Source organism: Sphaeramia orbicularis, chromosome 16, assembly GCF_902148855.1.
Source record: "Sphaeramia orbicularis chromosome 16, fSphaOr1.1, whole genome shotgun sequence".
Classification (NCBI taxonomy): Eukaryota; Metazoa; Chordata; class Actinopteri; order Kurtiformes; family Apogonidae; genus Sphaeramia; species Sphaeramia orbicularis.
Genome location: NC_043972.1, coordinates 59,775,847 through 59,847,935, shown reverse-complemented (window position 1 = coordinate 59,847,935; position 72,089 = coordinate 59,775,847). Strand labels below are relative to the sequence as shown.

At 38.7% G+C, this 72,089-nt stretch overlaps 3 protein-coding genes and 1 pseudogene across 5 annotated transcripts in view; all 4 read left to right on the top strand.

The window, feature by feature from the left end:
• LOC115435854 (interleukin-21 receptor-like) overlaps positions 1 to 10,358 on the top strand; it is a 14,562-nt gene extending 4,204 nt beyond the window's left edge. Inside the window, exons 3-7 of the mRNA XM_030158462.1 lie at positions 1 to 84; positions 175 to 337; positions 3,335 to 3,431; positions 6,063 to 6,147; positions 9,427 to 10,358. The exon at positions 1 to 84 is cut by the window's left edge and continues 68 nt beyond it. Of these exons, the coding sequence (XP_030014322.1) occupies positions 1 to 84; positions 175 to 337; positions 3,335 to 3,431; positions 6,063 to 6,147; positions 9,427 to 9,969 (972 nt within the window). The 3' untranslated portion in view covers positions 9,970 to 10,358. The remainder of the gene's footprint in view (positions 85 to 174; positions 338 to 3,334; positions 3,432 to 6,062; positions 6,148 to 9,426) is intronic.
• Positions 10,359 to 22,153: 11,795 nt separating this feature from the next.
• On the top strand, positions 22,154 to 25,593 carry LOC115435853 (neoverrucotoxin subunit alpha-like; annotated as a pseudogene).
• Positions 25,594 to 31,426: 5,833 nt separating this feature from the next.
• LOC115435407 (uncharacterized) lies at positions 31,427 to 51,556 on the top strand. Of its 2 annotated transcripts, XM_030157788.1 has the most exons (7): positions 31,427 to 32,037; positions 35,700 to 35,951; positions 44,349 to 45,397; positions 46,324 to 46,393; positions 47,255 to 47,429; positions 49,028 to 49,202; positions 51,165 to 51,556. In XM_030157788.1, exons 1-6 carry the CDS (start codon positions 31,677 to 31,679, stop codon positions 49,194 to 49,196), a joined length of 2,076 nt encoding a protein of 691 aa, XP_030013648.1. In that variant the 5' UTR covers positions 31,427 to 31,676; the 3' UTR covers positions 49,197 to 49,202; positions 51,165 to 51,556. The 2 variants fall into 2 exon arrangements, with proteins under 2 accessions (XP_030013648.1, XP_030013649.1); XM_030157789.1 differs by lacking the exons at positions 49,028 to 49,202; positions 51,165 to 51,556 and adding an exon at positions 48,656 to 48,945.
• A 3,097-nt stretch (positions 51,557 to 54,653) lies between these two features.
• On the top strand, positions 54,654 to 66,280 carry LOC115435409 (uncharacterized). Of its 2 annotated transcripts, XM_030157791.1 has the most exons (5): positions 54,654 to 55,250; positions 59,200 to 59,506; positions 59,540 to 59,547; positions 62,830 to 62,920; positions 65,250 to 66,280. In XM_030157791.1, exons 1-5 carry the CDS (start codon positions 54,872 to 54,874, stop codon positions 65,656 to 65,658), a joined length of 1,194 nt encoding a protein of 397 aa, XP_030013651.1. In that variant the 5' UTR covers positions 54,654 to 54,871; the 3' UTR covers positions 65,659 to 66,280. The 2 variants fall into 2 exon arrangements, with proteins under 2 accessions (XP_030013651.1, XP_030013650.1); XM_030157790.1 differs by having other exon boundaries at positions 59,200 to 59,547.
• The last annotated feature ends 5,809 nt before the right edge of the window (positions 66,281 to 72,089 follow it).

Here is a 72,089-nt window from a genome sequence, read left to right as displayed (position 1 = left end):
GGTGCGTACGAAGGACACGAATTCTTCAACCATAAGCTGGACTACCAACTCTACCTTCGTACATCTGAAGACCACAAACCCAAAGTAAGTTCCGCTGTTTCATGACCACACTGTAACGTTCTACTCCAAATTGGAGTATAATACTAACTGTTGGACCCTTTGAACCTCCTGCAGATCCTCAAAATGGCCGAATCATTTTATCTGATTGAAGAATCTCAACTTCAACCTGATGCCACACATTGCATCAAAGTCCAATCGAAGCCTTTGAATTCAGATTATTCCAGCATTTGGGGCAAATGGAGTGAACAAACCTGTTGGAAAACTGAGGCAAGAAAAGGTAACGGCTTTTGTCTGTTCAACATCTACTGGTGCTGTTTCCTGTCCCATGTTTCAAAAGAGAACAGTCCAAAAAATTATCCACTACAAGAAAAAAGAAGAGAACAGCCCAAAATTTATCCGCTATAAGAAAAAAAAGACAACAGCCCAAAAAATTAACCACTACTTTTTAAATAACTATATTTTTAGAGCAACGAACTCCACTTCCGGTGGGTTACTTCCTTAGCATTAGCCACATTAGCTGAAGGACTTAAAACTTTTCAGCCTTTGCTTTTATTTTTTCTGGTGGCCTTAATTTTAAAGCAAGAGACCTTTTGGGTAAACAGCGCTCCCTTAACTGAAAAGGTGGATGATTTTTTTTTTTTTCTTATTGTGGATAATTTTTTGGACTGTTCTCTTTTTTTTCTTATAGTGGATAATTTTTTGTCTGCACTGGTCTGGATTATTATGGGTCTGCAGTGGTCTGGATTATTATGGGTCTGCACTGGTCTGGATTATTATGGGTCTGCACTGGTCTGGATTATTATGGGTCTGCAGTGGTCTGGATTATTATGGGTCTGCACTGGTCTGGATTATTATGGGTCTGCAGTGGTCTGGATTATTATGGGTCTGCACTCACATGTCAGCTGTTTGAACTGTGTTCTCTGTGTGAAGTTAAAGACCCTCTGCCAAGGACAATAAAGCATGTTTTATCTTATCTTATTTTACCTTATCTTATGTTACCTTACCTTACCTTATCTTTCCTTACCTTATCTCACCATACCTTGTTTTACCATACCATACCATACCATATCTTATCTTATCTTATCTTATCTTATCTTATCTTATCTTATCTTATCTTATCTTATCTTATCTTATCTTATCTTACTTTACCTTACCTTACCTTACCTTACCTTACCTTACCACTGCAGTGGTCAGCACTGTCACCTCATATCTAGAAGGTCCTGGATTGCTTCTATTCCAACCAGGGTTCTTTCTGTGTGGACTCAGAATGTTCTCCAGTGTCTGTGTGGGTTCTCTCCGGGTTCTCTGGCCCCTCCCACCATCCAAACACATGCACTGATAGGTTCATTGGTTTAATCTAAATCACCCATAGGTGTGATTGAGACAGTGGTCGGTTGTTCGTCTCTATATGTCGGCCCTGCGATGATGGTGAAACCCCGCCTTCACCCATAGGTAGCTGGGGTAGGCTCCGCCCCCGCGACCCTAGTGAGGATAAAGCAGCTTCAGAAGATGAATGAATGAATGTCACAGCAGCTCTGAATGTCCATACCAAATGTGACTGCCGTCTGGTTTGTAGTCGTGTGTTGTGCAGGAAGGATGAGTGATACTTTTGGAGTGAAGTTACTCCGTCTATAAACATCCTTCCGTTTAGGTCCATATATGGGCGCTTCTATGAAACTGGGTTTATTACCTCCACCAAGGAGGTTCTGTTTTTGCCGGTGTTGGCTTGTTTGTCTGTTTGTCTGTCTGTGTGCAAGATAACTCAAAAAGTTATGGACGGATTTGGATGAAAATTTCAGGAAATGTTTATACTGGCACAAGGAACAAATGATTAAAGTTTGGAGGTGACTGGGGGGGGGGCACTGATCTGCCTTGGCGGAGGTCTGCGCCCTACGAGTGCTTTTCTAGTTTTAGTATCTGTCACTTTTCCATCTGTTTAGACCCAATAATAAAAGGTAAATGTAGACGTATTTACCCCCAGGATGGACCTAATGATGACTTCAGATAAATGCACAAAAATTATCCTCTTACTCTGATCCATCCCATAATTAATGAATTTATAATCAACTAGAAAAGCACTCGTAGAGCGCAGACCTCCGCCAAGGCAGATCAGTGCCCTCTGATCACCACCAAAATTTAATCATTTCTTCCTTGTGTCAGTGTCAACATTTCCTGAAATTTTCATCCAAATCCGTCCATAACTTTTTGAGTTATCTTGCACACGGACAGACAGACAGATAAACCAACGCCTGCAAAAACATAACCTCTTTGGCGGAGGTAAGTATTGGGTCCAAAAATAGGGCCCAAATATGGACATTAAATCTCCCTAGGTGTTGGTGCATTAGATGTGTAAACGTGTATAAATGCTCTTCTATAGACTCTAAATAGTGACACTGTGTTCAATGTGTGGATCCTAGTGGTGTTTCTAATCCACACATGTGGGTTTGTCATCAGTCTCAGACTCATTCCAGGTTTGGTGTGGAACCCATCGTGTCCACTGGTGTTACATACATAACCGGAACATTTAAACACTAAGAAATCAACAGTGATCTGGTTGTAGTTATTGTTACCATTATAATTATCACCGTGGTTGTTATTGTTGGTATTGTTGATACTTTCTTGTGAGGGTCTTTGCCACCTTCTTCTTTCTTGACCCCCCCCCCCGCCCCCCATGTCAGGTCCAGCATTGAAATGTGGTTCAACAACACTTATCAAGGGGAGCTTCATATACTTTATAAAGTTTCCCTTGGCAAAGCAAATTTGTTCAGCACCAAAAGGAACCAGACTACCATTCTGCTGGTATAATGCTGGACAAGACAATTTAGGAAAAAAAACAAAAAAATCTACAGTGATTTTACAACAACGGTCACTTTTGTCAAACACTCTGCCTTGAATATTTACTTCAGTTCCTAAAATGTATCTGTGAGAGAATAAAAAGATATTAAAAAAGATAGTAGTGTGTAATTTTTGTGTCCTTTTGACCCTGTTACATGCAGATTTTTGTCTGGAAATAATCTAAAAATGTGTTTTATCTGAAAAATAGTTTCTCTTATCTCAGTAAATCTTTCTTTTTTAAATAGACCCAAAGTGCTTCCAAACCTGCTTCAGAACATTAATCTACATCTGGTTTAAATGTTTAGCCCCTCTGCCCTGTTTTAGGACCAGTTTCATAGAAGAACTCGAATGTAGATGAATGAGTCACAGATTATCAGGCATCAGTAGACTGTGACATTTCAGTAGTTTGACTCATGCTTGTGTATTATTTCTTTCTCAGAACAGAAAAACCCATTAGTCATTGTATCTCAGTGTCTGGGCCCAGTGTTGGTGGTGGTTGGAGTCCTGCTGATGGTGTTCTACTGTCCCACTACTAGGTAACACTACTGTTCTGTCTGTTTACATCCTGTTGGGCAACAGTCAGATTCATGAAATAATTCACCCATTAAAGTCACACAGTCTGGATTGAAACACTTTCTTTGGCATCAGTTATGCCCCATAATGCTTATACAAAGGCACATTTCATGTCACAACAGTTATTCCTGTCAATATTTGCTTTTTTTTTTTTTTTTTTTTTGCTAAGATCATGTATTGATGACAAAGTCAGACCATTATGTACACTGTAAAAAAGGATTTCAGGGGTTGGTAAATACAAACTATGGACATCAGGTCCATTTTAATCAACAGTAATAATTGCCAATAAAATCTATAATGACCGGTTCAACTCTGCCTATTTGTTAACAGTAACAATTGCTACTTAAAATAATATAATAAAATCTACCCCATAATATTGTGACGTGTTGGAGGAGCAGCTGGAGGGAGTTTCCCAGCATGCATTGGGACAAACTAGTGTAGATAGTTTTGATGTGTTTTACCGTGTTCTGAGTTGATCAGAAGTGGTGTTCTTTTTATACAGCTCAGTTATGGTGTGTTTGACACTTTCTGTTAGTTTTTTTGTTGAATGAATATTTCTATTGAGTTACATTTTCTTGCACCATGAGCTTAAGTTGCTCTTTTGTTTCATGACCCTCTGTAATGGTGTTTTAAACAGGGGTGGTATAAATACAGTTCCAAAGTGAAATGATCAGTTCTGATCCAACATATTTGCTAGGGATAGAGGTTCAGTGATGAACACTTCCTGTGTTTGTCAGTCTTATAGGCCTCAGAGTCTGAACCTATTATGAGTACTTTGATTTGGTCAAATTAGCCTTTTCTTAATAAGTAATGGTTCATTAGTAACACTGATGATTTATTACTAATAATTAAATAGATGAACATATTTCTTTTAATAATTAACAGTTTATATTACTCACTTTTAATGAGTAATTTGTTGTGTAATTGATGGTGTTTACTTCATTTATTTTAGTGTGTTATAGCTGTTAAATTTAGTTACATTTTATTCCAAATATGGGGTAAAATCTACTCAAACAAAATGAATGCAAATTGTTACCTCACTTTTATTGAGGAGATTCTAAAGGTTTGTTTTTACAGTGTAAAATCCAACATCCAACATCCAAAAAGACTGTCAGTTCAGGTCTGGACTCATTTAACCCATAAAGACCAGAACCATCTACTGATCTAAACTGTTTAATTCCTGTTGATCCATTAATCCTTTCAATCCATGTCAACATTTGGTGTCAAATACAGTTCGTCATCTTTTCATGTTCATCAGATATGACCATATTTGGACGTTCAGAGGCTCTGTAGTTACCGTGGAAACACCGTCATCTTCTCCAACATTGCTTCTCCAGTCAAACCCATGCAGTTGGATCAGTGCCAGTGGATGGACACACTGGTTTATGTTCAGTTAATGACAGACTGGACTGAAAAACACACTGTTTATTCAGTTGGATCTGTTTTTATAGAAGAACCATCAACTGTAATCTGAGCTGGAATGAACATCTGCATGATCAGTCAATTAAATATAAGGAAATAGAGAATTTATACGACAAATGTAACACAGAGCACTATATTAGAATAAATGGTTTGAAAATGATAATCAGTTCTCAACTCTTGTACCTGGTTAAATAAAGGTGAAATAAATAAAAAAGAAATGACCAAAGAAAGGTTTAAAATAGAAGAAAAAAAACATCATTTGGGAGCTGCCACTGGGTCTTTACAAGTTAATGAACTGATGACTTCACTGAACCCAGACCCGAACCAACTGAACCCACCCCAGAACACTGACCCACAGGACTGGACTGGACTGGACTGGAGGCACTATAGGCCTGATGGGTCATGAGTTCATCCAACTCTGGACCAGGGTCAGTCTGGACCAAGGTTATTTTTGTTAATGAAAACTAACGAAATGACGAAAACTAGAATTGTAAAAACATTTTTGTTAACTGAAATAAATAAAAACTATAATTAAAAGAAAAAAATGATAACTAAGTGAAACTGTATTGTGTGTTTACAAAACTGACTAAAACGAATAAAAATTATGGATAAAATTCCCTTCGTTTTCGTCTTTGTCAATGTCGGATTGATACGAAAGCAATTTATTTCGCTCGAGCAATTTTAGCTAGCAGCACCATACGACACTTTTTGGTCTGTCACTTGTGTTCACTTGTGGTTTCCAGTCGTCTTCTGGTCCCCACTCTACCTGGAAACATGGAGACTAAAGTTGGGAGAAAGCAGCAGAGTCCTGTCTGGGATTTATTTGAATACGATGTCAGAGAAGAAGAGAAAAGACACGACAAAACTAAAACTAAGCACTTAGAAAAAAATCAAAACTAATAAAAACTAGCAAACCTGCTTTAAAAATGAATTAAAACTAACTGAATTAGAGAAAAAAAAGTCAAAACTAAATAAAACTAAACTAGAATGAAAAATCCAAAACTATTAGAACCTTGGTCTGGACTCATCAGACCACATGACCTTCATCCATTAAACCCAGTCCAGTCCATATTCAGTCCCATGCAGACACATACTGTACGTATAAGTGATATGAAGTATTTGTGGAGGTAACTGACTGACTGCTGGGATGTGTTTGTCCTGTTCTACTACAGACTGAAGATCCAAGCTCTGGCCTACACCCCATCACCAGCTCCGTTCTTCCAGCCGCTCTTTCAGCAACATGATGGAAACCTGAAGGTAAGAGGAGCAGAAAGAGCAAAAGGTGTTCTGGGCAGCTTTAGTGGAGACTCTACAGCAAGGTTATGATCGTTAAAGGTGCGGGAGACTTTCGGGACGAATTTTTCATCAGATCTGTCAAACCTCAGTCATAGCCTGAGTATTATGAATCTGTAAGTCTGTCTGTCATTACTCACCTGAATCTCTTGCATTACAGTGAACAGTTTCTTAGTGCCATCCACCATAAACAAATCCGTGTGTTTACATTCAGAGCCAGGAGGGAACTCGGGCGTCTGAGAATTTTTTTGTCATGACGTGCATTGTGGGAAACGAAGGCTCACGCTGCCACTTCAGGGAGCTTCCCACAATGCACGTTGCGACAAAAAAATTCTGAAGATGCCCGAGTTCCCTCCCAGCTCTGAATGTAAACACACGGATTTGTTTATGATGGATGGCACTAAGAAACTGTTCATCGTAATGCAAGAGATTCAAGTGAGTAATGACAGACAGACTTACAGATTCATGACTGAGGTTTGACAGATTTGATGAAAAATTCATCACGATCGTCTCCTGCACCTTTAAAGAAAACTAACGAAATGACGAAAACTAGAATTGTAAAAACTTTTGCGTTAACTGAAATAAATAAAAGCTATAATTAAAAGAAAAAAAAAACAATAACTAACTGAAACTGTACTGTGTGTTTGCAAAACTAACTGAACAGATAAAAATTATGGATAAAATTCCCTTCGTTTTCGTCTTTGTCAATGTCGGATTGATACGAAAGCGATTTATTTTCCTCGAGCAATTTTAGCTGCTGGCACCATATGATATTTAAGGGTTCATCACTTGTGGTTTCCAGTCGTCTTCTGGTCCCCACTCTACCTGGAAACATGGAGACTAAAGCAGCAGAGTCCTGTCTGGGATTTATTTGAATACGACGATAGAGAAGAAGAGAAGAGATGCAACAAAACTAAAACTAAACTAAAACTAAGCATTTATAAAATAACAAAAACTAATAAAAACTAGCAAACCAGCTCTAAAAATGAATTAAAACTAACTGAATTAGAGAAAAAATCAGTCAAAACTAAATAAAACAAAACAATAATGAAAAATCCAAAACTATTAGAACCTTGCTCTACAGGCCATAATAATAAACCCAGGTCCATTCTTGAGTAGGGCTGTGTACGGGCAAGAATCTGGTGATATGATACAAACCACAATACTAGGATCGTGATATGATATATCATAATATATCATGATACTGTTAAAAAGGCAATTTTTGTTTGTTTCTTTTTATAAATGATTATTTCCTGGAAGAATTGAATTACACCAGAAATCTGCACAAATACTAAACACATTTTTATTTGATCCCAACAGGATCTAATGTTATATCACAAAATTTCCCTGTGTTCAAACTGAAATTCTGTTTTACAGACATTACAGTTTCAGATCCTGTTCAAATGTTCAGATTCTATTAGTTCAGAACTAACATCAGAACAGTACTTTTGTGCAGTTCCAACGAAAGAACTAAAATGTGCCTATCAGACAGTAAAAAGTGCTTTTAGGATGCTTTAAATAACCATTATTTAATAAAACAGTGTTAAATAATAATAGATAAAATATTAAAAGGATGTATAAATCCACTATAATAATAAAATGTAGAACACTATAGAAGTATGCATAAAATAAGACATTATTGTAGTTAATTAATTATCATGATAAGAAGATATTATCACATTTATTGATCATTGTTTTTGGAGTAAATATTTAAAGTGCATATAAATATTATAGTTTATATTAAAAACAGTTGATTATGTCAATCTGTTTGTCTGTTTAGGTGACTATAAAAGTGTATGTGAATGGTTTGTACGGATGTTTTGTGTTATTGTAAAAATATACAGAGGAAAATGTGTGTTAACAAAGCAAAGGAAGTGGATCGAGTTTGATTATTAGTTTGTAAAAAGGGGGGGAGGCAATAAGTTCTACTTCTGCCCACTCCTTTTCCAGTGCAGAAAAATTTTTATTTATTTATTTATTTGACCATGTTGTATGATTCTGTGTTATCTGATGATTCTATGCACTGTAAAAAATAAATCTGCAATTTAACACAATTTTTACTGTTTATTTTACAGATTTTTTCTGTATTTTTAAGATACAGGAAAATATCAATGAAATGACAAAAACAGACTGTGATTTTACATGTCAAATGTAAAATAACAGGAAAAAACTGTAACTGTGAATAACCATAAAATTTCCATTTTTTAAAAGAATTTTTTTCTTTTTTCACAGAAAAATACAGTTAAAATACATTTGCAAATGTATCGTAATTTCACAAATATTTCTTTTCTATTTATGAGATTAAACTGTTCATTTAAAGTTTAATACTGTAAAAAAAAATAAAACTAGATAAAATTACTGACAATTAACTGTAAAAGAAGTATTTGTTCTCTAAGTTTAACAAGATGTTTGTTAATTGACAAATATCTTGTGTAATTACAGGAGGTTTCACAACAAAAACATTGAATAAATGTATTTTTGTGAATGTAGAACATGTATAAGCACTGATAAACTGTCCAAATACAGTTTTTATCAGTGAATTGTACAAATGAGTCTCACTGAAAATTATTTTTATATGTATGTTTATAGGTAATTTGATTGTTTTCATACATGTAAATATTCTTTATTAAACATTAAAAAATCAAAAAGTAAAAAAAAAAGCAAAATCTCATGTAAAGTTAGGGCAAAAACCTGTATTTTAATTTTGGAAAATTACCGTATTTTTATGAGATGGTTGTTTTCTGTTATTTAACAGTATTTTTTTGGCACCCCTGCTGCAGGAATAATACCCTTTTTTTAAATTTTTTTTTTTTTTTTTTTTTTTTTTTTTTACAGTGTGTGCTCGAAATAAAACTACTACAACTACCACTGCTACTGCTACTACTACTATAAACAATATAGAAAACCAAAAAACAAAATGAACCTCCACCACATCTGCATTTGAATAAATACCTAAAAATATCGATACAGTACTTTTTGATATCGATACAGTATTGTGAAATGAAATATCGCGATATACTGCAGAACCGATATTTTCTAACAGCCTATTCTTGTACTGAATTAGAGCTGTAGATGTTTTCATGGTCCTGGATGTGCTGGAAAGGTCACTGTGTTTTTGCTTTTCTGCAGAACTGTTCAGATGTAAGCATAAGTTGCAGCAGTGACTGGTTTTCACATCATTCAGTGGAAATGACTCATGCACCTTTATCAGCCCAACTAATCACATTTCTGCTTAATCTACAGGAATGGATTTCACCACAGGGCAAATTCTTAGTAAAATACAAAACAGATGACATCTCGATGGCTGAAGTCGTGGATGTCGTTCCAAGAGCCATCACAAAGACGCCTGTGGAGGAGGAGCAGGACCTCCAGGACCCCCCGGTGACACCGCTGGTGTTCACCCAATGTCCAAGCTCTTACGTGGGTTTACCTGGGACGCACGAAGCCCCGCCCCCTTTACCTGTCATCTGTCCCGTCAACACCTCCTACACCCAGCTCCCGTGCTCCCTCTGGGGCTTCACCGCAGTAGAAGAAGAAGAGGTTGAAGTTGAGGATGACTTGTCACCTAAAGATTTCCTGGACATCAGCAGCGCAGACTCTGGTTGTAGCTTCGAGGATTCAACCAGGAGCCCAGAGTGCAGTTTACCCAGCAGCCCCGCCCACGCCCCGCCCCCTCCCTGTTACTGCGACGACTACTACACTCTGAAACAGACGGAAAACGGTGTGGTTCCAGTGTTAGTGTCCAAGGAAAACCATCCATTTGGGTGTCTGCAGGTGGAGAGCTAGAAAAATACAGCAACCACTGTGATTTTGGACAGAAGGAAAGAAATGATGAAATATACGAGGGGGGGCTGAAAAGTTCATAGCCTGAGTTCTTCCACAGCGGTGAAACTGGGCATACATTAAATTCAACCTGTCCTGATACTAACTGCATGGTTTCCTTCCAGATAAACCCACACTGGAGAAATAATTTAGGACTTTGAACAGTAGTACCAGAGACATTTGGTGAGCTATCCGTGGCACCGTGGTCTGATCAAATATCTGCAGAAAAAGGGCTGAGCCCCCAGGGACATTCATGCTGACATGGTTACTGTAGGGCAGGGGTTCTAAAACTCATGTTAGTTCAGTTCCATATTCAGCTAAACTTGATCTGCAGTGGGCCGAACCAGAAAAATAAGAACAGAATAACCTAGAAATAATGACAACTCCAACTTTTTGTCTTTGTTTCAGTGCAAAAAACCCATTAAATTATGAAAATACTTACTTTTATAAACCATCCAGAAAAAAAGAAAAAACTGAAATTTAAATTTTAAAAAATGTAAGAAAATTAGTGCAATTTTAACAGTCTTCTTCCTCCACTTCTCATTAGTCCATGTGCATTCTGGATCAGATCTACAGACACTAAACACTGAGGAACAGGAAGAAAAGAGTTCAAACTGGACTGAATTTAATACAGACATTTCAGGTTGGACACATTTGTTCAGGTTATTCACAATTTATTGGCACAGGAGAGTTTGGAAATGGAAATATTTTCAGAATTTAATGTTATTTTTTTGCACTAAAACAAAGGAAAAAAATTAAAGTTGTTAATTCTAGATCTTTTCTGGCTTAATTCAAGATTTTTGTACTTAATGGAAGTTTTTTTGTTTTTTGTTTTTTGTTTTGCTTAATTCCAGATTGTTTTTTTAACTTAATTCAAGATTTTTTTTTTTTGGCTTAATTGAAGATTTTTTTTACTTAATTAAAGATTTTTTTTTTTTTTTTTTTTTTGGCTTAATTGAAGATTTTTTTACTTAATTGAAGTATTTTTTTGGCTTAATTCAAGTTTTTTTTTTTTTTTTTTTACTTAATTGAAGATTTTTTTTTTTTTTGACTTAATTGAAGATTTTTTTTTTTTTTTTTTTTTTTACTTAATTAAAGATTTTTTTATTTATTTATTTTTTTTGGCTTAATTCCAGATTTTTTTACTTAATTGAAGTATTTTTTTGGCTTAATTCAAGATTTTTTTTTTTTTTTTTGACTTAATTGAAGATTTTTTCCTTAATTCAAGCTAAATTTTTTTTGCTTAATTCAGTTCAAGACTGTGGAATTTTTGCACTTGGCAAAAACATCCCAGGGGCCGAACTGGACCCTTTGGGGGGCTGCATTTGGCCCCCGGGCCACATGTTTGACACCCCTGCTATAGTGGATGATGCTCCAGCTTTATCAACTGTGCAAAACTGGGAAGATGAATTCAAGAGGGGGAGGGAGAACGAGGGAGGGGTGAAAAGCAAGCATTTTCATGAAATGTCTGTAGTACTACTGTTCAAAGTCCTACATTATTTCTCCAGTGTGGGTTTATCTGGAAGGAAACTGTGCAGTTAGTATCAGGAGAGGTTGAATTTAATGTATGCACAGTTTCACTGCTGTGGAAGAACTCCTTCTTAGTCAGGCTATGAACCGCCCCCCCCCCGCCTCGTATGTAGGATAGAATGCACCAAGAAAACAGCTTTGGGACTATATCACCTTAAAGGTGCTGGAGACTTTCGTGACCAGTTTTTCGTCAGTTCTGTCAGACCTCAGTCATATCCTCAGTTTCATGAATCTGTCAGTCTGTCTGTCAGTACTCAGCTGAATCTCTTGCGTTACAGTGAACAGTTTCTTAGTTCCATCCACCAGAAACAAACCAGGTGTTTACAAACGAGCCGGGAGGGAACTCGGCCATCTGAGAAGTTTTGTCACGACTTGCACTGTGGGAAGCGGAGGTTCATGCTGCCACCTGACAGCGGCAGCGTGACCATGTGGCACAGATGTCAAACATGTGGCCCGGGGGCCAAAACCGGCCCACCAAACGGTCCAGTTTGGCCCCTGGGATGAATTTGTGAACTGTAGAAATTACACTGACTATATGAACAATCAAGGATGTTTGAATTATTTTAGGTCAGTTCAATTCAAGTGGGTCAGAACCAGTCAAATACTATCATTATAACCTATAAATAATGAAAACTACAATTTTTTCTCTTTGTTGTAGTGGAAAAAAAAGTAAAATTACACAAAAATGTTGACATTTACAGACTGTCCTTTTGCAAAAAATGTGAATAACCTGAAATTTCTTAAGAGAAGTCTGTGGAATTGTACCGATATTCGGCCTCTTACTAAACGTTGTGTGTATTTGTAGATCCACTGTGATCTGTACATTGTGATGCATATGTATAAACGATAGACTACGGCGTAATATTGTTAAAATTGCACTGATTTTTCTTAATAATTTTCAGGTTCATATTTATTCATGTTATGTTCAAGTGCTGTTCTCAGATGTAAACATTTTCATTAGAGAATTTGACTTTTTTCACTCAAAAACAGCAAAAAATGTTGGAGTTGACATTATTTCTAAGTTCTTATCCTATTATTTATATTATTTTACTGGTGCGGCCCACTTTAGATCAGATTAGGCTGAATGTGGAACTGAACTGAAATGAGTTTGAGAGCCCTGCCATATGGTGTTATATGGATGAAACAAACAGCAGGAGGAATATGCATACACTGTAAACCCCAATAAGTTAGTTTAACTCCAAAAAATAACTGAAACTGATTACATCGAAATTTATAAGTAATGTAACTCTAAACCTGTTGCCTTAAAAAATTTAAGTAATGAGTAATGAACACTTGAGTGTATTAAACTTAAATGCTTGATTTGAATGGATTGCTATTTTAAGTACAACACACTAAATGCCAAGTGAATTTAACTGAAAATTTGTTCCAATGTCAATTTCTTTGTAGAATCATTAGACTTAATATCATCAGTTCATTGGACTCAAGTCCAAGTTGATTTAAATTAAAATCTTCTGCAATATAAATTGCTTTACATAATTCTTAAACTTCAAATATTGTGGCATGGATGGACATTAGGCAGGAAGATAATTTAATATAATTTACTAGAACAGGAAGTGCTTTTAATTTGACAAAGCATAAAGATGTCCACTGTGCAGGACTGGCTGTAGATGAACAGTAAACCCATAGTTCTTCCTCTGGCTCTGACTCATGGTGCAGCTGTACAAAAATATAAAAACAAACACAAAAAGGCCAATAAACACTGACATACACACATTCAGTCAAAGCTAACACACTCCCACTGAACCCCTGCACGTAAAAATAACACATTTCAACAGCAGGAACAATACCCACAATGCAATGCAGAGATAAAAAATAAATAAATAAATAAAAAAAGGTGTAGTCATGACTAAAACTGAGTGATTTAAATCCATTCAGCCGAAACTGTTCTTGTACTTTGGACTATGTCTACAAATGAGTAGAATATACTGAACATTTTATGGTAATGGAATAAAACTGAAATCATTTAATTACATTGTAATTAAAGCACTTTACTAAATACAAAGTGTGGGCTGACAGTGTAGAAGGAAGGGAGTTCCTGCCGTTTCTGATCGTGTCTGTTCCAGCTGCTGCTGTCAGGCGGCTGCACAAGCCGTCACTTCCCACAATGCACGCCACAACTAAATTCCTCAGATGCCCGAGTTCCCTCCCGGCTCGTTTTTAAACACATGGTTTGTTTCTGGTGGATGGAACTAAGAAAGTGTTCACGCAAGAGATTCAGCTGAGTAATAACAGACAGATTCATGAAACTGAGGATATGACTGAGGTCTGACAGATCTGATGAAAAACTGGTCACCAAAGTCTCCAGCACCTTTAACCTCCTGAGACCCAGGACATGTCAGCAAAGTACCAGCTTTTTTTTTTTTTTTTAATTAAATAAGTGCCTATATTGGAAACATCATGATGCAACGGTTTTTTCAGATGCAGTTTTTTACATTTGTATGCAGTGTACTTTGTGGTGGACAGTTTTCTTTTTCTTTTTTTTTGTATAAAGTTGTGAAACTCCTGACCACAAATGTGGACAGAAAACCCACAGCTGGGTCTGAGGAAGTTAATGCCTTGTTTTTTTTTTTTGGGTTTTTTTATTACTTATTTACTACAGTCTGTTTGACCATGATGAATGTACCCTTTAAACCAGGGGTCTCAAACATGCGGCCCGCCAAAGGTTCCAGTCCGACCCCTGGGAGGAATTTACAAAGTGCAAAAATTCCACAGTCAAGGCTGTGGAACTCATTTTAGTTCAGGTTCCATATGATCTCAAGTAAAATAATATTAAAATGCAAAAAATAATGACTCCATATTTTCTTCTGGGTTTGATGTGAAAAAAAAATTACATTATGTCTATAAATAATGACAACTTTAATTTTTTTTTTTTTTTTTAAACTTTATTTATAGAACTTTTCAACATTTATAGAACTTTTCATTCAACAACTATAACATTTATAATTTCAAGTAATGTATTCACAATACAGAGATTGACACCAGACATGATAAACAACCACAACCCAAGGAAAAAAAAAAGGCAAAACAAACAAGATACGCATAAAGACAGTCAAGACAGTGCATTCTGGTACCGTTAAAGGAGGAAAGAAAACAAACAAACAAAACTGGTCAATAACAATATAAACACCGAAAATGTTTTGAAGGTTCCAGGCCAGGCAACATATTCCCATATTTTGTAAAATTTATTGAGAGTTATTTAGGGTGCACCTAATTTTTTCTAACTTTATGTTAAGCATGAAGTCTCACAACTTCAAAATTTTTGTCTTTGTTTTAGTGCAAAAAATACCATTAAATTATGAAAACATTAACATTTCCAAACTCTCCTGTACCAATAAAATGTGAATAACCTGAACAAATATGAACAACCTGAAATGTCTAAAGAAAATTCAGCCCAGTTTGAACTCTTTTCTTCCTGTTCCTCAGTGTTTAGTGTCTTTGTAGATCTGATCCAGAATGCACATGGACTAATGAGAAGTGGAGGAAGAAGATTGTTAATATTGCACTGATTTTTCTTCGATTTCTTCAATTTTCTTTAATCTTCAATTAAGTAAAAGAAAAAAAAAAACTTTAAGCCCAAAAAATTCTTTAATTAAAAAAAAATCTTAAATTTAGCAAAAAAAATCTTGAATTAACAACTTCAAATGTTTGTCTTTGTTTAGTGCAAAAAATACCATTAAATTATGAAAACATTAACATTTACAAACTATCCTGTACCAATAAAATGTGACTAACCTGAACAAATATGAACAACCTGAAATGTCTGTATTAAATTCAGTCCAGTTTGAACTTATTTCTTCCTGTTCCTCAGTGTTTAGTGTCTTTGTAGATCTGATCCAGAATGCACATGGACTAATGAGAAGTGGAGGAAGAAGACTGAGAAAATTACACTGATTTTACTGAAGAAATTTCAGTTTTTTCAGGTTATTCACTTTTTTTTGGATAGTCTCTAAAAGTAAGTATTTTCATAATTTAATTGGGTTTTTTTGCACTAAAATAAAGACAAACATTGTCAGTTGTCATTATTTATCGGTTATTGTGTTCTTATTTTACTGGTCCGACCCACTGCAGATCAAATGGGGCTGAATGTGGAACCTGACAGAACATGAGTTTTAGAACCCTGGTGTAAACCCTCTAACCCTGTAAACAACAGCACATCCAGCCTCAGAACCTTCTGCTGCCCCTTCCTACTTAATTTCACTGATCTGACCCACTAAGACTGAACCGATTGAACTAAAAGGGTTTTTATTTCCCACATTTATCCCATGGACCGAATTGGACCCTTTGGGGGTCTGGATTTGGCCCATGGGCCGTATGTTTGACCCCCTGTTCAAAGTCTCCAAGTGTCCAGGTTCCACATACAGAACAATAGGATCTAAAGTCAAATACTATCATAATAATAACCGATAAATAATGAGGAGTACAAGTTCTGTTTTTGGTTTAATGTGAAAAAAGTAAAATGATCTTTGGAAAATATTTACATTTTTTAAATTTTTTTTTTTGTTTTTATATTTTAACTTGTTTTATTTATCTATTTTTATTTGATTTTAATGTTTTAAAGTGCTTTATAAATACATTTGGATTGGATTTACAAACTATCCTTTCACAATAAAATGTGAATAACCTGAACAAATATGAACAATATGAAATGTTTTAACCCTCCGGTATCTGGGTGTACCTTTTAGGCACACTTTGCACTTCGTTTTAAAAAACTTCATATTATTTTTCACAGTTTAAATGAGGTTAGAATTCAAAAGTTGTTCATTTTTGCATGATCTTTAAAATTCTGGCCACCAACTCAAATGTGCACACTAGCATCTGTCTGCCAAGTGTGCATAAAACGCACTATTTCTAACATTTGATCTGTATGATTAGGGCTGACCTGGATTTACAAAAATAAAATCAAATTAGAGCAGAAAAATAAATCAATATATGATATTTAATAGTTTGATTTATAGGTGTGCATTTTACGCACACTTGGTGACAGATGTTAGTATTTTTTAACATTTGACCTAGCGCCAAAAATAATAATGTAAATTAACCAATGTTGAAGTTAATCATTGACATATGCCAGGATGAAAAAATCAAATATGTGATCCACTTTTTATGTAGTATATTAAAAAAAAAATATTTTTGTGTGTTTTTTGCATCAAAAAATGGTTTATTTCCATTACAAACACAACATTTAAAGGATTAAAAAAAAGTGATAATTATTGAGTATTTGGTATTTTTATTTATATTCAAATTGATGAAATAGAAAAAAAGTGTAAAAGAATTAAAAACAAACTGTATGAAAATTTTTTTGACATTATTCCACAAGTGTGCCAAAAAGGCACACTTGGTGCTTAGTAAGGGCCTTAGTGGACAGGGTACCGGAGGGTTAATATAAATCAGTGTAATTGTACTAATATTCTGCCTGTTATTAAATGTTGTGTGTATTTGTAGATCCACTGTTAATAATAAACTCAGATGTAGTATTATTAAAGTTACACAGGTTCAACATGATGGTTCAGGGTATAATTGGACTTTTTCACAATAAAAGGAGCAGAATTTGGATTATTATGTAGTTATGTTACTGGTTCTGACCCACTTTAGATCCTAGTGAACTGCATTCCTGCCTCTAAACTTTTCTGACACTTTCCATTTGTTTCACTGAACTGGTCGAACTGATCTGGTTCTGGGCCAGGGTTGTGTAAATGTTTATCTCCGATCCCAGGACGAAGATGAACCTCCCAGGTTTAATATCAAATGACATGAGGTGAGTGATTGAACCTGTTTCTGGAGCCTGTCGGTGCTGACCCGGTCTGTTCATCCAAACAATTCCAGGAAACTTTGCAGATGTTCCATTTGCATGTTGGTGGGCGGAGTCAGACGTGAGTTGTGCTTGCAAGGTTCACCAACTGCCACTAAAAATCGAAGAAGAAGAAGAAGATTAATCTTCCTCTTCTTCTTCACAAGGTGGATTCCATAACCCTTTTAAAATGAACAGTGAAAGATGTTTTTCACTGTTCATTTTAAAAGGGTCATGGAATCCACCTTGTGAGGAAGAAGAAGAAGATTAATCTTCTTCTTCGATTTTTAGTGGCAGTTGGTGAACCTTGCAAGCACAACTCACGTAAACTCACGTCAGGTACAAGAACGAGCAAAGCCGAACGCAGCCGGAATGAAGGAGCCTGTGAGCCTGAGCCCAGGGCAGCTGAGCCCAGGCACGCGAACTCTGGTTTTACAGACAAATCCCGCTGCGCATTTGTGGATCTGTCACGGCAGAAGTGGAGCAAAATTCACGTGTGTAAAGAGAGCCAATCGAGAAGCCGCTTGACTTGTAACCAATGATTTGTCTGTATTTCTGGGTCTTGTGGTGAAAATACTTTGACTTTTCAAATCTGATTACACACACACAAGTTGTTTTACACATTTGCAGATTGTTGTGCAGACACATAAATCTCATCGCGCATTTACAGATTCATTTACACATTTGTAAATCCGACTGCAGACAGACAGATTGAGATGCGGACACTCAACTCTCCACACGCATTTGCAAATAATATTGCTACAGTAATGGCCCCATACCAATAACGTAATAACTGGCCAATAATGTAATAAAAGTCCTGAACCGATAACGTAATAACTTTTGGCCAATAACATAATCATTTGTTATGCTATCTGTAGATTATTACATTTTTGGCCTGTTAAAAAATATATTTTTTGCAAATGTAATAACTGAGCCAATAACGTAATAATATATGAATATCACTGTATTTAAGTTTCATTTATTAGATGTGGTAAAATCCCTCTCTCCCCCTCCCTCCCTCCCTCTCTCTCTCTCCCTCTCCATGTATTTGTCTATTTAAATTGGTCAGTTTTTAGTGAAAATGAGTACGCAAAAGGAAGTAAGGAAGCGGGGGGGATTTTATCACAGTTCTTTCTAATAAATGAAACTTAAATACAGTGATATTAATATATTATTGCATTATTGGCTCAGTTATTTCATTTGCAAAGATTTTTTTTTTTTCACCAGGCCAATAACCTAATAACCTACAGATAACATAATAAATTATTACGTTAGTGGCCAAAAGCTATTACGTTGTCGGTTCAGGACTTTTATTAGGTTATTGGCCTATTACATTTTAAAAATGGCAAATTTATTACATTATGGTTCGTTTTTATGTTATTGGCTTCTACAACACCTGTTTGACTCCATAAGCAGTTCTTCAGTCAAAATAAATAAATAAATAAATAAATAAATAAATAAAATAAGCAACAAAATGAACAAAAATGAATAATTAGCCAAAAAAACGATGGCTACGACCTGTAGTTACGACCTGTAACTAAGTCCGGTGCTGCGGCGCCGTTGGGCCAGAGCGCTTGTCCAGAACGCCGCCACCCATCTTCTGTTTATGACTGCGATGAACTGGCGACTTGTCCAGGGTGTACCCCGCCTTCGCCCCTATGTAGCTGGGATAGGCTCCAAGCGACCCCCGTGACCCTAGTGAGGATAAAGCGGGTTCAGAAAATGAATGAATGAATAGCCAAAAAAAGTAACATGAACAAAATCAGACACAAACTGAACAAAATTGATGAAAAAATTATAAAATAAAAAACAAACTGTAGAAAAATTAACAAAATAAGCAACTAAGGGAAAAAAACAAACAAACAAACAAACAAAATATTTGAAAAAATATACAAAAGTGAAGTAAAAAGAAAATAAGAAAATAAACAAGGATTTGAATTTGGTCCCAGTAGTTTTAGTTTTGTCTCTTTTTAATAAATCAGTCCAGCTGCTTTTGACACCTGTTTAACTCCAGAAAGTAGTTCTGCGGTTAAAAAAAAAAAAAAAAAAAAAAAAAAAAAGAATAAAATAAGCAACAAAATGAACAAAAACAGCCAAAATGATCAATAAAATGAACAAAAATGAATAATAAACCAACAAAATAATAAGTAACATGAACAAAACAAGACACAAATGGAACAAAATGGAGGAAAAAATAATACAGTAAAAAAAGAAACAAAATATAAAAAAATAAACAAAATAAGCAAACTAAATGAACAAAAACAAACAAAATATTTACAAAATAATAAATGAAATGAAAAAATATGCAGTAAATGAACTAAGATGAAGTAAAAAGAAAATAAAACAGCAACACGGATTTGAATTTGGTCGAAGCAGTTTTAGTTTTGTCTCTTTTTTAATAAATCAGTCCAGCTGCTTTTGACACCTGTTTAACTCCATAAAGCAGTTCCATGGTTTAAAATAATAATAATAATAATAATAATAATAATAATAATAATAATAATAATAATAATAATAATAATAAGCAACAAAATGAACAAAAACAGCCAAAGTGATCAATAAAATGACCAAAAATGAATAATAAACCAACAAAATAAGTAACTTGAACAAAATAAGACTCAAACCGAATAAAATTGAGGAAAAAATAATAAAATAAAAAAAACAAAATGTAGAAAAATAAACAAAATAAGCAACTACATGAACAAAAATAAATAAACCATTTACAAAATAATAAATAAGATGAAAAAATGAAGTTAAAAGAAAATGAAATAAGCAACAGGGATTTGAATTTGTTCCCAATAGTTTTAGTTTTGAGCTCTTTTTTTGTAAATCAGTCCGCTTTTTGACACCTGTTCAACTCCATAAGTAGTTCCACGATCAAAAAATAATAAAATAAGCAACAAACTGCACAAAAATCAATAATAAACCAACAAAATAATAAGTAACATGGAAAAAATTAGCCACAAACTGAACAAAATTGAAGAAATGTAGAAAAATAAGTAACAAAATTAACAAAAATTTATATATATATATATATATATATATATATATATATATATATATATATATATATATATATATGAGGGCTGTTCAATAAGTTCATGGCCTCACCCAGAAATACTGGTTGTTATAATACAGGATGTTACATTCTTTCGTGATGGGATAATGATGCTTGAACATCGATGGACCAAGTGCATTGCTGTAAATGGAGATTATGTTGAAAAATAAAATATAAATTATCAGTCTGTGTTGTTCTGTTCTGGGTGAGGCCATGAACTTATTGAACAGCCCTCGTATATATATATATATATATATATATATATATATATATATATATATATACATATATATATATATATATATATATATATATATATATATATATATATATATATATATATATTTATAAGTACCTGAAAAATATGCAAAAAATGAACTAAAAAAAAAATAATAAAATAAGCAACAAGGATTTGAATTTGGTCCTAGTAGTTTATGTTTTTGTCTCTTTTTTAATAAATCAGTCCAGCTGCTTTTGACACCTGTTTAACTCCATAAAGCAGTTCCATGGTCAAAAAAAAAAAAAAAAAAAGAATAAAATAAGCAACAAAATGAACAAAAACAGCCAAAGTGATCAATAAAATGAACAAAAATGAATAATAAACCAACAAAATAATAAGTAACATGAACAAAACAAGACACAAATGGAACAAAATTGAGGAAAAAAAAAAGAAGAAAAAAAAAAAAAGAAAAGTCCAAACTGTCTATTTTTATTTTGAGTCGGTCTCACTCACTGCTCTGTGTTTGACTCCCCATTTCACAGGGGGCGGGGCTTGAACTGAGCATGCTCAGATGTCTATGGAAAGAACAAGGTGTATTCTATCAGTACAATTGAAAATCTTTCATTCGTGGATGAATTTACTGTAAATAATATTTTGAGGAAAAAGCTCAGTTTTTTAGCTTACCGGCCGACAGGCCATAAGCTAGTGTCGTCATGCACCGTCTGTCGTCCGTTACAAAAATTTCAATCATCTTCTTCCCCGAAACTACAATTCCGATTGACTTCAAACTTGGTATACAGCTTCTTTATGATGATGTCAACAAAAGTTAGTGAAATTATTTGGATCCGGATCTGATTCTGGATTTGGTGCGACTTTGAAAAACTACCCCATTATAAGAGATAGGAAGTGGATGGATGCAATAACTCAGTAAATCTAAATGATCTCCAGTGTAAATGTCTCCAGTCCAGCCCTGATGGGGAGATGACCCAAACAGAATGTCCACATGCTGATCAGGATCTTCTTCTGGATCCGGGAACTTATGGACATGGGCTGTTATGGGGAAAACATTTCAATCGTCTTTTTCTCTGAGACTCCAGTTCTGATTGACTTCAAACTTGGTGTACAGCTTCTGTATGATGATGTCATCACAAGGGATTCAAATTATTTCGATCCGGATCTTATTCTGGATTTGGTGTGACTTTGAAAAATGCTCCCATTATAAGAGATAGGAAGTGGATTAAATCAGTAAGTATCAATGATATCAAGTTGGAATTTGATTTTTTTTACAGATCTGATTGGAATATGAGCAAAACATGGACTATTTCTGTAACAGAATAAATACACAGAACTGGGTGAGAATAAATGGCATCTGGATACATTTCCCAAAGCTTTTAATTTGGCTGGTAAGTTACAGGGCCATTGGTCCGATTTTTGATTAAAGTAGTAAATGAATGTAAATGAACCTGGATATTTTTTGAGATTGTACCAGGAGAAGAAAACCACAGCAGTTCGAAGTTGGACTTGTACTGAGATGTTGTGTCTTCTGTTTCCTTCAGGACTGACGCTGTGGGACAAACAAACTCTCAAAGACTTCACGACTGTCAAATCCCAGGACAGCAGCAGCTATCAAGTCATGACCTCTGACACCATCGAGTCTAAATCTTCTCGCCTGGACGTTCAAGCCGGTCTGAAGGCCAGTTTCATGAGTGGTTTGATCGAAGTTGAAGGTTCTGCCAAGTTTCTGAATGACCACAAGCAATCCAAGAAACAGAGTTGAGTTACCCTTCAGTACCACGCCACCACCCGCTTTGAGCAGCTGACCATGACCCATGACAAAGCCATGAGCAAACTTCAAGACAGATTCATCGAAAAAGGTTCCGTGACTCATGTGGTCACCGGCATCCTGTACGGCGCCAATGCCTTCTTTGTGTTTGACAGCCAAAACCTAAACACCAGCAGCATTCAGGAAGTCGAGGTTGGCATGAAAGCAATGGTGAACAAGATCCCATCCTTCAGCATTGAAGGACACGTCAGTATGAAGCTGAACAAAAACGAACAAGCTCTGGCCAAAAACATGTCCTGCAAGTTCTACGGTGACTTCATTCTTGAGAGCAACCCTGCAACCTTTGAAGATGCAGTGAAGACCTATGTGGAGCTGCCCAAGCTGTTGAAAGACGACGGGTCCAACTCTGTCCCCCTGAAGGTCTGGCTGATGCCGCTGGACATGTTCAACCTAAAAGCTGTCAAGCTTAGGGGTGAGATATGCCCCGGACTCCTGTTGAAAGCCGAAAACACTCTGGAGAGTCTGAGGGAAATCAGAATGAGGTGCAACGACTTGATGGCCGAGAGAGTGGTCGGGAAATTCCCTCAACTTGAGAGAAATTTGAGCAGTTTCCAAAAACTATTCCTTGAGTACACCATGAGCATTCAAGGCACCATGAAGAAGAAGTTTCCCGCCATCCGAGAAGGTCTAGAAGATGAGGCCGATGTGGAAAAACTCTTGGACAACAGAGAAAAGTCCCCATTCAGCAACGAAAACTTAAGAAAGTGGTTGGAAAATAAAGAGAACGAACTCACTGTCATGCAGTTGTGCGAGGGTATCATCAATGGACCCAACGTGAAGATCGCCACCAATCACCTGGAATTGGACCGAGAGGCTGTGGCCGCAGATGTGGACCACGCCCTGTGCTTCGTCTTCACCTCAGTCCAACAGGACGACCCCTACCTCCAAACCATGGCCGACAACCTCAAATGTCACAAAGCGGATCCGGCCAAAACCAGTCCGCCGTCACAGAACCAGTGGTACTCGTCCCAGGAAGTGAGGAGCGCAATCAGGACAAAAGCCAAAGAGTTCAGAGATCTGGTGAAACAGCTGCAATCTATCAGCAGAGTCAAGTTCCTGATCACCGTCATAAAGAACCCCAAATACAAAGGAGCCACCATCTACCACTACAAAGAAGGAAACCTGGTCAACGAGGACTTCACCAGACCAGATCCGCCCGAGGTGACGACGGTCACCGACAGAAACGACTTCATCTGGTGTAAGTGACGGACGGCTGAACGATGAATGAGAACCACTTGAATGAGTTTATATTGACCGTAAAAATCCGAGTCAGATCATTATGACCATCGGATGTGATGCGTTTACAAGCACTTCAGAAATAGGATAATCAACAAACCCTGGTTTAGACTTCTTGGTAGTTCTTCTCAGTTCCACTGGATTACTTTAGTTCTTTTGAACATGTTTTGACGAAACGATGAAGAAAAACGATGCCCTGGACAAACGAGAACCAACAGACACCTGGTTTAGATGTTTCAGTCTGTTATTGGCTTTAATACAATCAGATTACTGCTGTTATCTGATTAAACAGATCAGATTAGACTGTTTACATGATCAATAATAATCCGATAATACCACAAATCAGAGTTCATACGACCGTAGTGACGTAGAATCAAACTTTCTGTTATTGTCTTCAGCTCATGTTTGGTTTTGTTCATTTCATTCATTATTTTATTCAATTTTTGTTCAGCTTTGTTAGGTTTTTTTTGTTATTTTATTCAATTTTTGATCAGTTTTGCTCATTTTATTCATTACTTTATTCAATTTTTCTTGGTTTTCATTATTTCATTACTTTATTCACCTTTCGTTTGGTTTTGCTCGTTTTATTCATTATTTCATTCCATTTTCGTTGGGTTTTTTTTTGTTCCTTTTGTCATTATTTTTCTTGGGTTTGTTCAGTTTTGTGGATGTAAACGGGGTCAGGGTGCTGTTGGGGGTCAGAGGTCACAGTTGTGGACACTGATAACAGGTTGTGTTGTTGTTGGGGGTCAGAGGTCACAGTTGCGGACACTGATAACAGGTTGTGTTGTTATTGGGGGTCAGAGGTCACAGTTGTGGACACTGATAACAGGTTGTGTTGTTGGGGGTCAGAGGTCACAGTTGCGGACACTGATAACAGGTTGTGTTGCTGGGGGTCAGAGGTCACAGTTGTGGACACTGATAACAGGTTGTGTTGCTGGGGGTCAGAGGTCACAGTTGTGGACACTGATAACAGGTTGTGTTGTTGGGGGTCAGAGGTCACAGTTGCGGACACTGATAACAGGTTGTGTTGTTGTTGGGGGTCAGAGGTCACAGTTGTGGACACTGATAACAGATTGTGTTGTTGTTGGGTCAGAGGTCACAGTTGCGGACACTGATAACAGGTTGTGTTGTTGGGGGTCAGAGGTCACAGTTGCGGACACTGATAACAGGTTGTGTTGTTGTTGGGGGTCAGAGGTCACAGTTGCGGACACTGATAACAGGTTGTGTTGTTGTTTCTCCACCATGGACCCGAACACGGCTCATCCGTATCTCCGTCTTTCCAATGGGAACAAGACAGCGACGTATGGAAGCTGGAATTCGTATCCTCAACACCCCAACAGGTTTCAAGAACGCTTGCAGGTCATGTGCAGGGAGGGGCTTAACGGGCGCCATTACTGGGAGATGGACTGGAGCGACAGCAGCAGTGACTACGTCGGCGTCGGTGTGGCCTACAGAAGCGTGTGCAGAAGTGACGGCTCCCTCGGCTACGATCCCAAGTCCTGGTACTTTGGCCACAAGTGTGGGTGGTACTCCTGCATTCACATTGTAAGCTACAATGTGTCCGTTCCTTCTGATGACATCAGTCGCATCGGCGTGTTCCTGGACCGGCCTGCGGGGACGCTGTCCTTCTACAGAGTGTCCTCCAACACCCTCACCCACCTCTACACCTTTAACGACACCTTCACTGAGCCTCTGTTCACTGCCTTCTGGGTCGCCACAGACTCCAGCTACATCACCCTCCGCCCTTTTAACTAAACATACACTTTCATTTGGTGTTTTTCGCTGCAGAAAAACATCACAGAAGTGGGCGTGGTTAAAACGGCTGGAGTTTGGACCGGCGCTGATTCAGATTTAGATGGTTTTTAGCTCATCTGATGATAGGGCACGAGCTGTTGTAGAGGCGCCGCCTTTGTCATTGTCCTCGGCGGTGTCTTCATCATCATCTTCGGTAGCGTCTTCGTCACCTTCTTCCTCACCGCCTTCATAATCGGCTTCATAATCGGCTTCCTCACCTTCTTCCTCACCGCCTTCATAACCATCTTCCTCACCATCTTCATAACAGTCTTCATAATCGTCTTCCTCACCGCCTTCATAATCGTCTTCCTCACCTTCTTCTTCACCGCCTTCAAAACCGTCTTCCTCACCATCTTCATAACTGTCTTCATAACGTCTTCATAATCGTCTTCATAATTGTCTTCCTCACCTTCTTCCTCACCACCTTCATAACTGTCTTCCTCACTATCTTCATAATCGTCTTCCTCACCGTCTTCATAATCGTCTTCCTCACCGCCTTCATAATCGTCTTCCTCACCTTCTTCCTCACCATCTTCATAACTGTCTTCATAACATCTTCATAATTGTCTTCATAATTGTCTTCCTCACCTTCTTCCTCACCTTCTTCCTCACCACCTTCATAACTGTCTTCCTCACTATCTTCATAATTGTCTTCCTCACCTTCTTCTTCACCGCCTTCAAAACCGTCTTCCTCACCATCTTCATAACTGTCTTCATAACATCTTCATAATTGTCTTCATAACCGTCTTCATAACCTTCTTCATAACGTCTTCATAATCGTCTTCATAACCTTCTTCATAACCTTCTTCATAACTGTCTTCACAACTATCTTCATAACCGTCTTTCTCACCATCTTCGTAACTGTCTTCGTAATCGTCTTCCTCACCTTCATAACCATCTTCCTCACCGTTTTCGTAACCATCTTCATAACTGTCTTCGTAACCGTCTTTGTAACCATCTTTGTAATCGTTTTCCTCACAGTCTTCCTTACCATCTTCCTCACCGTCTTCGTAACCGTCTTCGTAACAGTTTTCATAACCATCTTCGTAACTGTCTTCGTAACCGTCTTCATAACCATCTTCATAATCATCTTCGTAACCTTCTTCGTAACCATCTTTGTAACCGTCTTCATAACCATCTTCCTAACCATCTTCGTAACCATCTTTGTCACCGTCTTCCTCACCGTCTTTGTAACCATCTTTGTCACCGTTTTCGTAACCATTTTCGTAACCGTCTTCGTAACCGTCTTGATAACCGTCTTTGTCACCGTCTTTGTACTTTTTGTCTTCATTAACAATTTATTCAAACATCTTCTTCTCCAAAACTACTAAGTCGGAAATGTTTCTTAAAAGTAGAAACATCAGTGAAGTAACATCTGAAAACTCCATAATCTGACTTTCATAAACGTTGAACCAATTTTGATTCTGTGGAAAACTTCCTCCTCTAAAGATCATTTTGAAGAACTAACAATAAGTTGTGAGATCTTTTACTTTTAATATTGGGAAACGTCTCAGTTTGAATCTAATTTGTTTGAACCTTTTTGGAGTTTTTCATGGATTTGATTGTTTTCTTCTTTTCTCTTCACTCATCATGGTTTATTAAATGTAGATCAAAACGAAGACCAAACTAAATCAATATAAAGTTCCATGTGCCGCTCAGGATGAATGAATATGAGAGCAGAGAAGACTTTATTCACTGTCAGAGTCATTTAGAAGAAGATGACGATGAATGGTGAATCCAAATATTCAATAAAAGCAGACCTGAGTTGAACTGTGTGCTGTTGATTTGATCCTTTATTATTAAAATGAGGCCAATTTTGGAGAATGTTCTAGAGACGTCAAATATTTATGTAATAATGATCATGTCAATACAGTTTAGTGAAATAAGCAGAAATAAGTGAAAAGACCTAGAAAACAACAGAATATCAACAAACAATCCATCCATCCATTTTGATTATTGTTTTTTTCTCTAATTTTTCATAATTATCTGGTTAATTATGTCCTCCTTCTGTTATTGTTCTATTATTATTTTACTGGTCTGACCCACTGCAGATCAAATGGGGCTGAATGTGGAACCTGACAGAACATGAGTTTTAGAACCCTGGTGTAAACCCTCTAACCCTGTAAACAACTGCACATCCAGCCTCAGAACCTTCTGCTGTGCTGGGGCTTGTACCTTCACATCTTCACAGGACTAAAAGTTTAGTTCCACCTGATACATGTTCTAACCTGAAGAACAAAAGAACACCCAGGACTGATCCCATGACCCCCCCCCCCCCCCCCAGTGGGCTCACCCCACAGTTTGACCAACACTGCCTATCTTCTGTTGCGCCCCCCCTTTGGAGGACATAAAATCTCCAGGCCCCCCTCAACCCCAGCGACATTGTACCAGTGGTGCAATTATAAGTTTTATTGAAAGAAACATCAATATTGTAACAATACTTTTAGCTTTTCCTTGAATAATTTTGGTTTAAATTAAAAATAACTTAGATTTTTACTTCAACAATATAAAAAAAAACTCAACAGGACTGCTCCCTCAGACATTTTTCCAAATAAAAATAGGAAATGCGCAATTATCTTACAACTATGACAATAAAACTACTTTTTTTTTAGAACAACAAACAAATTTTGGTAACAAAGATGAACATTTGAATAATATCAGTGGCTGCAATGAGCCCGTTTCCATTGTACATCTCAGAACATTAACCCTTTCATGCATAGGTCACTACAGTGGACAGTTCTTCTCCAGCTGTTCTCTTGTATATTAATGGGTTTTGTTGTTTTAGTTCCATATCAGCCAACACAGTGGACACTTACGCATCATCTCATACATTGACATTCAGACCATTATTGTAATTGTGCTGTTCTTCATAAACCTGATCTGCACAAACATGTTTGAGTGTAAATCAATTGTTGTTTGTTAGACAAAAAGGTTTTTTTTGCATATTATCCCCATGAAGTGAGTAACTACTAGCATTAGAATATGTTAAAATGTGAGAAGACATCAGATTAGCAGCATTACAAATGTTTTTATTTCATTGTTTTCAAATCACTTTCTGATATTTGGTTTTAAACACGTTTCTTTACTTCAAAAATAAAATGCATGGATATTTTTGTAACTCCATAGAAAAAAAAACTCAATCACATTGTTTTTTTCATGGCTAGAGGAATAAAAACACTCAAAAAATAAATCTTGACTCAGGTTCTCACAATTCATGCATTAAAGGGTTAAAATGCAAACTGTTCAAAAACAGAACGACTGCACATTTTTCTTTTCCAGTCAAATCCTTGTCCATTCTCCAAACCTAAACTCTTTGTTTAATCTAGTGACAGATCACCATGGCAGCAAATTTGTTTGTTGTACGTCCCTAAAATGAGTCCAGGGTGCTCCAACACTGAAACATTAGTTCCACCTTCTACATGTTTTAACCTGAAGGGGGAAAAAAAAACAAACAAAAAACACCCAGGAGTGATCCCATGCCCCCCCTTGCAAGCCTTCACACCTTAATTTTTATGGAATGTCCTTTATGGTGGACAGTTGTTTTTTGTGTTTGGTTTTTTTTTACGTTTTTATGGAATGTCCTGTATGGTGGATGGTTGTTTTTTGTTTTGTTTTGTTTTACATTTTTATGGAATGTCCTTTATGGTGGACAGTTGTTTTTTGTGTTTGGTTTTTTTTTACGTTTTTATGGAATGTCCTTTATGGTGGACAGTTGTTTTTTTTGTTTGTTTGTTTTTTTTTGTTTTTTTTTTTTTACATTTTTATGGAATGTCCTATACGGTGGATGGTTGTTTTTTTTGTTTTTTGTTTTTGGTTTGGTTTCTTTTCTTTCTTTTTTTTTTTTTTTTTTTTTTTTTTTTTTTTTTTTTTTTTTTTTACATTTTTATGGAATGTCCTTTACAGTGGACAGTTGTTTCTTTCTTTTTTTGTGTAAAGCTGTGAAACTCTGGTTAGAAAACCCCTTGGTGGGTCTGAGGTGGATCTGAAGACTGTCTTCACCAAATTAATGCTAAATAAAGTGCAGAATCTGAGCCACGTTAGTCGTTCTACACCAATGCCCTCTGGTGTGATGGACATGAATGGTTGGAACACAATAATTCAGTCCATTTCCATTTTCTCAGAACAGGACTTTATTTGTGGATTCACACTAAGGGACAAAAGTGATGAACTTTATAATTACTACCTGTACATTTTTTTTTATTCACAAATGCAAATGGATGAAAACATGACCAACTGTCCCTGCAGACAAAAATGAACTAAAACAAGACTGCAAAACTCTTTAACTTCTGAAAAATAAATCTGGTATTAAGATACACAACATTATTTCTTTGAATGAGCCCCTATACGAAATATGTACCTTATTTACCTATACCTATCTGTACTTTCTATATTTAATTTAACTCATTCATACATGAATTATGAGAGTCTTAATCAAGATTTTTTTTTTCCTGAGTGTTTTTATTCCTCTAAGCATTAAAAAAACAATGCAACTGAAGAAAATTTTATGAACCTATTTTTGATGGAGTTGGAAAAATGTCCACTCAGCTGGACAGCATGCATTTAATTTTTGAAGCAAAGAAACATATTTACTGATATGCTGTGTGAAAACTATGAAAAAACATTTTAATGCAGCTAATCTGGTGCTGTCTCACATTTTAGTCATTACTCATTTCATAGAGATAACATGGGGAAAAAAACTGTTAATTACAGTCTAATAACAATAACAAGCAATTAATTTACACTCAAACATGTTAGTGCAGATCAGGTTTATGAAGAACAGCACAGTTACAGTAATGCTTTGAATTGCAGTGTACGGGATGATGCATGAGCGTTCACTGTGTTGGCAGCCCAGCCTGTCCCATCACCCTGTGCAACTCCCAGGCTGACATTGTGGAGTCCTTCTGCTTCCTGAGGACTGTCATCTCTCAGGACCTCAAGTGGGAGCTGAACATCAGCTCCATCACAAAAAAAAAGCACAGCAGAGGATGCACTTTCTGCGGCAGCTGAGGAAATTCAACGTGCCAAAGACTATGATGGTGCACTTGTACACCTCCATCATTGAGTCCATCCTCAGCTCCTCCATCACCATCTGGTACGCTGCAGCCACTGTCCAGGATAAGGGCAGGCTGCAGCGTAGCGTTGGCTCAGCAGAGAAGGTGATTGGCTGCAGTCCCCCGTCCCTCCTGGACCTGTACACCTCCAGGACCCTGAGGCCAGCAGGGAGAATTGTGGCTGATCCCTCCCACCCCGGACACAGACTTTTTCACCTCTCCCCTCTGGCAGGAGGCTGCGGTCCATCAGGACCAAAACCTCACTGAACAAAAACAGTTTCTTTCCCTCTGCAGCCGGTCTCATCAACAAAGCCCCTGACCCCCACTGACCACCTCCCCCCTCCCCTCAGAGACACTTATCATGAACATTACTATTGCACAGCTGCTTATTATGCACTCTGTCACTTAAAGGATACCACCGTTTCTAGCACATATGTTAGTGTACATGTGTATATATGTATATGATTCAATTCACTTCTGAAGGCAAACACTTCTGTTTTTCTATATTCTTATTCTTATTATTTTAATTTTTTTTTTATATCTGCTTCTTTTAACTGTTTGCACCAACAGAACCAAGACAAATTCCTTGTAATGTAAAAACTACTTGGCAATAAAATCTGATTCTGATAAAATCCATGAATATACAAGAGAACAGCTGCAGAATAGGTGTCCACTGTGATGACCACTATGCATGAAAGGGTTAGTTTCATTTTTTTTTTCTTTCTTTCTCTCTTTTATCCTGAATTATTTTACTTATTCTCTTTATCGTCGTGATTTATCTGCTTGTCAATGTTTTATTTCAATTAAAAAAAAAAAAAAAAAAAAAAAGTTGTTGTCGGCAGGAGTGCGCATGCGCCCCGGAAACGAGACTCAAATAAACACGCACGAAGAAGAGTCTCAAGCTAAAGACACAAAAGCAACAAAACATGAGCGGAAGTTGCATGAGTTAGATTTATTTAGCGGTGTAAGTGTGATTTTTTTTTCCTCGCTCGAACATTATTCATTTGTCCTAAACGCACGGTGAATGACGCGTTCACGGACCCTCCAGCAGATAGTTTTATTCCGGGGTTTATTGAGGTTCTGTGTGTAGCTTAGCTGTTAGCTGCTAGCTTAAACACACTGTCAACATGAGTCACAGTGAGGACAGCTTCCACACTTATAGTTCACTCTTAAATACTAACGCCGAAGATGAGGCTTTAGCCATAGAACAGGCTATTAGAGCGGCTATAAACACTGTAAGTAACCTCATATTACGTACTAACAACCGGAAACAGCAGGAGTACGAGCGGATGGTGGCCGACAGGGACAGGGAGATAAAGAGGCTGGAGTGTAAGTTGGAGAAAAGTGAGAGTGAGATAAAGATGCTGCGACTGGAAATACAAAGTAGGATGGCAGAGGATGAAGAGTCCGGCCGGTGTTCCCTGAATAAGCAGAGGAAAACCGACCCAGACCAGCAACACAAAGCATCCGCCCAGAGGGTACATGGGGGTAAGTGGAGGATCTGCTGGTTGTGCACAATTCTACCCCCTGCCGAAAACTGCCCCCCCCCCCCCTCCCCCTCCCCTCCAAAGTCAGCCATGAAGAGGACAATGTGCACCACATTTTCACCCTGTCACAACTTTTTCTCCTTTCTGACTGTAGGGCAGGGGTGTCAAACTCATGTTCTTTCAGGGGCCACATTCAGCCCAGTGTGCTCTCCAGTGGGCCGGACCAGAAAAATAATAGCATAATAACCTATAAATAATGACAACTTCAAATTTTTTACACTGAACAAAAATATAAACGCACCACTTTTGTTTTTGCTCCCATTTTTCATGAGCTGAACTCAAAGATCTAAAACTTTTTCTATCTACACAAAATGCCTATTTCTCTCAAATATTGTTCATAAATTTGTCTAAATCTGTGTTAGTGAACACTTCTCCTTTGTCCTTTGCTGAGATAATCCATCCACCTCACAGGTGTGGCAGATCCAGATGCTGATTAGACAGCAGGATTATTGCACAGGTGTGACTTAGGCTGGCCACAATGAAAGGCCACTCTAAAATGTGCACTTTTACTGTATTGGGTGGTCCAGGGGGGTCAGAAAACCAGTCAGTATTTGGTGTGACCACCATTTTCCTCACACAGTCTTCTTTATGAATTCTCTGAAACAGCTTTGGAGATGGCTTATGGTAGAGAAATGAACATTCAATTCACAGGCAAAAGCTCTGGTGGAGATTCCTGAAGTCAGCATGACTACTGCATATTCCCTCAAAACTTGTGACATCTGTGGTATTGTGCTGTGTGATAAAACTGCACATTTTGGAGTGGCCTTTTATTGTGGCCAGCCTAAGGCACACCTGTGCAAAAATCCTGCTGTCTAATCAGCATCCTGATATGCCACACCTGTGAGGTGGATGGATTATCTCAGCAAAGAAGAAGTGTTCACTAACACAAATTTAGACAGATTTGTGAACAATATTTGAGAGAAATAAACCTTGTGTGTACACAGAAAAAGTTTTAGATCTTTGAGTTCAGCTCATGAAAAATGGGAGCAAAAACAAGTGGTGCGTTTATATTTTTGTTGAGTGTGTATGCAAAAAATAACATGAAATTATGAAAACATACAGAGATGGTTCTTCTGAGTGTAGGAGACAGTGTGGATCAAAAGAGGCCAATCATTATCATGTGTTCTGGGACTGCCCCCAAGATGCACCAATACTGGAGGGATAGTCACGGGACTTTAATATCGGTCTTCAAGGTTCATGTTCCCTATAACTTTGTAAATCTATATTTTGGTGATGTCTCAGTACTAGAACGGAGGGAGGATACAAAATTACAGGCACTTTTAGCAGTCAGCAAGAAATCTATTACAAGAAGGTGGCTAAAGCCAACTCCACCAACATTAGAAGATTGGTACGAGACCATTTTGCAAATTTTCAAAATGAAAAAATTGACTTACTCTATCAGAATCTAGAGGGGTAAATTTTAGCATATTTGGGACAAATGGATTAAATTTGTATCCTCTAGCCACCCAGAATTTGTATCACTCCTCTAAGAATTCCTTTATTTTAATCTCCCTGTCTTTACTCTTTGTGAATGTTTTACTTTTGCATAAACGTGTAATGTTTAAAGAACCCAGAGGTTTTGAAAACTGTAATTGTCTTTTTTTAAGTGAGAAGTACCAAAACTGTAAGTACTCAGTTCATGTTTTTTGTTGTTTTTTTTTTTTTGTTTGATTCTGTTGTATGTATAAAATAACAAAAACCAAAAGGACTTAATAGATATCATAATTATGAATGTTAATGCAGAGATATCTTGATCCTTTTCCAATAAAAACAAAATTAAAAAGAAATTATGGAAACATTTACATTTTACAAACTATCCAAACAAAAAAGATGTGAATAACCTGAAAAAACTGAAATTTCTGAAAAACAAGTGAGAAGAAATAATATGAGGAAAAATCTGATCAATATTCTGCCTCAACTTATGATTTTTACATGTGCATTAAAGATCAGAGCTACCAAGGCACAAAACAGGCAGAATATTGTTAAAATTACACTTATTTTTCTTTAGACATTTCAGGTTGTTCATATTTATTCAGGTTATTGACATTTTATTATTAAAGGATATCAGAATTTAATGTTCTTTGCAATAAATCAAAGAGAGAGAATCAAAGAGTCATATTATTTTTTTCATATTAAACCAAGAAGAATATTTGGAGTCGTTATTTTTAGGTTATTATGCTATTACTTTGAAGTTCAACGCCCTTGACTGTTAATATCTTCAGCACTTTGCAAATTCATCCTGCGGGCCGGATTGGAACCTTTGGCGGCCCGCCAGTTTTTGGAACTGGTTTTGGCCCCCAGGCCGCATGTTTGACACTTGTGTTGTAGGGTATGAAATTAATTGTGAATTATTCAACCTCTTAACCAGGGTTGTGTACTGGCGAGAAGTTGGCGATACGATACAAATCACAATACTAGGATCATGATACGATATATCACGATATATCATGATACTGTTAAAAAGGTTATTTTTTTGTTTCTTTTTTTAAAATGATTATTTCCTTGAAGAATTGAATTACACTAGAAATCTGCACAAATACTAAACACATTTTTATTTGATCAGAACAGGATCTAATGCTATATCACAACAGTTTCCTCTGTTAAAACATAAATTCTGTTTTACAGACATTACAGTTTACGATCCTGTTCAAATGTTCATATTCTGTTAGTTCAGAACTAACAACAGAACATTATTTTTGTGCAATCCCAACAAAGGAACTAACATTATTTAATAAAAGACTGTTAAATGATAATAAATAAATAATAAATAAACAAAATTTTTTTTTATTTTTGTGCAATTCCAACAAAATAACTAAAATGCGCCTCTCTCAGACAATAAAAAGTGATTTTAGGATGTTTTAAATAACCATTATTTAATTAAACAGTGTTAAATAATAATAGATAAAATATAAAAAATAAAGAAAAACAAAAATGAACCTCCGCCATATCTGCATTTGAATAAATACCTAAAAATATCAGTACAGTACTTTTTAATATTGATATAGTATTGTGAAATGAAATATTGCGATATATTGCAGAACCGATTTTTTTTCTTACACCCCTACTCTTAACACCATCAAAGCTTTGTAGCAATTAAGTAAATAATAATATTGTAAAATATTGCAGTTATGTTTTTTATCTGTTTAATATTAAAGAATGTGCAAACTGTAAGGTACATACAACTTTCTAAAGTTAAATCTTAGATACACAACACACAAAATATATAACAATATAACAGATACTGTGGAAAACTACATCACCTGCAGCTGGGGGTGCAGTTTTTGACAGGAAGCAGAATTTGGCACCAGGTACTGCCGAAAACTGCATCCCCCATCAGATTAAGCTTGTGAAGCCAAAGGAGTGAAATGAGTGTAGCAGCTCACATTTGGAGCTATTCTGGTGTGACAGGGTGAATTTGGTGCACTTTGACCTCTTCATGGCTGACTTAAGAAGGGGGAGCTGTTTTCGGCAGCTGCTGTGCGGTTTTGTGCAGTTTTTGGCAGGGAGTAGAATTCGGCACAACACTGCTGCATGGGTGACTCACACTGACAGGAGTCCACCTTCAGCATCAGCATCATCATCACTCATGTTTGTGTTCATCAGGCGTGGGGATGACGACTCCTCCACAAACTTCCACCAGTCACAAGGCCTTTCCCCACCAACCTTTGAGCACCAGGAGGCATTCAGAGGACGCCGAAGAGGAAACAGGACGTCCTGCCCTCAGATGGGACGCGTCTGTGGTGAAGGAGGAACCTGCTGATCTACAGATGGATATAAAATGGGAGATGTGTGAGCTCAGAGAAAGGCAGCCCCAGGAGTCAGCACAAAGCAGTCAGCAGCAGCCTGGAGGAAAAGGTCAGCCCAGTGTCATCCGACAGCGTTGGTGGAAAAGAGTCTGAGTAACCACAGCTATTAACCAGACCCTCCAGGATTTCGTGAGATTTTTTTTTTATTATTATTGCGGCCTAAAATGCCTGATTTTGTGGCAGCTTTGTGGCAGCTTCCAAAAAATTGCGGTGAAAGTTGCGATGATTTGAGGCTTCTTTTATTGAAGTCACATGAACATGGGCATTTGCAAATGACCTAGAACAGTCTTTTTTGAGTTTTTAGCCTTAAAAAGCACTAGGAAGCAATGATTTTAAACAAAACAGGCTTTTTTTCATTCATTCATTTATTTGTTTTGAGCAGAAGAAAAATTTAAACATTTTTTGTGTACGAGGAACTAATATCAAGGCAAGACAAGGCAAGTTTATTTGTATTGCACATTTCAGCAACAAGGCAATTCAAGGTGCTTCACACAGGACACTGAGATACAACGACAGGGAAAAAGAAACACATTTAAAACATTTTAAAAGAAACATGTAAAAGGTGATTAAAAACAGCAAGTAAGAAAACAACACATAAAATCCACAAATATAAAAACACACACATATTAAAGTAAGAGTTGCAGTGCAGAGTTTCAAAAGAGAGTACAAAATTTAAAAAGTAAAAAGCCTTTTAGTCAAAGGCAGCAGTGAACAGGTGAGTCTTTAACCTGGACTGAAAAGAACTCAGACTCTCAGCAGACCTGATATTTTCTGTCAGTTTGTTCCAGGTATACGGAGCATAGAAACTGAACGCTGATTCTCCATGTTTAGTTTTATCAAAGCAAACACATTAATAAAGATGATCAAGACAAAATAACAATTGCCATGTACACTAGTAATAGCAAAATAAATTCAATCTGTACTGCTCAAAAAGGAGTGGGAAGAAGAAAACTGATTAAATCCCACCCCCATCTCACATTTATACAACACAACACATGACTTTTGCTTCCTTAATGATATAGTAGTATATTTGTGGTTAGGGTTAGATGGGTTACATGCACACACACACAGACACACACACACACACACATACAAACAGAGACACACATGCACACACAGAGACACACACACACACATGCACACACACAGACACACACAGAGAGACACGCGCACACACACACACACACACACACACAGGCACACAGTGCAGCCAAACTTGGGTTGCTTTCTATCTAACACATAAGAGTAAACATTAATATTAACACCGAGTTTAACGACTATTTTCGTTTGTGAGCTCGTTTTTTAACTCCACACACAGACTTGCGCTCGCACTCCCTCACGCACACATGCACACAATACACAAAAGGAAAGCATGCCTCCACAGGTTCTTTCTTCTTCTCTTCTATTGCCTTCTACAGTATATCTGCGCTAACCTTGACCCTTTCAGCTCCTGCTGTTGTTCTGGATCCAACAGCCTCTGTCATTGGGACTTGTCTTGTCTTTCCTCTTCCAGTTTCAGCCGTTCTCTTTGCATGTTTTGCGGTTGCAAAGTGTCTGTGGAGTGGCCACTTTCACTGGTGTTCCACCACAGTATTGCAGGCAGTGCAGAACAGTAGACTTCCACTTTTGTGTAACACATCTGGAAACTGACTTGCACAAACTTTGGCAGTGATATTTGTCGGTAAATGTGAGTGTTTTGAATCGCACGTCTTCATCTTCTCAACCGTCAACAAGGAAGTGAACGTGATGACGTACATGTCATGTAGACAGGGGTGGGTGAAAGGGGGCGAAGGTGATTAGTCAAATTTGCGGTAAATTCGCAGTGATTGGATGAAATTTCAGCGCCGCGCAGAATTTGCGGTGATTGGTTGAATTTGCGTTAATAGTTGCGATCGCAACATCGCAAATTCCTGGAGGGACTGATTAATATGCAAAGACACATGAGGTTATAGAAGTAAGTGGATCTGTGACCTTTGGTTTTGTGTTTTTTGTCTTGTCCAGCGTCATAGAGTGGTAGTCTGGCTCCTTGTGCTGAACACATGAGCTTTTCCAAGGAAACGTCATAAAGTATATGAGGCTCCCCTTCATACTCTAATGTCTTTATTTTGGGTTTTGTTGAACCACATTTAGATGCTGGACCTGACATGAAAAAACAGGGGGAAAGAGAAGGAAAAAAGACCCTCACACAAGAAAATATCAACGATAATAGTGACAATAACAACAATGATGATAATTCTAATGATAATAACTGACAATAATCCAACAGCCACAGGAACTGAGTAAACAGAACAAAAATACTGAACAATTACAGCAGTGAATGAAGGATGAAGGATCTGTGTCCTTTTACAAAGAATGAGCAAAATGTATTAACAGATTACAGGTGGAAGTATGCACAACAACACACACACATCCACACATCCACATAAACACACACAGACACATACACACACATAAACACACACAGACATATACACACGCATACACCTGAACACACACACACATAAACACACACATACACACACATAAACACACATACACATATGCACACACACATACACACACACACACACACATACACACACACACATACACACACAGCTCTTTAATGCCTCACATCCACCATTCTTACCCACACTTTCCCAAAAATAACATCTATCTATAAAATGATAGTATAAATATTAAATATAACACAAACACACACACACACAGCTCAAGGTTTTACTCATGTGTTTAGTAAATCTGCCTGTGAAGTTGTAATGAGGAAAATTATGAATTTTTGACGTTTGTCAGCTGTGAGGAAGCTGCACCGTCAGGGTTAAAGTGTCTCAAATAGGCTCATTTTTTAGTTTAAGAACTGCATTATATGGAACTGTGTACACAATTACAGTATCACTCGTACAAAAAAAGATATAAAGATATAATGAATATAAAATGAAACCTGAAAAGGACTGAAATATGTAAATGCACTATGAACTTTAAATATTTTTACTCTTAAATGTTCTTTGTGTCAGTTGTACCATGTGTCATGTGACAGTACTAACTCAGACTTATTCATACATGTATTAAACAGATCAGTTGTTGAGTTTAAACACAGACACTATTAAACAGGATGTGGGTCCCCGTATCACTGCTGGATCTGAACCTTTACTACACAGGTGTCAAACATGCATCCCGGGGACCAAATCTGGCCCCCCCCGCCAAAGGTTCCATTCCAGCCTGCAGGATGAAAGTGCAAAAATGAACCTGAACAGTCCAGGTTGAACAAATCCTTTTGGTTCAGGTTCCTCATACAGACCAATGTGATCTACAGTAAAAATAACAACACAGTAACCCATAAATAATGACAACCACAAATCTTCTAAATGAAAAATTATGTGGAAAAAATTTTAGTGAAAAAAATAACATTACACTGTGAAAATATTTACATTTACAAAACTATTCTTTCACAATAAAATGTAAATAAATACATAAATAAAAACAAAGATGAACAACCAGAAATGTGCAATTTGAACAATATTCTACCTGTTAGTAAATGTTTGGTGCATTTATGGATCCACTGTGATCTGGAGTTGTGTTCATAATAACAGATGGAATATTGTAGAAATTATTCAAATTTTAGTTCCAAACTCCAAAATTTAATAATATTCTGCCTGTTACCAAATGTTTATGTAACATTGTGTGTAAATGTACATGTAGAAATAATAAGTCAAGGCATAATATTGTTAAAATTGCACAAATTTTTCAAATGGATTTTCTGTTTTTTCAGGTTATTCACATCTTTTTTGTAAAATGTAAATATTTTCATAATGTAATTGGAGTTTTTTTGTACTAAGACAAAAAGAAAAACTTGGATTTGTCATTATTTATAGGTTATTAAGTCATTATTTTACTGGTCTGGCCCGCTTGAGATCAAATTAGGCAAACTAGCCCCTGAACCAAAATGAGTTTGACGGTCCTGATTTACAGCATTGATAGAATCAATGGAAAAGGTTAAAAGTAACTACAATTTTTAAGATGCAAATCAAATGAGATTATATCAGTAAGGGGATCTGTGCCCTTTTAAAATGAAAGAGTAAAATGTTTTTGACAAATGGCAGGTGGAACTGTGCACAGCCACAGCCGCCCACTGCTCAAGGTTTTGCTCATGCGTTTGGTAAATCTGCCTGTGAAGCTGTAATGAGGAAAATTCTGAATTGTTGAGGTTTGTCAGCTGTGAGGAAGCTGCCCCCGTTTCATTAGCAGCATTCGTAGACCTCAGGCAGGATCTTACACTGTCTGTCAACAGTTTGGAAACATGTTTGAGTTGAATCATTTTTTACAGACACGTGTGTGTTCCTGTAGTTTATACACTGTACTACACACTATTTGAATTGAATAGTATGAAGATTTATTTTGAACAAATAAATATACAAATGTAGATATCAGTACAAAAACGTACGATAGAGTTCAACTTTATTTTCGCTGAAAAATCCTCCCTGTTCATTTTCCAAAAATCCAGCTGAAATACTTTGTCTGTTGTAAAATTTACCAAAGGTGTTTTGGACTTAGTTGGGTGTTGGTTTCTAACTTAGGGATCCAGGTTGAACAGTTCATTTGGGTTTGGGTCAGGTGACTAGGGATGTAACGATATGAAAATTTCATATCACGGTTATTGTCACATCACACACATCACATAACCCCTGTCCTGGCATCCCTCCATTGGCTCCCTGTGTGTTTTAGAATTGATTTTAAGATTTTACTGATTACTTTTAAAGCCCGAATGGGTCTGGCCCCAAGCTATATAGATGACATGTTAGTTACCTACGAGCCAGCACGCAGCCTTAGGTCCTCGGGCAGAGGGCTCCTGGCTGTTCCAAAGTCGAGGCTTAAATCTAAGGGTGACCAGGCATTCTCCATCAGGGCCCCTCGACTTTGGAACGGCCGGCCCGAGGAGATAAGGCTTGCGGAATCAGTGGCATCTTTTAAGTCACTTCTTAAAACACACTTTTATAGACTTGCTTTTATGTGATGTTTGTCCCTTTTAATTTTAAATTTTAAATTTTAAAAATTTGAATCTTATCCTGTTTGATTGTTGGTTTATATTCTCATACATGATGTTTTATCTCACGCCTTTATTTTTGCATTGATTTAACAGCATCATGTTACGTTATCCCTGCCCTCTTTATTCCGATTAATTTAATTTATTCGAAGTGTCATGTTTCTGCATTGTTGTACACATCTCTCCTATTATGTTGCTTCTGTTTTAGTGTTTTACTTACATCTTGTATCCTGCTGTTGTGCCCTTTACTTTTTTGTCAAAGCACTTTGTAAACTTTGTTTTTAAAAGGTGCTATATAAATAAAGCTATTATTATTATTATTATTATTATTATTATTATTATTATTATTATTATTATTATTATTATTATTGTGACCAAAATGATCACGGTTATCATTATTATCGCGGTATTTATACTTATAGACCCACTGAAATAATTTAACCAAGTTGTATTTAAAAAACAAAAACAAAAAAACAAGTAAAATAATAGGCACAACGTACTTTCTGTTGGCAGAAACATTCAAATATTAACATGTAAACATCAAACATACAACGTGCATTAAAGATGGCACCTTATGGCCATTGTTTGACCATTTTCCATATCAAGTCTGAGTTGTTTTAGTTTCTTTTTCATAGATAGATAGATAGATTCTGCTTCTGTGATTTGCATCGTATCACCAGATTCTTGCCGATACACAGCCCTAGTTCTAACCCTAACCCTAACATTCTTTATGAACAGAATGAGGCTGTTCTCCAACCTGTTGTGAAGTAGAACATGACACAGCTACATTTAGTTCATCCACAGTCTGATGTTACTGCCAAAGGGGACGGTTTGATGAAAATAAAACACTTTGTACCCATATCTGTACATTTATTTATGTGGTCAAAGTCAGTCTCCATAGAGTTCAGTGACCTGTTTCATGTCATAAAACAAAGCCACATACACGTGTCTGTAAAATGATAACAGAGTTTCCAAACTGGACTCCCGCTATAACATGTCAGTTCCATGTTGAAGAGAACAGCAGCTCAGGGTTGGGATCTGTGAAAGTAAAGTGGACTCTGCGGTTACTGTTGTACTTTTTGCACAGTTTTATTCATGTGCGTGACTTGGCAGATGAGATCCCGTGCTTAGTCATGTGACATTAAAGCTACGTATGTACTGTACAAACATCACACACCTCTACAGGAATGTCCTTGAAATACACCTGAACGACAGCCTCCGTGAAAACAGTCTGTCAACTCAGACAACAGCAGAACATGTCAAATACGGTCCGTAGAAAACCACTGTTTCCCTGAAAGAAGTAAAATTACATCAAGAAAACGTTTGCATTTACAAACTATCCTTTAAAGAAAATGTGAAAAACATGAACAAACTAAGATTTATTTAGAAAAATAAGTTCAATTTTAACAATATTGTGCCTCCGCAATCTGCAAAGGCACAAAACATTTAATAACAGACATAATATTATAAAAAACAAAATTGCTCTTACTTCTCTTAAAACATTTCATATTGTTCATATTTGTTCAGGCAAGGACTGTTTGTAAATGTAAACTTTTTCATGTAATTAAACACTTTTTTACCTAAAACAAAGAGAAAAATTTGGAGTTGTCATTATTTATAGATTATTATGATATTATTTTACTGTTCTGACCCGTTTAAGATTGAAATGGGCTGAATTTGGCCCCTAAACTAAAAATGATTGTTAATATCTTCAGTGTAATTTTTGCATTTCACAGATTCATCCCATGGGCCAGATTGGACCCTTCGGCGGGCCAGTTTTGGCCCCTGGGCCGCATGTTTGACACCTGTGCACTAAACTGTAACTTGATAAAATACCTCTGTTTTATTCACAGTCAAATAGCTGTAAATAACATTACATTTTTAACCTTGTTTTTAAAATGATTCATTCAAACATATTAAAGATGCCACTAACACAACATTAACTACAAATTTAATGTGATAGAACTGTCAAATTGGAGTTTCTTTAGTTTTTGCTGTGTTATGTGTATGACTCTGAGGGCACCTTGTTAATTATACATCACTTTAATAGAATACAGACCTTTATTGTCCACACTGTGGAAGTTCATCTTTGGCCCCACAGAAACATAAAAATATAGAACAAGTTCTTACACCAGACTTCAGAGCCAGAGCCTTTCAGCCCATGGGCTCAGACACAAAATAAGTATGGATCAAATAGTACAATAGAAATGTAATAATAATAATAATAACAATAATAAATATGTAAATGACCATAATGCCACTGTACAGGGAAAATTAAGCACCTTATATGAACATGTCAAACCATACTGTAGAAAACAGGTTGTTTTTTCTTTAGTCAGATATTACAGGATGGTATGAGTCAGATTTTAGAGGATGGTATGACATCTGTTTCTTGTACCTGGATGGTCTTCCTGAAGGTAGGTTCTTAAATTCCTGATGTAGTGGATGTGTGGGGTGCTGAACTATCTGCCAGGCTTTCCTCCTGGTCTCAGTTGTGTACATTTCCACCAGCTGTCCCTGGGGGTCCTGGACGATCTTACTTGCTGTATTAATTCTTTTTGTGAGCTTGGTTTTGCTCCTACCCCCAGGTTCCCATCCCAACATATGATAATGTACGAGATAACACTCTACAGCAGACTGATGTAGACTAGGGCTGTGTATTGGCAAGAATCTAGTGATACGATACAAATCACAATACTAGAATCACAATACAATATATCACAATATATCATGATACTGTTAAAAAGGCAATTTTTGTGTTTGTTCCTTTTTTTAAAATGATTATTACACCAGAAATATGCACGAATACTAAACACATTTTTATTTGATCAGAACAGGATCTAATGTTATATCACCAAAATGTTGCCGTGTTCAAACTGAAGTTCTGTTTTACAGACATTACAGTTTAGGATCTTGTTCAAATGTTCATATTCTATTAGTTCAGAACTAACATCATAACATTATTTTTGTGCGATACCAACAAAGGAACTAACATTATTTAATAAGAGTGTTAAATAATAATAAATAAAATATAAACAAAAAAACAAAAATGAACCTCCACAATATCTGCATTTGAGTACATACCTAAAAATATCAATACGGTACTTTTTAATATCTATACAGTATTGTGAAATGAAATATTGCGATATATTGCAGAACTGATATTTTCTTATATCCCTAATGTAGACCATCCTCAGAATTCCTTTGCCCACTTCAAAACTATTGAGCTTTCTTTTAAGAACCAAGGCCCAAACAGCTGATGTACAGAAACATTCACTCGTTGCAGTTTGTGGCTCTTCCACGTGGACATCATTTATTATAAGTCTGTGTATTATAAGTTTATAAGTGTATCTGCTGTGTACATGTGTATAAAGCTGTACATGTCTGTTTTTGTGTTTGTCATTGAAGATGTGAGCGGCAGAGTGGATGCTGACAGCGGCTGTCTGTCAAATGAAGAGACCACGCCCCTCTCCTTCTCAGACCTGTCGTGGAAAGACGTCCGCATGCTTCATCCTTTTGCACAGTCTAAACCTCCTGGAGCCTCTTTGAGAAAAGCAAAGAACTTATGGATCAATCGCTTAGAAATTCCTTGGGACAAGTTTCCCACTTCGCTCACACAGGCCATGTCTCGAGGGGTGAGGGCGAACCCTTCCGATCGGAGACAGATGGTGAGAGCTGTGGTCCACGCCATGCAGGAGCACACGCCCAACCCCAGCAGGGCGGCGTGCGTAGAGGTCGCAAGAATGATCGTGTCTCAGTATCCGTTGACTTTCGCCGACACGACAGAGGAAGGAGGACAGTCTGGAATATGTCACTACTCACTGGCAAATCAGTTTAAGACAAGGATTGAAAATGTCAACCGCAACAATTCAGGTGACAGAATACGCAAACCAAAGACAGTGATAGAAGGTGGTGATGGAGGCGTCGCCGCTAAAACTGCACGGAGCCAAGTGGACAGTTACGGCTGCATCAACTGGCAGCCTCAGGTTCTACCGGACGGAGAGACGTTTGACACCTTAGAAAACAGGAGGAAAGACATGTTAGCCACGTTTCAGTCAGCGGGCCCCAGAGCCGGGGACACGTCTCAGGTTGACGAGTCCATGAGGTTGACGTACATTTATCAACGTCACATGATCAACAGGTTCCCTCCTCCCAGTATCTCTGACGTCCAAGAACAGTGGCCGTTCCTCTTCACCAGACGGGGGCTGTGTGCACATTTCAAAACTCTCACAGGTATCGACATCAGCCAACGCCTCGGAGACGCTCTTCACACCGAGGGTCGGAGGATCATTCAGTTCTTCCAAAGGCAGACGCACAACGCAGACATTCAGACGCTGTTGCAGGGTTTGGAGACGGAAGATGCAACCTCACGACTCAACCAGAGCAACATCACCACAGTACTTCTGCTCATGAAACACTTTCTGGAAAAAGAAGACTCCATGTTCATCCTGGCAGATGTAAGTACCCAAAGAGTTTCACAAACTCAAACAGTATTTATATGGACGCACAAGAACTATCGGCACCCATAATTATCTGTCCCACATTGACAAAAATGAGGTCATTCAGATAATTGTGATAATTAAAGTTTTCACAGATAAATACAGGCCATAATAATAAATCTAAATTGCTTAGATTTGGTGCATTTCACCAGTACACGTTGTTGCCTTGGCAACCACCATAAAAACCAAGAAGAAGAAGAAACAGAGGTGTGGATCAGTCCATTATTTGTAAGTCAGACCCAGAGGAAGATCCAGACCAAGAGGAAGATTCAGACCCAGATCCAGACCCAAATCCAGATCCAGATCCAGTGGTTGTTTTGTCTGTTTTGTTCCGACAGCAGCAGAAGAACAGGAACATTCGAAAATGCTGAACATCCAAACAGCTAATCATAGCTTAATGTCCCAGAACAGTGATCAAGCATCACCAAAGTAGGTGTGGACATCTGTAGCCATGCCCACTTTAACCTCTGCTAAATCCCACCCGCAGTTCATTGGCTGTTGTCCACGTTCAGCCTTGTCCTCTCCATAGGGACTCATTCAAGAGACAAAGCTGAACGGAGCTGAATGTGTGAAAACAGTGGTCAATCATTCACCAAACAGAACTGAAAACCCTCGGTCTGTTCTCCATTTGAAGCAGACAGAGGCTTTAGGTTCTGCAGAAGCATTTATTGGACTATTAATGGAGTTTAACACTGACTAGAAACAAGAAGAAAACAACTGGAACTATGGGAACTATTGGGGTTTGGGATCGGTATCACTTACTAGAAGCAGAAGTTATGTGTATCAGTATCGGTTGTAAAACACAGTTATGGTGCCTCCCTAGTTCTTGCAGTTATGGTCAAATGCTGACATGATCTAAGCCCAGGTGCTTTTGTGTTTTCCAGCCCAGTGCGACCAGTGCATCCATCCAAAAGGACATGACACTACCAGCCACACCACGACTCATCATGCTCGGTGAGATGACATGTTTCACTGCGGTTTGACAAACATCCAACACATATTTAATACCTACTCTAGCCGGACAAACGCACCGGGACGCAGCCTCTCATCTGACAGAGGTTTGTGGATGAGAGGTAGGGCTGTGTACGGGCGAGAATCTGGCGATACGATACAAATGACAATACTAGGATCCCGATATGATATATCACGATATATCATGATACTGTTAAAAAGGGAATTTTTTGTTTGTTTCTTTTTTTAAATAATTATTTCCTGGAAGAATTGAATTACACCAGAAATCTGCACAAAAACTAAACACATTTTTATTTGATCAGAACAGGATCTAATGCTATATCACAAAATTTTCCTGTGTTAAAACTGAAATTCTGTTTTACAGACATTACAGTTTCAGATCCTGTTCAAATGTTCATATTCTATTAGTTCAGAACTAACATCAGAACAGTATTTTTGTCCCAACAAAGGAACTAACATCTTCCTCTCAGACAGTTAAAAGTGCTTTTAGGATGATTCAAATAACCATTATTTAATAAAACAGTGTTAAATAATAATAGATAAGATATAAACAATAAAGAAAACACAAATGAACCTCCACCATATCTGCATTTGAATAAATACCTAAAAATATCCATACAGTACTTTTTAATATCGATACAGTATTGTGAAATGAAACATTGTGATATATTGCGGAATAGATATTTTGTAACACCCCTAATGAGAGGTGGATCATGTTCAAGAACCAAAAACCAGTGGATTGTGTTCTACGCTAGATTTAACCTGAGGGTCCACACACAGCATTTGAAAACACGTTTGCCTGCAGCCGTTAACGGTGCAACCTTTGTCTCTCATTTGTTTCAGGAGACACTTTTCTGTCAGCTACAAAGTGGATGGTCAGCATCGAGGGAAAGGTGGCCTACGTTTTGGACGAGGGCTTGAATTTTGCCGACTGCTTGTCTGTGTTTTTTGGATGCTTCTATGTTTTCAACTTGGAGTACCAGGAACCCGCCTGTGCAACACTGGAGTTCATCCAGCGGTACCTACACACACACGTAGTTTATTTAAGCCAAAGTGGGGAAGGACAGTGTAGCACAGTGATTTTCAACCTTGGGGTCGGGACCCCATGTGGGGTCGCCTGGAATTCAAGCGGGGTTGCTTAAAATTTTCAAGTAATTGATAAAAAATAAAAACTTACTAATAAAACAAATATATGGTGAGTTGAGAGACACAATCAAATATATAAAAGACATGACAAACTGTGGGTCTGAAACTGCAGCACTGTGGTTCTGTTTATCTGTCAAATGTTCACTGTGGTTGGTTTCATATGCTGCAGCTCTTTCATAATTCATAGTTTCAGTTCTTGTTTGTTCAGTATTAATTGTCCTCCTTGTAAATCACAGCTGGACTGACTGGACAGATCCTGACCAAGGAAAATCCAATTCTCCCTTTGTGCAGTAATCTACACCTGGCTTTACTGCCTCTGTCCACAATAATAGACATTATCCACTACGTGGAACCGGCTTGACTCGGCTTGATTCGACTTGGGTACCAGGTCCTATTTCTGGAGACCGTTTCCATTACAGGATACTACTGACTTAGGAGTACCTGGTCGTCATAGCAATGCGGTGCGTTACTTCCATGTCGTCTGCTCAGAGAGTTGCTGATAAACTCGCTTGTTGCGTGTTGTGTTGTCAAGTTCATGCTGAATTTTTACGTCCAAACCTCCTCGACAAACCATGGTGTAGTTTTTTGGGCTGTCATCATGTGGATTAACCTACCGCTATTTTTATTGTAAACTTCCACATCTGTTTTTGTAAAACAGCGGGTCACAGAAACGACTGACCAATCACTGGTCTACAGTGTTTACACGTCACCTTTTAGTATCGGTTCCCCAGTCCTGGAACCTTGGCGGAGGTGATACCAAAAAAGTATTACCGGGTACCAGATTCCAGGACCTTTTTCATAATGGAAATGCAAAAAGGCCAAGTCGAGTCAAGTCGAGCCGATACCACATAGTGGAAATGGGGCATAAATGTCCTCTAAAATTAACATTTATTTGCAACACAGTGTAGAAAACTATTACATGATCAAAAAAATAATAATTTTAGCAAAAAATAAGTCTCCGTTTTGAATGGCTGGGGTTGCCAGAAATTTGTGATGTTAAAATAGGGTGACGAGCCAAAAAAGGTTGGGAACCACTGGTGTAGCAGCAGCAGGACACACAGACAGAAACAACAGAACAGCACAGCATTATTTTTCCAGGTTCTTTGTTAGAATAAACCCAGAGGAAGATACAAAATGCCATTTAATGTGTAGGGTGTTTGTTTAATTTAGACTTGTATCCTTTGTGTAGTTTGAGGTACAACAAACAGACAAAAGCTAAATAATCAAAAACAAAGACTCAAATACAAAAGACTGAACTGACTTTACATCTGAAATGCTGGGAGAGAGACCTGGCAGGCACCCCTTGAAAATCAATATACCAAAATAATATAAAATAAATAAATTAAAGCTTTGAACTCAAACTGTCACAATACGTGGACCTACTGTGGACTTTAATACTGTTACATGCTCACTCATATGTGTGTGTGTGTCCTACTGTGGATGGTGGAATGAAATGTTTTATTTTTCCAGGTTCTTTGTTAGAATAAACCCAGAGGAAGGTACAAAATGCAGCGCTAGAACCGGAGTGAGTCGAAAGACGGGAGAGTTGGTGAAGAGGAAGACGTCCGGCATCAACAACAGGGTGTCGACCTTTCTTCGCCAACTGGCCGCGTGTGAGCAGAGCGACGTGAACAAGTGACCGAAGGTGAGTTCATCCAGCGTACGTCCACGTGTGTGACACTGACGCCAGAGGTCGCGTTAACTGAAAATATTCTGTCATTGACAGATTTTTATTTTAAATGACGGAAAATTCTGAAAGTCGTCCGTCATTTTGACAGACTAAAATACTGAGGGTAATCGTTGTTTAGCTGACTTTAGCCAAAACTAGAGGCTACTTTGCTAGCGCAAAATGTGAAGACAGCCAAGACTCCTTAGTTATTTTCAAAAGCCCAGTAAATGTGATGGCATTGATAAACGCAGTGAAAAAAGAGGGACTGATGCGATGAAGGATGACAGACAAGCAAGTTATACGCCAGTTCTTATGGCATTTGGTGTGTTATATGTACGCATTTTCTACCTTTCATGTGTTATTTGATGGCTTGTCAATTTGTGCCCAGATCTGTGCTTCACAGAACCAGAACCCTGACCCTCAGTGCATGGGATTTGACACTGTGTGAACAAACACAAGGAAAGCTTATAATGTCTACAGATAACACACCAATTAAAAGCGGTGTATATAATTAAGCCAGTCATGATATCACGGCGGTTTATCAGCCAGCAGCAACTACAGCTGCTGCATCACTGAGATGTTTTTGAACATTAAATACTACTAAATATATCTCATTATTGTTAAAAAATAAAAATTTGAAATGACGGATAATAATATGTTATGACAGAATTTTTACAACCCTGTCCGTCAAAATGACGGACAATAAAAATGTCTTGCGCAACCTCTGACTGACGCTGATGGGACTGAGCTGATGACACTGTTTACACTGAACTGTCCTCTAACGCTCCTGTTCCAGAGAGTTCTACAGAGAACATACTGTGTCAACTGTGTTAAGTTTCACCAAATACACACAACACCCCCGTAACATGCCTGGTAGCTGCCGTATCCACCCCGGAAATCATCACCACGTCAGCGTCGTCACCCCATTCGCTTGCAGGTGGTGGCAGTTTTTAAATACCCCCCACATCTGCATTCACAGTGTGTCGGCACAGAACAAAGAGTGTAGGAAGCGTCAGAGCCACCGCTCATAGACCCGACTCAGTACGGCAGTTTAACCCTGCTACTACATCCACTTAATCGTCCATATCGCTTCCAAACTGCATTCATCTCCGTTCTGTTCTCCTGGTTCATCGCATCCATTCATCCACTGCAGCAGAAGCCAGTCAGACCACCTGCAGCCAGAACCCGGACCAGATTTCACACTGACTGGACTGGACTGACTGACCAACAGACTGACTAACTGATAGAGCAGTGAAGACAGGGTGTGAGTAAAATCGTTTTTTTTTTTGTTTTCTCTAAAGCCCTGAAATGGAACTGTGCACTTGTTTTTTTATATATATATTTTGTGGATGAACTGAATTGTTTTTTTTTTTTATTCTGAGAAACTGTGGAAAACCTGGAGCGGAATTTTTTGTTAAAACGAACTGAACTGTTTTTTCCTTTTTCTTCTAAAAGACTGTTAAAAAACCTAAAGTGGAAATTTTGAGTTTGATTTTCCTTGGTTGGTGGATTTTTTTTAGTGTGGACTTTTGGGGGGAATTTGAACTGTGAATTTGTGTGTTTTTGCAGTAATTGTACAATACATGATTTTGAATTTTAGTTGGTTTAACTGTGATTTCTTTTCCTGTCATTTAATGTGTAGGGTGTTTGTTTAATTTAGACTTGCATCCTTTGTGTAGTCTGAGGTACAACAAACAGACAAAAGCTAAATAACCAAAAACAAAGACTCAAGCATATACAAAAGACTGAACTGACTTTACATCTGAAATGCCGGGAGAGAGACCTGGCTGGCACCCCTTGAAAATCAATATAACAAAATAATCTAAAATAAATTAAAGCTTCGAACTCAAACTGTCACAATACGTGGACCTACTGTGGACTGTAATACTGTTACATGCTCACTCGTGTGTGTGTGTGTGTGTGTGTGTGTGTCAACAGGATTACACCACATCAGTTCCACCGTTTTTATGGAGGTTGGAGGGAAGGTGGAGACATCTGGAGCACATCCATAAACTCAGCAGTGCCTCTGGAGTCGTTCTTCACTTTCTGTTTGTGTGTTGGGCAGTGGTTCGGTATCACGTACAGTTTTTACCCCCTATGAATTCTGCACATGCTCCAAACCGTCGGGCATGCACAGCTGCATTCTTTTGGATGTAAACAGTGAAACCTGTGGAATTGGATTTACTGATTTTCTGAAGAAAATAGTCTAAACTAGAAAAGCACTCAGACAGCGCAGACCTCCACCAAAGCAGATCAGTGCCCCCCCCCCTGCAATCACCACCAAAATTTCATCATTTGTTCCTTGTGCCAGTATCAACATTTCTGAAATTGTCATCCAAATCCGTCCATAACTTTATGAGTTATCTTGCACACAGGCAGACAGGCAGACAGACAGACAGACAGACAGACGCTGGCAAAACCAGAACCTCCTTGGCGGAGGTAATGAGTGGAGTTGAGTTCCATATGATCAGGATGACGATAACAGTCACCCATGGGTTTAGTGTATGGATCTGGTTGACCTGGGTTTAGTCCAGTCACAGTGAACAGACATAGGATTAGTAGTTTACGTCAGGGGGGTCCAACCCTGGTCCTGGAGAACCACTGTCCTGCATGTTTTAGATGTTTCCTCTTCCAGTCCACCTGACGGTCATTATCAGTCTTCTGCAGAACTAGATGATAGACAGATCATTTGAATCAGGTGTTGGAAGAAGGATCCGTCTGAAACATGCAGGACAGGGGTCCTCCAGGACCAGGGTTGGACCCCCCTGGTCTACATGAGGGGTTCCTCTGACACTTACAGTCAGTCAGTGACATTGGATGGACGTGGAGTGGAAGTCTCCATCAGTGGAGTGGAAGATGTCAGCCTCCAAGGAGCAGACGGAGGTGTGGATGGAGTACTGCACTACTAGAGTACTGGAGTACTAGAGTACTGGAAGGCAAGGCAGGTTTATTTATATAGCACATTTCATGTACAAGAAAATTCAAAGTGCTTTACATAAAATATTAAAAGCATTACAGCAGAAGCAATAAAAAGTAAAGGCATGAGAAAAACAAACAAAACAAAAGTAGGTACATAGATAAAACAGATAAAACAGATAAAACAAATAAAAACTGTAAGCTTAAAAGAATATAAACTCTATGCAAATGCAGCTGAGAACAGGTGGGTCTTTAACCTGGATTTAAATAAACTGAGTGCTTCAGCTGATCTGAGGTTTTCTGGGAGTTTGTTCCAGACATGTGGAGCATAGAAGCTGAACGCAGCTTCTCCATGTCTGGTTCTGACTCTGGGAACTGACAACAGACTGGATCCAGGTGACCTGAGGGGTCTGGTGGGTTCATACTGGGTCAGGAGGTCACTGATGGATTTTGGTCCTAAACCATTCAGAGATGGAGTGCAAGAGAACTGCAGTACTAGAGTGCTGGAGTACTAGAGTGCTGGAGTATTGAAGTACTAGAGTACTGGGGAGTATCCCGCTGGACTCCACAAAACCCAGAAACAGAGTATTAGAAACCTCCATTCTACTGAATTTACATTCATGCTGTACTTAATGTACCCCATTACAGTAATACTGCTACATATATAAAAAAACAAAAAACATATTTTATATATCTGTTTATAAAACATACCCCTTCAAACTGTACTGAAGTTTTTCTCGACAGTCCTGTCGTTTATTTATCATTTACTAGAGTAAATTTCACTTTCTTTGGATCCTGAAAACTACTCAGTTAGGGGTCAAAATAGTCCAGGTGTAAAACCAGCAGCAGAGTGATGGACCAGATGTACCCACTGAGCATGTGCAGAAACACCAGAAGGACAAAAATAATACGGAGGTAAAACCTGTATGTGACAGCGGTTCCATAATGAGCTGTGTTTGTATATGAACAGACAGTTTATTGAACCTGGAGCAGGAACTGGACAGAGGACTGAACCCAGACTGTTCATGGACTGTTGAAGTCTGAAGGTTTGGTTTGGATTACACTTCTGAAATGGATGGACATGAACATTTGCAATTTTTTAAATAAAGGACTGATGAAATGAGCCATTTGTGTTCACTACAGGCACTATTTGTGTGGCTTAGAAATTAACCCTTTAGGCAGCACAGTTTGTATTTTGTTAATATTCAATTTTGATATAAAGATTTCCAAAAGCTGTCTCTTTAATTCAGTTATGTTGTTTGTCGCAATATTGCAACTTTGGCACTTAAAGGGTAAAATATATTTTATATATGATACATCAAATGTCTATGCAGTATATACGGTACAGAAACACACAGATTGTCAGTGGTGTAGTGTTTAATGTCCTGTCATTTCTTATTTGAATAATGTTTAGTTGCTGTAACATTGTCAAAAAACTGAAATTCCATCCATATTTGGGCTTTGAAAGCTCACTGTTATGAGTCACACACTGTCCTGACATGCAGCACTATTACTACTACTATTAACATTATAATACTACTACTACTATTAACCCTTTCATGCATGAATTATGAGAACCTTAATCAAGATTTTTTTTCCTGAGTGTTTTTATTCCTCTTTAGGCATGAAAAAAATGTGATAGAAATTTTTTTTATGAACCTATTTTTCATGGAGTTACAAAAATTGTCCACTCAGCTGGACACCATGCGTTTAATTTTTGAAGCAAAGAAACATGCATTTACTGTCATACTGTGAAAACTATGAAAAAAAATTGTTTTATTGCCGCTAATTTGATGTTTTCTCACATTTTAACATACTATAATAGTAGTTATCACTCACTCAAATAATATGCAAAAAACAAAACACAACAACTTAAACAAAAAAAAACACTTGTTAATTACAGTCTAATAACAATTAGCAATTGATTTACACTAAAATATGTAGCTACAGATCAGGTTTCTCAAGAACTGCAAAGTTACAGTAATGGTCTGAATGTCAGTGTATTATGGGATGGTGCATTAGTGTCCACTGTGTTGGCTGATATGGAACTAAAACAACAAAATCCATGAATATACAAGAGAACAGCTGGAAAAGAACTGTCCACTGGAGTGACCACTGTGCATGAAAGGGTTAATATTATACTATTACTACTACTATTAATATTATAATATTACTACTACTATTGATATTGTAATATTAGACTGTTAATACTACTATTGATATAATATTAAGGAGGGCAAATGATCTAATAAACAAATGTGTTCGTACACACCAGGAGGTGGTGCTGTTGTATAACCCACTGCTGCATTTCTCACACGTATACTTAAGTTTTAAAAGCAGTTCTTAAAGAGCAAAAACACCAAAAAAATACATCTCCATAAAATAAGTAGATGATGATTTCCCTTTCCAAATGTCTTTTTCTGTCCGTTCTGTGCAGTAGAAGTGTATTTGTGGCGTGTATTCATACCGGCCACCAGAGGGCGCTGTGTGCCGTCTTACCGGAAGTCCGACCACCGGAAGCTCAGTGTAATCCTGCTGCTGGATGCTCCGTTTGTCCGCCTGCTTCGCTTTTATTTCGCTTTGTGTCTTTTAAACACTACAGACACCTTTATTCGTGGGTTACATGTCAGTGCGGGTCCTTAGTTCTTCTACGGAAATGCGCATGCGTCAGTGAACCGCCGCGTCCCCTACTTTAGCTTTGAACAGATAAAAACAGGTTGATTTCAAAGATGAACTGTGTCCAAAACAGAAGTATGCACCCGCACCTGCGCGACGAGGAGGCGGTGGTTGTGGAGAACGCCATCAGACTGGCCATAGACTCCATAGTCAACGTCCTGTACGGAGTGAACGGCGGCCGTGCGCGTGAGTACCAGAGGATGGTGGCCGACAGGGACAAAGAGATCCGGCGGCTCGAGCGCAGGCTCCGGGAGATCGAGCACGAGCTGCAGCTGCTGCGGCGGCAGGGCTGCACGTGCGGGCTGCTGGAGGCGGAGCTGGGCCCGGTGGGGGGGCGGGGGTCCGGGGAACAGAGCGGGTTCGAGCCCGGTACCGTGGACCCGGAACCGGAGACCACCGTAGGGCAGCACGAGGGGGAAATGAGCATCTCAGGTATGTCAACACCAGGTCACGTGATGCACTGTGCAGCATTACCCTGCCCCCCCCCCACCTGACAAAGGTTTAAGAGCAGAGGGTCTGTGACGTCATGTACTGAGGCTTTCATGATGCTTTTTTTTTACGTCACACAAATGATATCTGAGAATGCACTTCTGTTGGCCCACTGGTTCTCAGTCTTTTTCTGTGGACCCCCTTTGGAGGACCATAGACCTCCAGTACCCCTTTGGAGGGCCATAGACCTCCAGTACCCCTTTGGAGGGCCATAGACCTCCAGTACCCCTTTGGAGGACCATAGACCTCCAGTCCCCCTTTGGAGGGCCATAGACCTCCAGTCCCCCTTTGGAGGGCCATAGACCTCCAGTACCCCTTTGGAGGACCATAGACCTCCAGTCCCCCTTTGGAGGACCATAGACCTCCAGTACCCCTTTGGAGGGCCATAGACCTCCAGTACCCCTTTGGAGGACCATAGACCTCCAGTCCCCCTTTGGAGGGCCATAGACCTCCAGTACCCCTTTGGAGGACCATAGACCTCCAGTCCCCCTTTGGAGGACCATAGACCTCCAGTTCCTAGGGTGACCAGGTGCTTGTGAGCCTCATGTGGGACAGAGTGTTTGTGTGGGACACAGAACTGGAATACTGGAACAAAGTCTAGATTTTTAAACTATGTGCATCTTATTGTCCAGCTCATAAACATGAATAACAACTATTTGTTTTGGTTGCACACAGTATTCATATTTTTGCACTGGGCATTTTTTTTTTTTGCTTTTTTTTCCACAGGTTTCAATAACTTTTTTTGCTTATAAAAACAAAACAAAAAATCTACTTGTAAAAAGTGAAAAAAGAACACTCAAGTTTCAAATATTGTAATTAAACACTTTTAGCGAATCAGCATATTTTTTTTTATTTGAGTACATGTTCTCAGCCCTCAAAGTTAAACTAATCTCTGTGCAATAAAACAAAAAGTTCATAACTGACAACATTAGAACAGCTGTTTCCACTTCCAGTCAAACTAACATTACTGGGACTAAAAACCTCTGTGCATCCAAACACAGAACAGTCAAACATTTAACATTCTAACACAGTAATAAAAGTAGAATAAGATAAAGTGAATATCCTGTGGAATTTTGTCAAAAAATAAATATCCACATACTTAGGGCTGCTCGATTATAGAAAGAAAAAAAAAAATCACGATTATTTTAGCAATAATTGAAATCACGATTATTAAAAACGATTATTTGTTAACCTTAAAGTTGTTTATTTTTTTCTTGCAAAACAATATAAAATATACTCTTTAAACATAAATAAAGCTTTTAACCACTAAAACAAAGTATTTTCACTTTTGTACGAAACAAAAAAATCTTTGAAATCAAATAAGTGTACTGTAAATTCAAGTATGTTTCCTTTTGTAAACAAATAGTGCACTGGAATTAAACTGCTATAGACTTTCCATAGAACTGTAGCAATAAAAAAAAAAAAACTCACGTAAAGTGCAAATTATAAATTCAAGTATGTTCAATGTAGTATGAAACATAGTAAATTCAGTGGCATGCTGTGAGGTTTCAGTTCAGGCCTTCTGTTTACATCAGCCATCTACAGGGTGTCCTATAAGTCTCCATACATAGGAGACATAATACATATGGTTCTAACATGCATTTCTTTATATTTCTTCTTTATAGTTCTTTGGCAGTGGAGGACATGCATTGAAATGTGTTCCCGACAAAATGGCAGTCATATAGAGCATATTATAGAAATAAAAATGGTTTATGTCAAGAAACGTTTCTTTTTCCTATGTATGCAGACTTCTGGGACACCCTGTAGAAAACGTACGTTAGGGTTATACGGGTTAGGGTTAGGTTAATACGGGAGTTGCAGCGTAAAGAGATTCGGAGACTGAAGATTGCATTGCGGACGAAGTTGTTTTTATGCGTTTTAGTTTTTCATAAGATAAAGATTATGATAAAGGTGGCGGTGGTTCAACTTTAGATGGTTACAAAGGTTTGTTGTGTTAGCGGTCGGTGTGGACACAACTACCAAACACTTTTTGCACGTGATGTGTTTTTGCTCTTCGTCTTCTTCATCAAACCCAAAGTGATTCCATACAATTGAATTTGACTTGCCTTTTTTGTTTACCAAGCACTTCTGCTGTGATTCTCCTGCCGTTTTTCCAGACCGCTGGTCCACCTGTCCTCTTGGGGTGGACCTGCCGGATAGCAGCAGCTGTAGCTTAGAGGGGGGCGGGGCAGAGCAGCTCATGGGAGCTTGCGTGCGCGTGAATTAAAACAACTCAAAATTAATAATCGTTTTTTCTCGATTACATAATTTTTGTAATCGTTGCGTGTAATAATCGAAATCGTAATTGAATTTCGATTAATTGCACAGCCCTACACATACTGAACAAAAGCATATTTTGTCGTCTCAAGTCTCTCAGTTCAAACTCCAAATTTAAAAACAGTTTAAAGGGAATATGGATCAAATCTGACCAAACATCACATGCAGACAGTGTGTCGCTTCAGGTCGTACTCGCCTAAATGTGCGATGGAGAAATAAGTCTGACACAGTTCACAGAATACCCTCTGTGGATCACACCCCACCACTTTCTACGATGTCTTTTCTGTAGTTGCATTGTCTTTTTTTTGGGCGGAGTCTCCATGATTTCCACCAATATTTGCATGTCGGTGTCTGAGGCTTCTGCCTTTGTTTTGTGTGTCAGTGGGCGGAGCTCAGGAGGACACAGGTGATAGGTTGATGGACTCCTGACCCCACGTGTATGTTGGTTGATTGACAGCGGACACAGCCAATGGTGATAGCGCTGTCACCGCTATAAAATGAAAGTCATGTTTAGAGGAAGACGACTGTCCTGAACTTTGGACAGACAGAGACAATCAAATGACGGACATCGTCTCAATTTGTGGGATGTGGACAAAATGGTCATGATGCTGTGGAGACCTGCACAAAATGAGTGACACCTGGTCATCCTGCCAGTCCCCCTTTGGAGGACCATAAACCTCCAGTCCCCCTTTGGAGGACCATAAACCTCCAGTCCCCCTTTAGAGGACCATAAACCTCCAGTCCCCCTTTAGAGGACCATAAACCTCCAGTCCCCCTTTAGAGGACCATAAACTTCCAGTCCCCCTTTAGAGGACCATAAACTTCCAGTCCCCCTTTGGAGGACCATAAACTTCCAGTCCCTCCTCAACCTCAACAATATTATAACAGTGGTTCAATTAGAACTTTTATTGACAGAAACATTAATATTGTATCAATACTTTGTTTTTCCTTGAATATTTTTTTATTCAAATTAAAATAATTTAGATTTTTGTTTGAATAATACAAATAAACTCACCCAGACTGCTCTGAGACAATATTTATACAAATAAAAATAGGAAATGTTCAATTATCTCTAACTCTGCCAGTCCAGTTCCTTTTTTTCGTCCAACAAACACATGTTGGTTCCACAGATGAACATGTGACCAGTATCAGTGGGTCCATGAGTCCGTTTCCATTGGACATCTGAGAACAGAAAAGTCCAAACTGGTCCAGAACACAAACCTGTGTGTCCATGTGTCTTTTCCAGTCCAGTCCTTGTCCATTGTCCAAACCTAAACTCTTTGTCTAGTCTAGTGACAGATCACCATGGTAACAGATTGGTTTGGTGTCCGTCCATAAAATGAGTCCAGGGTGAATTCAACCATCAAACATTAGTTCCACCTGATACATGTTCTGACGTCATTTACTGAGACGTTCAGGAGGGTTTTTTTAGTTCACACAAATGGACCAATCAGTGACTTATATGAGAATGCACTTCTATTAGAGTAAAGGTACATGTACAGCTGAGTCAGAGTTCCAGAACTCAGACACTACTCATTTGATCCAGAGGAACTGGACCAGTTCCAGTCCCAGAGTTCTGACGTGGCCTGTGCTGTTCCTCTTCCTTTGTCCACAGTGGGCCTTTTTGCCAGACCTCCCTCCCAGGTTTCGTCGTCTCACAGCCATGAGTCGGCTCCGCCTTCATCTCCCAGCAGACCGGGCCTGGACCAGACCGGAACCTCCCACTCATCAGATGCGTCAGGAGGATCCGACAGAACCGGGAACCTGCCTACGTCTCCCAGCAGTAGCAGCGGCGGTGTCGTGGTCAAAGAGGAGCCGTGTGACACCGAGGCAGTGTTCATCAAATGGGAGATGAGTGAGGAGAGATTCAAGGAGCATGAGGAGAGCAGATCCAGTCCACATCCAGACCTGCACGGACCCAGATCCAGTCCACATCCAGACCTGCACAGACCCAGAGGACAAGGTAAAGGACATGGAGGGCCCAGGACCAACGCTCACACATACTGCAGTAGAACAGTAGATGATATGGTATATGATACAGTATGCAATACTGTATGCAGAGGTTGCGCTAGACATTTTTATTGTCCGTCATTTTGACGGACAGGGTCATAAAAATTCTGTCATAACATATTATTATCTGTCATTTCAAATTTTTATTTTTTAATGATAATGAGATATATTTAGTAGTATTTAATGTTCAGAAACATCTCAATGATGCAGCAGCTGTAGTTGCTGCTGGCTGATAAACCAACCTGATATCATGACTCGCATAATTATATACACCACTTTTAACTGGTGTGTTATCTGTAGACATTCTAAACTTTCCTTGTGTGTGTTCACGCAGTGTCAAATCCCATGCACTGAGGGTCAGGGTTCGGTTTATGTGAACCACAGATCTGTGCACAAATGGACATGCCATCAAATAACACATGAAAGGTAGAACATGTGTACATAGAACACACCAAATGAAAGAAGAACTGGAGGATTCCTTGCTTGTCCTTCATCCTTCACCACATCAGTCCCTCTTTTTTCACTGCGTTTATCAATACCATCACATTTACTGGGCTTTCTAAAATAACTAAGGAGACTCAGCTGTCTGCACAGTTTGCACAAGCAAAGTAGCATTGAATTTTGGCTAAAGTCAGCAAAACAACGACACAAGACTGGACACTGACTGATTAATATGCACACTGACACCAACTGGACAGGGGGTCTACTACAGGTGGACTAACTGGACCAGGGGTCTACCACAGGTGGACTAACTGGACAGGGGGTCTACCACAGGTGGACTAACTGGACCAGGGGTCTACCACAGGTGGACTAACTGGACAGGGGGTCTACCACAGGTGGACTAACTGGACAGGGGGTCTACTACAGGTGGACTAACTGGACCAGGGGTCTACCACAGGTGGACTAACTGGACAGGGTGTCTACCACAGGTGGACTAACTGGACAGGGGGTCTACTACAGGTGGACTAACTGGACCAGGGGTCTACCACAGGTGGACTAACTGGACAGGGGGTCTACCACAGGTGGACTAACTGGACAGGGGGTCTACTACAGGTGGACTAACTGGACAGGGGGTCTACTACAGGTGGACTAACTGGACAGGGGGTCTACTACAGGTGGACTAACTGGACAGGGGGTCTACTACAGGTGAACCAGCGGTGAGTCATGTGACTGCAGTACTGCTGTTGTATTCAGTGTAGTTGTGAACAGTGGTGCTGTTGGTTCTGTACAGGTGGATGCTGTTATGGAATGTTTGATGCCTTGTTAAGAGAGAGACAGCAGCGATCCTGCAGCAGGTTCTGTTCACAGTGTTGTGTGAAAACTTTCTTTGGTAGATTACCCTCAGTATTTTAATCTGTCAAAATGACAGACGGTCTTCAGAATTTTCCGTCATTTTAAAAAAAATCCGTCAATGATGGAATATTTTCGGTTAACGCGACCTCTGACTGTATGTGATCCAGTATGCGATACAGTATATGATGCAGTATGTGATACTGTATATAATATAGTATGTGATACTGTAGATGATACACTATATGCTACTGTAGATGATACCGTAGATCAGGGGTCTCAAACTCAACTTATCTGGGGGCCACTGGAGGTAGAGTCTGGGTCAGGCTGGGCCGTATTAAGTAGTCCACAAAAAAAGGGTTTCTTTACTTTACTCACAGCTCGTAACATGCACTTTCTGATGAACTCTCCTTCTTTGAATGTCTTTCCGGCCCTAGCAGTCATCTCAGTCACCACGTTGCTGCTTCCATTGCTGCTTCATTCTCTGTAGTTGCTTTCTTGAATAATACTCGTTGCCTCACTAGACATTTTTTCAGATTGGCGACCCAGTTCTCTCTCTCATCTCCCTGGTATTTTGTAAACTCCTCAGCGTGTCTAGTTGAGTTATGACGTCAGACAGCCGCACGTTTTGACAGACACATGACTGAACTGGGTGATGGCAGATGTTTTCCGTCCACTAGGTGTCTCTGCAGAATATGTTTCAACTAAGTGACCAACGTTCAATACTTCCCCAGGTACTTTGGGGTTGGCTAGCTTGAAAACCATTGACAACAAATGCCACCAGAAGCTGTCACCAGACTATCTATAGTAGCCCATAAGTGATAAAAATAAATAAAATGAAAGCGTGGTAAGACTCAGCAAAAAGGTGTGTTTGAAAATTATGTGAAGGCTGCAGTAACACTACACTTTGATGTCCAGCAGGGGGCCACAAAATATCATCCTGTGGGCCACAGTTGGCCCCTGGGCCGCGAGTTTGAGACCCCTACCATAGATGATACAGTATGTGATATTGTATGTGATACCGTAGATGATACTGTAGATCAGGGCTCTCAAACTCATTTTGTTTCAGGTTCCACATTCAGCCTGATTTGATCTGCAGTGGGCTGGACCAGTAAAATAATAACAGAATAACCTATAAATAATGACAACTTCAAATTTATGTCTTTGTTTTAGTTTAAAGAGAAAAAAATCATTAAATTTTGAAAATACTTACTTTTATAAACTATCCAAACAAAAAAGATGTGAATAACCTGAAAAAACTGAAATTTCTTATGAAAAATAAATGGAAATTTAACAATATTCTGCTTCAACTTCTCATTAGTCCATGTGCATTCTGGATCAGATCTACAAAGACACTAAACACTGAGGAACAGGAGGAAAAGAGTTCAAATTGTGCTGAATTTTCTTTAGACATTTCAGGTTGTTCATATTTGTTCAGGTTATTCACATTTTATTGTTACAGGATAGTTTGTAAAGGTCAGTATTTTCATAATTTAATGTTATTTTTTTGCACTAAAACAAAGAAAAAAGTTTGAAGTTGTGAATTCAAGATTTTTTGCTTAATTCAAGATTTTTTGCTAAAATTTAAGATTTTTTTGGCTGAATTCAAGATTTTTTTTTTTTACTTAATAGAAGATTTTTTTTGCTTAATTCAACATTTTTTTCTTAATTGAAGCTAATTTTTTAATTTTTTTTTTTGCTTAATTCAATTCAAGACTGTGGAATTTTTGACTTTGCAAAAACATCCCATGGGCCAGATTGGAACTTTTGGTGGGCCACATTTGGCCCCCAGGCCACATGTTGGAGACCCCTGCCGTAGATGATACTGTAGATGATACCGTATGTGATACTTTCCTGTCGTCTACCAGCAGAGGCCTGTGAACACCTGTTCTCATGTGTGTACAGTGTGTGGACTCAGAGCTGTTGTTCCTTTGGGTTTCTGTAGATAAACTGGAGAACAGAGGAAGGCAGATGTTCATGGACAGACCTGAGTCCGACCCATGTGAACACAGCGTCATGGAAGGAGACCAGATGAGGTGAGGCTTCGGCCCAGAACATTCCTGTGGTGGATGGGACGGTAATGCCTCGGTGTGTCCCTGATCCCATGGGTGTGTACATAAGGCTTATGGGCTTCCACAGGGATGAGCTGGGTGTACCAGCAGGTTCAGGGGTGGAGGCAGGACGTGACTCACTTCACCGGTTTCTGTTTCCACAGGATGAAACTGGGATCTGACGTAGAGTCCTTTAAAAAGGCAGCTTTGACAGCATTAAGGGAAATGTTACGACACCACGCTCTACATCAGGGCTGTCAAACTCATGTTAGTTCAGTTCCACATTCAGCCCAATTTGATCTGCAGTGGGCTGAACCAGTAAAATAATAACAATGAAAAAAGTAAAATTAAATTATGATCAGGTTTACATCTACAAAGTTTCCTTAAAAATCTGAATAACATGAACAACTTGAATTGTCTTAAGAAAAACAAGTGCAATTTTAACAATATTGTGCCTCGGTTTATCATTTTATCATTTACACATGTGCGTTCCAGTCGCACAAAACATTTAGTAACACGCAGAATATTGTTAAAATTGCAGTTGTTTTTCTTAAGATGTTTCCAGATTTTCACGTTATTCAGATTTTTGTAGACGTAAACCTGATCATAATATAATTTGACTTTTTTCACTGTTATTATTTGACTGGTTCGGCCCACTGGAGATCATACTGGGCTGAATATGGAACTGAACTAACATGAGTTTGACAGCCCTGCCCTAAAAAGTCTTTCAGAGGTATTACATTTGATCTGGGAGGTCTGCAGTTACGTCCCCATAAACTGGTTAGTTATTTTTTCGTTTAAATGTGACGTTAGTCAACTAGATTCAGATTCAGTTTTGTTGTCATTCAATAAAAACATCCCAGATGCTGTTACAGAACGAAATAGCAACATGCACAGCATGAAATAAAAACACAGAAAAAATCCTAAAAACAGTAACTAAAAACAACCCATATATATGATAAAATATTAAAAACTGTACTAAAATAAATAAATAACTGTCAGTAAAGGTTAAAAAAAAAAATAATAATAATAAATATATATATATATATATATATATATATATATATATACACACACACACATGTATCAGCTAAACTTTTCTTAGAGGTCTTATTTCTGTCTTTGTGCATAAGAAATCAGTCTCAGTGAATCCAAAGGAACTTTGTGTTGGTAAATGACAGTTGTTCAAATGGACAGGATTTCAGTTCTGTTCAACGTGTTGATGCTCATATGAACTATGTTTTCAGCTCAAAAATGAACCATTTCATCACAATTAATGCTATATTTTCATGTCACAAATGGCCAAGTTCTATTTGAACTGAATTTATCGGAAAAACAAATCTTCTCTTCTTTTAGATTCCCCAGTTTTTCTTCCCAGATTCTCTCCTCCATATCACATGTTTTATTTGTACAGGTTCAATCTGGAGTATGGTGCTGATCCATCCTGCTTCTGTTCCACCAATACATACATGAAGAATGGCACACAGCACTGTTTACATCAACAGTTTTACAATAAGAAGCATTTTTATAAAGAAGTAACAATTCTATATTATTTCCTCTTTAGTCTGATGCTAAACTATCCAATAAATAATAGTGCTCCTAGTTTTTGCACAGGGATCATTAGTGTAAACGCTGACATGGCTGCAGAGCATCAGTATGATGGGATCCACAACAACCATGTCACATCCGTCCACTGACACATTTAGTGTTTTTGTGTCAGCTGGGATTGTTTTAGATCCACAATACCAACATTTATGAAGAAGAGCACAATTAGCAATAGGAAGTCTAGAAGTTTATTCCTAATAAAGTACTGGTACTGACCAGAGCATCATGGGTAATGTCACGTCCGTCCACCAGCAAAAGTTTTCACATCCACGTGCTATTCCAAATCCAATATTTATGAAAATAGAGCTTCCACTGTCAGAGAATATCAGTAGTCTGTGCACAAATGGATTAGCATTATTTACACACACTTCTATGACTTTAGGACAACTGTTTTTTTCGACTAAAATGGCCACTCATTTGACCCCCTAAGGAAATTTTAGCTGATATATATTGCATGAAGGAGGGGTCACTATTACACGATTCTGTATTGCACTGCACCCCCTCATCTTTTGTTAAGCAGTCTTATGACTGTTGGATAAAAACGATTTAACTCTTTAGGTTCATAAATGTATGCCAGTACGGCTGTGAAACATGCTTTAAACATAGTTCGCAGTCGTTTTCAAAGTCTTAAAAAGGCTTCAGTTTGTGGAACCCTGTGGAACTCTGGATCTGATTGAGTCTAACGTGGTCTCACCTGTTCGTCTGTCAGGAGGAAGAGGAGCGTCCCCATGTCGGAGCTGCCGGAGGAGGCCCAGAGGCTGAAGCGGGCGGCGTGGAGGGCGGCGTCCAGACGCTACTACGCCCGGAAGGTGGCCCGGCAGCAGGGGAACCCCCCCAGGCCCGGCGCCTTCCCTCCCGTCACACACTCTCAGTTGTCAGCGCCCATGTCCTTGGCCAATAAGAGGAGGAGGACGCTGATATCGGAGTTACCTGCGGAGACCCAGAGCCTGCAGAGGGAGGCGTGGAGGGCGGCGTCCAGGAGGTACTACGCACGCAAAATCGGTCGGCAGACGGAGCCCCCGCAGTTCAGCCACTTTCTGCAGGACATGGACCCGACAGGGCAGAGGCAGCCGCCGGAGGCCAGGGGGGGGCGGCTGGGGGGGATCCTGTGCAGCTGATGGACAGGACACATGCTGCTGGAGGCGGAGCTTGTAGCTCAGTTTGGACATTAGTGTCCTTATGTCTCATGTTTGAGTGGACCCTAAAGGCAGGTCCAGTGGTACCGGTCCCATCAGAGCCGAAGGCAGAACCCAGACCTGGTGACCCACTTTGACCCCAGCCTCAGTAAAGAGGGTCAGTGAGTCCTACCCATGTGGACCATGTGTCAGCTGACAGGACGGACATGACCACTGGACGCCCATTCATTCACTGCTGAGTCAAAGTGGTTTAAACTAAAGGACAGATATTTACTGATTTATTTCTTTTTTTTTTTTAAATCAAGTATATTTATTGATTTTTCTGGTGTGAAGGAAAGTATACAGTATTTGTTCAATTGAAGACAGTGTTTTTCAATACAGGAAACAAATATCAGACTCCCAACAACCGAACCAAAACAGAAAAAGAAAAAAGAAAAAAAAAAGGAAAACCCCCCCAAAAAGAAAACCAGGGACCATAGATGTACTGCCTTTAGAGCAGGGGTGTCAAACTCATTTTCTTTCGGGGGCCACATTCAGCCCAATTTAATCTGAAGTGGGCCGGAACCAGTATAATAATAGCATGATAGCCAATAAATAATGACAACTCCAAATTGTTTTAGTGCAAAAAATAACAATCAATTATGCCAATATTTACATTTACAAACTATCCAAACAAAAAGATGTGAATAAGCTGAAAAAATGGAATTTGTTAAGAAATATAAGTACAATTTTATCAATATTATGCCTCGACTTATCATTTATACATATGCACAAAACATTTAGTAACAGGCAGAATATTGTTAAAATTGCACTTAATTTTCTTCAGACATTTCAGGTTGTTCATATTTGTTCAAGTTATTTATGTTTTAAAGGATAGTTTGTAATGTAAACAGTTTCATAATTTAATGTTTTTTGCACTAAATCCAAGAGGAAAAATTGGTGTTGTCATTATTTATAGGTTATTATGGTATTGTTTTTGAGTTTGATGCCCTAACTTTTACTGTGCAAATTCATCCCAGGGGCCGGATTGGACTCTTCGGCGGGCCGGTTTTTACGGTGGCCCAGAGGTGCAACAGGCCAAAAAATTATATACTAGCCCAAAAAATTATCCACTGTAAGAAAAAAAAGAGAAATGCCCAAAAACTTATCCACTACCAGAAAAAAAGAGAACAGCCCAAAAAATTACCCACTAGCCCAAAAAATTAAATACTATTAGAAAAAAAAGAACAGCCCAAAAAATTATCCACTAGCCCAAAAATGATCTACTATTGGTATTCTCTTTTTTTTTCTTGCAGTGGATAATTTTTTGGGCTAGTAGATCATTTTTTTGGGCTGATCTCTTTTTTTTTTTATTATAGTGGATAATTTTTTTGGCTGGTGGATAATTTTTTGGCCTGTTACACCTCTGGGCCACCGTAGATTTTGCCCCTGGGCCACATGTTTGACACCTGTGCTTTAGAGCCTCACAATCCAATAAATGAAGGAATGAGCTGGGTGGTAGTTGGAAGTCAGAGGAAGTCCGAGGGTTTTGGAGTTATGGAAGGAGTCATAAAGGGCACATATTCTTGTCAAATTTCATATCAGAGAAGTGAAGACAGTTGTGGATTTTTTCCAGACCAAGACCAGACATGAGGACCTCCAACCACTGAGCATGAGTTTGTGTATGTGTGTGGGGGGGTCAGGTGGACCACGTCCTCCCCCACAGCCCCAAAGATGTCAGCCAAGGGGTTAGGACGCATGTCCACTTTGAGTCCAGATTAATTTAATTTTGAAGTGTTGAATTTAACATTCACCATGTCAGTAATATGTGTTTTTGGCTCATATTCACTACTTGTATGAAATCAGATCAACAGAGCCACAGTCCAGTTGAGTTCTACTGATGGGATGGAACCGCCGTCACAGTAGGAATGAACACTAACAGCCAGTTTGGAACCTCCCCAAACCATGACCGTATCCAGAACACATGAAGAACATGGACTTCCTGTTTAGTATGACTCCATAAACATTGTTTTGTGTTTTTCTGTCCTGTGTCATCTGGTTTGTTTGTTCTGATCCAGTAAATGCACTCAGACACATGTCGCTGTTCGTTTGTCTTTCAGACCCAGTGTGGGATGTCTTCCATCATAAAACCACTTCTAGGGGGTTGATTAGTCCTGGAGCTCAGAACCAGAACACATCTTCTGATTTGGACTCATTTCCCTCCTTTAACTTAAACCAGGGTTCTCAAACTCCTGTTCTTTCAGGTTCCACATTCAGCCTGATTTGATCTGCAGTGGACCGCACCAGTAAAATAAGAACAGAATAACCTATAAATAATGACAACTGACAATTTATGTCTTTGTTTTAGTGCAAAAAAAATCCCATTAAATTATGAAAATACTTTTATAATTATTCAAACAAAAAAAATTTAAATAACCTGAAAAAACTGAAATTTCTTAAGAAAAATCAGTGCAATTTTAGCAATATTATTCCTCATCTTCTCATTAGTCCATGTGCATTCTGGATCAGATCTACAAAGACACTAAACACTGAGGAACAGGAAGAAAAGAGTTCAAATTGGGCTGTATTTTCTGTAGACATTTCAGGTTGTTCATATTTGTTCAGGTTATTCACATTTTATTGTTACAGGAGAGTTTGGAAATGTAAATATTTTCATAATTTAATGTTATTTTTTGCACTAAAACAAAGACAAAAATTTGAAGTTGTCATTATTTATAGGCAGAGTGTAATATTATTATTTTTTTAACCTCAAACCGAGAAGAAAATCTGCAGTCCTTCTTTTTTGTGGGTTCTTCTGCTGTTCTTATTTGACTGTAGATCATTTTGGTCTGGATGTGGAACCCACACTAAAATGAGTTCCACAGCCTGGACTGTGGAATTTATACACTTTGTAAATTCATCCCAGGGGTCGGACTGGAACCTTTAATGGGACACATTTTGTCCCAGGACACATGTTTGAGACCGCTGACTTAAACAGTTACACACTGTTTTGTTTTTTTTTTGTTTTTTTAAATAAACCCCCCCCCCCTCTCAGACTCAGCCCCACAGGTGAACTTTATGTCATGTTCTACCAGGTAAATCCACCCTGACGCTGTATCATTGTATTATTCCTCCAGTCCATGGTGGCAGAGGAGCTGAGGGGAGCGCAGACTGACCCCACAGATGAACAGGGTCCGTTCAGACCCACAGGAGGGTCTGGCATGGACAGGTGGGGTTTCTACGACATGTGTCCGTCCCACATCAGGACTGTGGACGTTCTAAGGCTGTAGGTCCAGTGTCCACTGCCGGAGCCTCGAAACCAGGGGGGGACAAACATGCAGCCCGGGGCCCAAATTCAGCCCCCCAAAGGGTCCGGTCCGACCCGCTAAAGGGTCCCGTCTGGCCCATCTAAGGGTTCAGTCCGGTCCACTAAAGAGTCTGGTCCGGCCCACCTAAGGGTCCGGTCCAGTCCGGTCCACCTAAGGGTCCTGTCTGGCCCATCTAAGGGTCCAGTCCGGCCCACCAAATGGTCCAGTCCAGTCCACCTAAGGGTCCGGTCCGGCTCACCTAAGGGTCCAGCCTGGCCCACCTAAGGGTCTGGTCCGGTCCGGCTCACCTAAGGGTCCGGTCTGGTCCACCTAAGGGTCCGGTCTGGTCCACCTAAGGGTCCAGTCCGGCCCACCAAATGGTCCAGTCCGGTCCACCTAAGGGTCCGGTCCGGCTCACCTAAGGGTCCAGTCCGGCCCACCAAATGGTCCAGTCCGGTCCACCTAAGGGTCCGGTCCGGCTCACCTAAGGGTCCAGCCTGGCCCACCTAAGGGTCCGGTCTGGTCCACCTAAGGGTCCAGTCTGGCCCACCTAAGGGTCCGGTCCGGTCTGGTCCACCTAAGGGTCCGGTCTGGCCCACCTAAGGGTCCGGTCCGGTCCATGGACTGAATGTGTGAAATGCACAAATGACACTGACGTCATGAACCATCCTTTTAGTTCAGGTTCCACATTCAGACTGATCTGAAGTGGGTCAGACCAATAAAGTACTGACATAATAACCCATAAATACTCACAAGTCCACATTTTTGTCTTGGTAAATGTCAACATTCATGTAATTTTACTGTATTCACACTAAAATAAACTATCATTTCACAAAAAACATGAACAACATGAACAAATCTGACCAACCAGACGTGTGTTCAGTGTCATTTGAACAGTGTTCAGTCTGTTTTTAAATGGTTTGTGTTTGTAGATCCACTGGGACTGGACATTAGACTGAACAGACATAATACTATTAATACGACACCTATTTTTCAGTTCCTGTTATTCACATTGTTTTGAAGGCTAGTTTGCAGATGTGAACATTTTCATCATGTAATTGTACTTTTTCACTCTACAACAGAGGAAAGTTTGGAGTTGACATTATTTCTGTATTATTATCTTCTTATTTAATGTGGACCCTGAACTAAAAGGAGTTGACTGGTTTAAACCCAACGGTACCCAACAGGAACAGGCCAAGGCTATATTATCGCTAACGAAAACTAACGAAATGACAAAAAATAGAATTGAAAAAACATTTTCGTTAATTGAAATAAATAAAAAATATAATTAAAAGAAAAAACGATAACTAACTGAAACTGTATTGTGTGCTTATAAAACTAAAACAGATAAAAATTATGGATAAAATTCCCTTCGTTTTTGTCTTTGTCAATGTCGGATTGATACAAAAGCAATTTATTTCGCTCGAGCAATTTTAGCTAGCTGCACCATCCGACACTTTCTGGTCCGTCACTTGTGTTCACTTGTGGTTTCCAGTCGTCTTCTGGTCCCCACTCTACCTGGAAACATGGAGACTAAAGCAGCAGAGTCCTGTCTGGGATTGATTTGAGTATGACGACAGAAGAAGAGAAAACATATAAAAAAAACTAAAATTAGTACTAAAACTAACACTAAGCATTTAGAAAAAAGTGAAAACTAATAAAAACTAGCAAACTTTCTTCAAAAACAAATTAAAACAAACTGAATTAGAGAAAAAAAAAGTAAAACTAAATAAACACTAAATAAAACTGAACTATAATGAAAACTCCAAAACTATTATAACCTTGGAACAGTCCTGGAGCACAGACCTGAGTGTGAACATCTGAACAGATAAACCACATCCAGTCATGTGACCTCAGCCCCACACACACACAACACCGCTGTCGACATCCTGTTGAAAAACCAATGAGTTCATCCCACAAACGGTGTGTTCATGTGTCATCTGACCTGAACTGGGACCGTTTCAGCCTGTGGCAGTGGATCCACATGTGACCCAGGTGGGTTCAGGTCTGGGCTTTGGTGGGTTCAGGTGGGTTCAGGTGGGCTCAGGTGGGTTCAGGTCTGGGCTTTGATGGGCTCAGGTGGGTTCAGGTCTGGGCTTTGGTGGGCTCAGGTGGGTTCAGGTCTGGGCTTTGGTGGGCTCAGGTGGGTTCAGGTCTGGGCTTTGGTGGGCTCAGGTGGGTTCATGGTCAGTGTCTGTTGTTGAACTCCACTTTAGTCTGAATCCGTGACACAAACACCTCCCTCAGCCTCAGTTGTGTCACAGTTCAGTTCTGCAGTGGATCACAGCTCAAACAGTCAGAGCTGGTAGTCTGACAAACACTGGGGCTGTTTTAGGAACAAAGCACACAGCACTGCTGAGTCAGCATCCATATGTACAGTAGCACTACATCTACTGGTAGTACTAGTATTTATAGTAGTACTACATCTACTGGTAGTACTAGTATTTATAGTAGGAGTACATCTACTGGTAGTACTAGTATTTATAGTAGAACTACATCTACTGGTAGTACTAGTATTTATAGTAGGACTACATCTACTGGTAGTACTAGTATTTATAGTAGTACTACATCTACTGGTAGTACTAGTATTTATAGTAGTACTACATCTACTGGTAGTACTAGTATTTATAGTAGTACTACATCTACTGGTAGTACTAGTATTTATAGTAGTAGTACATCTACTGGTAGTACTAGTATTTATAGTAGTAGTACATCTACTGGTAGTACTAGTACTTGTAGTACTATAATTACCTGTCAGGTACATTTGTTGTTGTTCGTAGTACTTCTTCTAACTCCAGCTTTAAACAGGTCCAGTTCAGTTTTCTGTTCATCACCTGCATCCATGAGTCTGACACCACTTCCACAGGCTCTCTCTCTATCTCTTTAACCCTTTCTCTCCTCCTGTCACTCGTCCATCCTCCACAGTCTCTCTCTCTCTCTCTCTTTAACCCTTTCTCTCCTCCAGTCACTCGTCCATCCTCCACAGTCTCTCTCTCTCTCTCTTTAACCCTTTCTCTCCTCCAGTCACTCGTCCATCCTCCACAGTCTCTCTCTCTCTCTCTCTCCTCCTATCACTCGTCCATCCTCCACAGTCTCTCTCTCTCTCTCTCTCTCCTCCTATCACTC

Excerpts from the sequence above, each read along its gene's own strand:
- LOC115435407 (XM_030157788.1), top strand. The coding sequence starts at position 31,677 with ATGAGTCACAGTGAGGACAGCTTCCACACTTATAGTTCACTCTTAAAT. Across the intron at positions 46,394-47,254 it reads ACCACGACTCATCATGCTCG|GAGACACTTTTCTGTCAGCT; the intron begins GTGAGATGACAT and ends CATTTGTTTCAG. Across the intron at positions 47,430-49,027 it reads ACACTGGAGTTCATCCAGCG|GTTCTTTGTTAGAATAAACC; the intron begins GTACCTACACAC and ends TTATTTTTCCAG.
- LOC115435409 (XM_030157790.1), top strand. The coding sequence starts at position 54,872 with ATGAACTGTGTCCAAAACAGAAGTATGCACCCGCACCTGCGCGACGAG. Across the intron at positions 55,251-59,199 it reads GGGGGAAATGAGCATCTCAG|TGGGCCTTTTTGCCAGACCT; the intron begins GTATGTCAACAC and ends CTTTGTCCACAG. Across the intron at positions 59,548-62,829 it reads GCACAGACCCAGAGGACAAG|ATAAACTGGAGAACAGAGGA; the intron begins GTAAAGGACATG and ends GGGTTTCTGTAG.